The 72,089-nt window shown below is 43.7% G+C and overlaps 3 long non-coding RNA genes across 3 annotated transcripts; all 3 read right to left on the bottom strand.

Annotated features, from left to right (window-relative positions):
* Positions 1–26,825: 26,825 nt before the first annotated feature.
* LOC309865491 lies at positions 26,826–27,828 on the bottom strand. Its single transcript, XR_014312134.1, has 2 exons — positions 27,680–27,828; positions 26,826–27,071 (listed from the first exon to the last, which is right to left on the bottom strand). It is a non-coding gene; the product is annotated as an uncharacterized lncRNA (long non-coding RNA).
* A 412-nt stretch (positions 27,829–28,240) lies between these two features.
* Positions 28,241–43,952, bottom strand: LOC309865490. Its single transcript, XR_014312133.1, has 3 exons — positions 43,801–43,952; positions 31,325–31,390; positions 28,241–28,740 (listed from the first exon to the last, which is right to left on the bottom strand). It is a non-coding gene; the product is annotated as an uncharacterized lncRNA (long non-coding RNA).
* A 12,960-nt stretch (positions 43,953–56,912) lies between these two features.
* LOC309865489 lies at positions 56,913–60,611 on the bottom strand. Its single transcript, XR_014312132.1, has 3 exons — positions 60,348–60,611; positions 59,498–59,595; positions 56,913–57,061 (listed from the first exon to the last, which is right to left on the bottom strand). It is a non-coding gene; the product is annotated as an uncharacterized lncRNA (long non-coding RNA).
* Positions 60,612–72,089: the final 11,478 nt, after the last annotated feature.

The following is a 72,089-nucleotide window of genomic DNA, read 5'->3' as shown; positions in this document are numbered from 1 at the left end:
ATTTGAATAAGGTCTGTTGATTAATTAAGGGTATTGTCTGTACTATTTCTACTTCCCTGGTTTTGATAGTTGTATAATGGTTTCATTTGTGGAAGCTAGAAGAGTATACAAAATCTTTTGGGACTATTTTTAACACTTGGTTATAAGACTAAAATTAATTCATAACATATTGTTTAAAAATATCTCTAAAATAAATTAATAAACAAAAAACCCCAACAGACATATGCATAAAAAGAGGGACATTTCTTTTTTTTTTTTTTTAGTTTTTTATTTGAATTCAATTTAATGAACATAGAGCATATTATTAGTTTCAGAGGTAGAGTTCAGTGATTCATTGGTTGCCTGTAACACCCAGTGCTCATTCCATCACGTGCCCTCCTCAATGCCCATCACCCTCTCACCCCATCACCCCACCAACCTCCCCCCTAGCAACCCTCAGTTTGTTTCCTAGAGTTAAGAGTCTCTTATGGTTTTTCTCCCACTCTGATTTCAACTTATTTTATTTTTCCTTCCCTTTCCCTATGTTCATCTGTTTTGTTTCTTAACTTCCACATAAGGGTGAGATCATATGATATTTGTCTTTCTCTGACTGACTTATTTCACTTAGCATAATAGAGAGGGAGACGTTTCTGTGCAGAGAATAATATAAAGATTTTAAATTGGCAGGGTTCCAAACACCAACAAAAGCATGCAGGAAGAGAATTGATCCTGTTGAGCCTAGGGCCCCTCAAGAAAATGGAATGCTTCTTTATATAATAGAGGAAGAACAGAACCACCACTTCTGGTCTCAGCAGATACAACAGCCCAGGTGCCTGTGCTACTGTCTCTGGCTGCCCTGCTGATGGAGCCCGGGGACCTGACTTCTCATGGGGCCTGCAGGGTATGAACACAAAATCAGGACTTCTCTGCCCAAATACAAATGGGCCACCACTCCTTCTTAAACAGACACCCAAACACCAGTCAGTTGTTTATATTTCCAGTATAACACTGGGTACCACAGTGCAGGCTGGCTCACTGTAATCAGGGGGTTTGACCAGAATTACCTGCAAAGCCTGTCAGCTCCTAAGAGAAGCTGAGAGTAGAGAAAATACAACTTTCTTCAAAGTAATATACATATAAAAAAAATACATCAGCCCAAAGACCTCTTCTCTCCAAAGCCATGTGGTCCATGTTATACCTGAAGAGGCCTAGGCTCAGAGAAGGGTGTTGACTTGCTGGAGAGTGTAGGGGGTGAAAGTGAGTCCAGTGGCTTCTGTCCAAGTCCTACACACCATTGGGAGGAGCAACTCCTCTCGGCCTCTGAGCTGGGTTGATTCCAACGTCCCTTCTTACTTTATTTTAACCTTTTTAACCTTCCAACCTGTAATTTAAGGAAAGAATATTTATTCAGATGAAGAATACAGATTAAACCCAAGTGCCATGATTACCATTCCAACCCAAAGCTTGGCATCGCTGAACGAGAGGTACTTCTCTCTCTGGTTTTGAAAAGTGGTTTGTGATGTCTCCACCTCTAAGTTCTAGAACCCATGCCTGTCAGGTACTCTAAAATGTACTTTTACTTGTGTGTATTCTCAAGCATCTTCCAGACATGTCTCTGAAATCAACTAACCATGAACAAATGAAAACCTCCCTCCATGGTTCTCTCTATCCCTGCACAGCCAACCTTCAGGAAAAATTATATATACTTTGCCATATCCATTGTCACCCCTTCCACTGCCTCCTTAATCAACTCTACCATGCTAGGGGAAGAAAATAGATATTCAATAAAGCCACCTCTATATCATGAACCCAAGGGACAGCTGTTCTAATATAACAGAACGTCTCAAACCATCCAGTACTGTGAGTCATTCTCTCGCTGAAAGACGTTCTGTCTTCAGCTTCCCTGATACTATCTGCTGCCGGTTTTTCTCCTGTTTCTCTGCCAGCTCCTCCTCAATATCCTTTGTCTGCTTTGCTTCTCTACCCAGACTATTAAACGTTGGAAATTCTTAAGACTAGATCCTAGGACTTCATTCTTTTATGTGCTGTACTTTCCTAAAGCAATCCTCCCAATGTGACTTTAAATATGCTATATTCTGGATTCCCATAGACTCAACTCTGAGTTTCCGACCATCAGCTGTTCTACCTTGCTGTCTCAAAAGCACTCAAAATTCAAGGAGTCTCAACTAATTCAATCTCCACACTCAAATCACTGAACCCCTAGCCTGTTCTTCTTGCCATTTCCTCCCTCAGTGAATAGCACCACCATCGTGGCAGTTGTGTCATCCAGAAACCTGCATATTATTATTGACAATGTCCTCTCCTTCCCCCATATATAACACCAAAGAAAAACTTTCCATCTTTCTACCTAAAAATCTCTTGTGGCCGTTCACTTTTCTCTATTTCTCTCACTACAAGCCTTGAAGTCTGATCAACAACTATGGGAAATTTCCCAGTTGGTTTCTTGTCATTTCCCTGTGCCTGAAACCATTCTACCATTGTTTCCCTCAGTCTCTTCATACTACACCCAAAGTGGCCTCTTTCTCTTAACTTTAATTCTGATGTATTCATAGATTCATAGGAAGGTACAAACATAGGACAGAGAGGACCCATGTATTCTGCACCCATTTTCTTCCATGGTTACATTTTTATATAATTTTATAGTACAAGGTCAAAGCCAGGAATTTGACATTGGTGCAGTGTGTGAATATAATCCTGTTTCATTTTATCATGTGTGTAGATTGATGTCACCACCACTAGTGGTGGTATAGTCAGTCAAGGTTCAGAGCTATTATTCCATCACCAAAGAGACCTCCCTCATGCTACCCCTTCATAGTGACACCTACCCCTCTCCTCTGTCTGCCCCACCATTTCTAACCCCTGCAACTCTCAATCTGTTTTCCATCTCTATAATTTTGTCTTATTCAAGAACACTATACCCCTAAAAATCTTAAAGTATGTGACTTTTTTGGATTGGCTTTTTTTCACTCAAGAGAATGCCCTTGAGATCTAAGTTGTTGTATATCAATGGTTTGTTCCTTTTTATTGCTAAGTAGTACTAATGTTATGGTTGAGCGAATTCCTATGAATTCATTTTGGCTGTTTCTAGTTTGGGCTCTTACACGTAATGCTGTGATGAACAACTATGTACAGGTGTTTATGTGGACATAAGTCTTCATTTCTCTAGAAAGCCCAGGAGTGCAACTGTATATTTGGTTTTACAAGAAACAGGCAAATCAGGGCGCCTGGGTGGCTCAGTGGGTTAAGCCTCTGCCTTCAGCTCAGGTCATGATCCCAGGGTCCTGGGATTGAGCCCCATATCGGGCTCTCTGCTCAGCAGGGAGCCTGCTTCCCTTCCTCTCTCTCTGCCTGCCTCTCTGCCTGCTTGTGATTGCTGTCTGTCAAATAAATTAAAAAAAAAAAAAAAAAAAAGAAACGGGCAAATAATTTTCCAGACTGTCTGTACCATATTAACAGCAATGCAGGGGATATCCACTCTCTCTGCTTCCCCTTCCCTGTATCCTTGTCATCATTTTTTTAAGTTATTCTAATGGGTGTATAGTGTTCTCTTACCTTGGTCTTCATTTGCATTTATCTAATGCCTGGTGGTGTCAAACATTTTTTTTTAATTTAATTTAATTTTTTTTCAGTGTTCCAAGATTCATTGTTTATGCACCATGCTCAGTGCTCCATGGAATACATGCCCTCCTTTTTAATTTGCTTATGTGCCATTTGTATATTTTCTTTGGTGCAATGTCTCTTCATATCTTTTTTTATAAGATTTATTTATTTATTTTAAAAGGGGGAGGGGCAGAAGCAGAGGGAGAGAATCCTCAAGCAGACTCCCTGCTCAGCACTGAGCCCTGCTAGGGGCTTGAACCCATGACCCTAAGATCATGAACTGAGCCAAAACCAAGAGTCAGAAACTTAATGGACTGAGCCACCCACGCATCCCTCCCACACATATTTTACAATAATCTTGTCTATGTCTTCAAAAACTCTTGCTGGAATTTTAATATGTATCACATTAAATCTGTATATCAATTTGGGGAGAATTGACATCATTACTATGTTGAGTCTTCCTATCCATGAACATGGAATATCTCTCCAGTTACTCAGATCTTTGATTTCATTGCCTGGTAGTGTTAAGCACATAAGTCCTATACATGTTTTGTTAGACTTTCACCTAAGTATTTCATCTCTTTGTGATTGTAAGTAGTGTTTATTTAATTTCAGTTTCTGCATGTTAATTGATAGTATATATAAATACAGCTGATTTTTGTATGCTGATCTTGTAGTAACAGTGAACTCAATAGTTGTAGGAATTATTTTGTAGATTCCTTGGGATTTTTACATGGACACCCTGTAATATGCAAATGGCACAGTTTTATTACTTTCTTGTCAATCTATATACATTTTAGCTCCTTTTTTTCATTATCGCACAGGCTAGAATTTCCAGTTCTATGTTATTCTATGAATAATAATTATGAGAGTGGATAGCCTCGCCTTACTCTCATTGTTAAGGGGAAAACATCAGTTTTGCACCATGAAGTCTGATGCATTGTTATAAATTATATTGTATCCTTTACTAGTTTGAAGGAGTTCCTTTTATTTCTATTTTTCCAATAGTTTTTACCATGAATGGGTGTTGGATTTGTCAAGTGTTTTTGGTGAATTGATTCATATAACCATGTGATTTTTCTCCTGTGTTTAACCTGTTAATGTGGTGGATTCCACTGACTGATTTTCACATTTTAAACCAGACTTGCATCCCTAGAATAAATCCCAGTTAGTCAGGGTGTATAATTACTTTTTATTTCATTTACTGTTGTTGTTATATGAAATTAATTTTTATTCATGTCTATTTTCCCAGAATGATCTTTAAAACATAAATTTGACTGCATAATTCCTCTGTTGTTTTTAGTTAACTGTAGGAAATAGATCAAAGCCTTATACGGGCCCACCTTATGGCTAGTCTGGTCCCTGCCTTCCTCGCTACCTCATCTTGTGCTGTTATCTCATTTTCTGTGTTCCAGGCTTCTTTCCTGGCCTTCACACTGTTCACTCTACCTCTGACATTTCCACTACCTCTTACCAAATTAACTTCTACATACTCCTCGTATCTTGGGGATATCCTCTGTAGCCCCCAGTTTTGGTAGAGCCTTTTTATTTAAACTTCATGTTTTATATCAATTTCCTCTGCACATAGCGCATAGTTACATGATTAGATGTGCTATTATTTAATGTCTTCCTGTTCCATGAGAAGCAAAGCTTCACATGGACTGGGGCCACGGCCATCTTAGTTTCCATGGTGACTCCCTTACAGGGCCAAAAGAAGGAATATAGATACATGTTGAATAAATGCATCAAAGTAAGTGTAAGTGGAGGCTAAACAAATGTGGGTGGGGAAGATAAGTGGGTTCAGGGTAGTTGCCCAGTTTTCGAGAAGGTATGGAATCCTGGGAGACAACCCTCAAAAGTCAAGACTACGATTTCCAGATAGAAGAAGGAGTGCTCTGATTTGCGGACAAAGGGGAGTCACTGGCTTCTGGAGAGAGAAAGCCCCTGAAATTATCAGTTCTTACAGATATATGTTTGCCTTCATATTTCAATTCTTTTCTCCAATATCTATCTCTACAAGGTGATCTTAAATCATAAATATGTCCATTTCTCATTTATGTGTGTGTGTGTGTGTGTGTGTGTGTGTGTGTAGATAGAGATAGATATATATTGATTCCTCAGAATCTTCCAGAAGCAAAAAAGTCAGCTAACAAAACAACTTGGCGATCTCAGAAAGTTACGATCAGAAACTATATTCCAAAATTTTGCTAATCACTTTGAAAAACCATATCTAAGACCTTTTTAAAGTGTGTCACGTTCTCTCACTTAGCTCCATTTGATTCTGATGAAACTCTTCTATTCTCCTTCTGTGACTCAGTGTCTTCCTGAGACTGTGCTCAGTTTTGCTCCATTCCATCTTCTCTGTCTCTCCTACCCCCCCATCACAGGCCTTCTGCGGGGTTCTGGTCCCAGCTTTTCCTGTCCTCCCTTTATCCTCCCCACTGAGCATCTCTTCACCCAGCATCTCTGTAGGGATCACTCCCTCACCAGATGTTCCTTAATGACAATGTCCTTCAGGCCCTCTGGCTGGACATCATGTTATGCTGCTGCTTCCAAGACTACAGAATCTCCTTTTACTCAGAAACCTTTCACAGTCAGCTCTATTGCAATACAACCTTCAATAAAGTATTCTCTGGGCTATGTAGTATGTGGATTGTAATATTATATTGCTATAAATTCCTCATAAAATCTTTGTCTCCCTAAAGGAATGGAGATAAGTCCCAAACATATTGACTAAAGTTCAGCTCTACCTCTGGGAATGAGCTATTTTCTTCTATCCTAAGACTAGAGGTCCTGAGAAAATAATCCACATTTCCCTTAAATGATAAAACATGGTTCAAGCTCGGAAATATTTAACTATAGGCTTATCATAAGCATTAAAAAGATATTGACCACCTATCTAATACTGACATCCATTTCTCTAGTTCACTGATTCAAGGTAATGTGCATATTATAATAATAACTACTGATTCAAGGTAATGTGCATATTATAATAATAACTACTTTGTGACCTCAAGGTAACATTTCCCATTACTTCCTTGTTGCAAGATTAGCTAAAATAGTTGTGTGTGTGTGTGTGTGTGTGTGTGCGTGTGTGTATGCACATGTATATAATCCAGAAATTTTTAAAAAGTTTCCAACTGCTTTTGATTGCACTTTGAAATCTTTGGTTTTTTTTTTCAGATTTTTTTCATTTATTTTATTTTGTTTTTTAAATATTTTATTTATTTATTCGGCAGAGAGGGAGTGATCACAGGAAGACAAAGAGGCAGGCAGGCAGAGAGAGAGGAGGAAGCAGGCAGGCTCCTTGCCGAGCAGAGAGCCTGATGCGGGCCTCGATCCCAGGACCTCAAGATCATGACCCGAGCCGAAGGCAGAGGATTTAACCCCCTGAACCACCCACGGGCCCCTAGATTTTTTTTTTTTTTTCATTTATTTTAGAGAGAAAGAGAGAGACCATGTGAGCAGAGAGAGGCAGAAGGAGAGCAAAGGCGAATCTGAAGCAGATTCCTTGCTAAACATGTAACCCTACCCTGGGCTCAGTCCCACAACCCTGAGATTACGACATGAGCCAAAACCAAGAGTCTGACGTTTAACGCACTGAGCCACCCTGGCACCCTGGCTTGTTGCAATCTTATCTTTGTTTTTCTTTCTAGAAGATGCACATGTGCCTTGTGCACATGTCAGTAACTATAAAATTTACATTTTTCGCCCTGATGTCTCTCTAGAACACAACCCTCAATTTTTTTCTGCTCAACAGATACTTTCACTTAAACATTAACTGTACACTAGTAACTAGTAACTGTAACTAGTACAATGCCCAGCACAGAGCAGACCCTCACAAACTTTAAAGAAGTGAATGGACATTATGCAAGATAATGAAATAGTGGAAAGCACCTAATGGCCAAGTATTTTGGTGTGGGTTACTATTAATTTAAAAAGTACTGCTAGTAAAAACAAACAAACAACATTTGTACTACACTTGAAGATATATTGACATTAAAGTAATATATTAATACTGTAAACAGAATTTATCACCATTTTGCTCAGTATAGTTTCAACCTTAATGGCTACTCCTACAAACTAGTAAAATCAGCCTAGTCGATGTCCCTGGAACATATTATCTTTATTTCTTTGCATCCATAATCAATCTCCTTCTTGATAAAATTGGATTCCTATTTACTCTTATTTAAATGTTCTTCAAGATCTATCTCAACCCCCACCTCCAGCATTCCCTCAGCCTCCAAGTCAACACAGCTCTGACTGTCTTCTGAATTCTTAAAGTGCACGGTCTAACCACATAATGGATAATTAGGATACAACTGTGTGTCTAATTTTAGTTCTATCACATTCTATGTAAACTTTTTCAGCTGTTTAACCTTCTTGAACTTTGATTTTCCGATCTTTGAGGAAGACACACTAACATTTACTTCTCAAGATTCTTTTAAGGATTAATTAAAATAATGTTTATAAAAAACTTATCTTGTATGCCTTAACTATTCAATTAAGAGCAGCTCTAATGTTGATACATGGCACATACAATTTGCCATCTTACTGTGGACCTTTAGTATATATTTCATAACTCCCTAGATTGGAGGTGTTTCTTTGTAATTCTCTAATCACTGAGAGTTGTGCTTTACTAAAGGGCTTGCTGATTTACTTATCATGATTGTTATTTTTGCTGCTATCTTTATTATTATACCTCAGGTGTGTACAATACTTTATAGTTCACAAAATTCTTTGATATACATGACTGTATTTTATTTTCATAACCTTGTGAGGAAATAGGCCAAAAGATTTTTAGACAAAACAACAAGAAGCACAAAGTATAAAATAATAAAATTGTAAGTTGACTTTATCAAAATTTAAAATTTCAACTACTTGGAAACTATATCAAGCTGAACAAAATATTTGCATTCTATATATCTGATGAAAGACTTATGTCCAGAATATATAAAGATCTCTTACACCTAAATGATAAGGTAATTTTTTTAATGTTCAAAGTATATGAGCAGATACTTCAAAAATGAAAATATATGAATGGGGGATGCCTGGGTGGCTCAGTCAGCTAAATGTCTGCCTTTGGCTCAGGTCAGGATCCCAGGGTCCTGGAATTGAATCCCACATCAGTCTCCTTGATCACAGGAAGCCTGCTTTGCTTCTCCCTCTGCCTACAGCTTCCCCTGCTTGTGTTCTCTCTCTCTGACAAATAAATTAATTTAATTTAATTTTTAAAAAATAAAATATTAGATATTGGAATGTTAAAATTAAAATCACAATGCACTTCATAAACCACTTCACCCGCACAAGAATGACTAAAGTTTGAATTATTGACTGTAACCATTGTTAGCCAGGATATGAAAAAACTAGAACACACCCATAAAATGGTGACGTTTGGGAAAGTTGAGTAATTTTTAAAATAAATAGATATACCCTTATCATAAGACTCAGCAATTCCTCCCCAGGTTTTGCCCAAGAAAAATGAACCCACATGTCAGCAAAAACACTGTTACATGAGTGTTCATATTTACTTATGAGAGACAAACACCAAATGGCCATCAATGGGTGAACGGATAAATAGAAGCAAAGCTGTAAAATGAGATAATACACAGCAATAAAAAAGAATAAGCAAAAGGAAGAACTATTGCTATATACAACAATATGAATGAATTTCAAAAGCATGCTGAGAGAAATGAGCCGATACAAAAGAATACATACTGTCATTAATAGTTTTCTCCAGCCTGACTACTGACATCATAACTTCTACCATGAAGTCTATTTCTGACATCTTGCTTATATCCACATCCATTAGATCTGTGGGAGAGGCCATTGTCTCTGGATCTTTTCTCTGTTGGGAGTTCCTCCTCTCAGTCATTCTGCTAAGTTGTGGCTGAAGGAATATACAGCCGAAAATAATCAACCACAATCCAGGCAAGGTGCACCCTGGGAGGGTTTGGAGCAATGAGAAGTCACCAGAAAAAAAAAAAAAATACTGTCTAATTCTATTTATATGAAGTGCTAAAATAGACTAAACTAATCTAGAGTGATAGAAAGCAGATCAGTCAGCTGTTGCCTGGGGCTGGGAAAAAGGGGAAAGATTAACTACAAAGGGACAAGAGTGAAATTTTAGGACCAACAGAAAAGTGTATATTGATTATGGTGGATGTACACCTTTATCAAAATGTATCAACTGTATACTTAAAATGGGTACATTCCATTGTGTGTCAATTATACCTCAATAAAACTGATTTAAAAGGAAGGAGGAAGAGAGAAAGCTCAGGAGGGAGCTTGGAGTGTTGACTTGATTTGCTAAACACCAGAGCCCAAACTCAAGTCCTCTCACTCTCAATACACTGCTTTTCCTCAAGACCATATTGCCTCTGGATTACCATGGGACGACAGGTACAGAAACCTGGAGAGCAACCTGGTGGCCGCCGCTGGGGGTGACTTGTGCCGAAGGGAGGAGCCTGCTCAGACCACCTGCTTCTCTGGTCTTTATTGTTCCGCACCACACTCTTCTTCTTGCCACAGCTAGAGCTAAAAATCTGCTCTTCCAGCTCATGATCTAGGGCTTTTGCTGCTCTCCTAGAAGCAATACATACTGTGAATCAGTTTCGTCCAGCTCTGCGCTTACGGTTTACACTGCGGTATCATTTAGAGACACTGGATTGAAAGGGACTAATTCACTCTAATTCACTCCACAATTTCTGGGCAGACTTTCTGTGGCTTTGTCTTTCTTCCATTAACGTACCTATTTACCTGATTAGCAAGCTATCAGCACTCACTACCGAGAGCCTGGATAGTTCATTCAGTGCACTTCAGTCTCCCGACTGCATTTCAGAAGGAGCACAGAAACCTGAAAACAGAGAAGGAAAGCGAATGTAGATCCTGGGCAAGGACAGACATGACAGGATCAGAGCAACATGGCGGACCCCCCGGGCAGCCATTAGAGGGTATCACATCAGGAGAAGGGAAAATACCAAAAGCCAACCATTGCTACATCTAAGACTTCACCTGGAGCATGGGACGCAGTGGTTTGGTGGCTTTCAGAGCCAGACAGATCTTGGTTAGGGTACTGTTTCATTTCTGAGCCAATGTGAGCAAGTGACTTATCTCTGAACTTCCACTTCCACACCATGTGGTGAAAATAAAATCTTTCCTCGGTATTATTAGAAGGATTAATGGGTCATGATACAGGAGAAGGTCACAATAATTTTTTATAGTAAATAAAATGGTAAAAATAGAAGAGACCCTAAATTCTTTTAGCTCAACACCCTTCTCGTAAAGATATATTTTTAAAGATTTTATTTATTTACTTACTTACTTGACAGAGAGAGATCTTAAGTTGGCATAGAGGCACGCAGAAGGAGAGGGGGAAGCAGGCTCCCTGCTGAGCAGAGATCCTGATGCCGGCCTTGATCCAAGGACCTGAGATCATGACCCAAGTTGAAGGCAGAGGCTTTAACCCATTGAGCTACCCAGGCGCCCTCAACACCCTGCTCATACAGGTGAGAGAAGCACTTGCTTGTGATCCTACCACGGGTCATTGGCAATCCTGAGATCTCCTGACTGGTATGATCTTTCCACTACGCCATGGGGCATGTCTAGTTGGGGACTTGGTAATTCTACTGCTATATGTGTATGTGGTTAAGGGTTCAAATCCAAAGAGCTATCAGAAAGGACAGCTCTCTTACTTCACCTTTTCCACTTAAGCACCAAATTAAAGTGCCCCCTGTTTTAAAAGCTGCTCTGATGAGTAGTTTGTAAACCTCTGATAGATTTCCATAACCCAAGACATATTTGATATCTCCTATTATAATTTCTGAATGGAGGCCATACTGGGAGTTCCCAAGATGGAGCCCTCAAACCCTTCAAAGTCCACAGTCTTTCAGAGGTGAACAGATACTATTTGAGGGTTGACCTATACCCAGACCTCCTTCCTACTTGAGAAGAAAGCTCCATATTTGTGAGCCTCAGGGGAATGCTGAACTCTGCCAGCTACGACCAAAAGAGAAGAAGAGAGATGTTACCTCCCCTGCCCCTACAGCTAGAACTGGGTCAGGTGACATGTACTCTGCCAATTAGTTGTTCCCATCAGCCCATGATCCCTAAGTGAAGGGTGCTAAGATTAGAATTCAAGGTGGCAGCATCAGGGACAACAATATAGCATTCATGGAAGTAGTGTCTAGGACTGTGTTTCTCCACCATTTTTTTTCCACTGTCGTTCTCCTAATGAGACTTTTCAGACATTTTTTTTTTTAATAAATTGCCCTCCCATGAAGTTTTAAGATAGTAGATAAAATGTATCTCTGCTTATGTACTGTGTGTATACCCATGCTTTATACATTTGCATTCTGCTCATTGGGGGGAGATATCACCCTAAATGAGAATGCACATGGTATCCAATGGCATTGCAACCAGATGTTCCTGTGAATTAATAATGGCCATACATCTTGTTCCCTAACATCTCTAGTCTGCTCCCCATCTTCACAGTCTGGATCTTCATCCATCTGTGAGTTACCTGACTTTTTCCAATAAGGTCCCATCTTACTTTGGACTTGCCCAGAAGCAGACTCTGAGACAAGGATTCAAGTGCATGTCATTTATTTCAGAGGGTATCCCAGTAAACACCAGGGACAGCTGGAGCTCAAGCCCTTGGAGGTGCTCTAGGTCAGAGAGTAAGACATTCGCCAGGATTATCCTGCCCAATCATCCAGCTGTCAAGACAGCTGGAGACTTCCTACACTAATTCACAGCAGTCATCATCTGAGTACTACTGCCCTGGAGGCTAGGCACCCCACCTTTCTAGTCTGCCTCATATGAGCAGAGCAGCTTTGGAGACCAGAGAAAGCCTCCAGGTAAAGAGACAGCAATGCCGGCCATTGGAAGTCCAGCCCAAGAACACAGAAGTAAAAAAGGTCAAGAAATGTGGTCAAGGCACTGACAATGAAAAACAGATGAAAAACATAAATCATGGATTTTCACCAAGGATTTTGAGGACTATGTCAAGAGAATGATGTAGATGGACATCAAAGGCAAAATTTGATATGAAGTTCCCAAATTACATAATCAGCTGAATTCCTATCTTTATGTGCTTTGTTTGCTTGTTTGGGTTTTTTTTTTTTTTTTATGTGTAAGGATCGGAAGAAAACTGGAATGGGGATGTATGGGAGGATTTAGAGACCTCTAGTTTTCCCAACCCTCAACCTGTTCTTAGCACCCCCTTTTCATGACCTCCTTCCCAGTCTGATCAGGCTCTTTATGTGTGGCCTGAAGGTTCTGACCTTCTGAAAGGAGAAGTATAGATTCTCTTCATGCTCTATGCTCCTAACCACATTAATACCAGGATCCTTGATATCCCCAGACCTGTAACTGAAGTCAGAGCCCAGCATTTCGAAATCTAGGGGAAGGAGGAAGGGAAGATTTACAAAGTCAAACCCAGTAGGAGATTTACCCACCAGAAGACTTATCATATTGACAAAGATCTGGGAATGTGTGAGAAAAGGGATCCTGAGGACTACTGAGCCAGGCAGGAAGAATAAACATCATTTTGATCAGGATAAATATGGGTACAATCACCCACGATTCTGGATCTACCAGTGCTAGGCTGAGCAGCTGCGAGTGGTTCTGATATGGGCTTGTCAGCTGAAGAAACCTTGGGCTTCATTGGAAGTGAAGTCTGGGGAAAGTTGAGAGGTCAGAAATGGTGAATTCAATAGAAAAGAGAAGAATTCAAAGATGTCAAGAGATAGGAATGCAGCTGTAGATTTAGCCCTATAGATGATCTCATCCCTAGGGCCTGAGATATGCACTGATGAGGGAAACACCAACGTCTTTGAAAAGCAGCACAGTGGCTCTTCTCTGTGGGTTGGGGTGACTGTAAGATACTGCCATTGCAAAAGGCTCTTATAATGGCATGACCTTGGGAAAGCCCCAAAGTGACAAAGAGCATGTAAGTAGACTAGAGCAGACAGACACAAATAGGTGCAGCCACCTTGGGGGACATTAGGACTCATCAGAAGAGACTGACCTGGGACGCCTGGGTGGCTCAGTTGGTTGGACGACTGCCTTCGGCTCAGGTCATGATCCTGGAGTCCCGGGATCGAGTCCCGCATCGGGCTCCCAGCTCCATGGGGAGTCTGCTTCTCTCTCTGACCTTCTCCTCATTCATGCTCTCTCTCACTGTCTCTCTCTCAAGTAAATAAATAAAATCTTTAAAAAAAAAAAAAAAAAAAAAAAAAAGAAGAGACTGACCTGCTGGGATCTTGGGCTGTGGTAGATTGATCATAGGGTTTTTTGCCCTGCTTGATGTATATAACTAAAAAAATATCCAAGACTGGTGAATCAAGGTTACCACCATGTCAGAAAGTCAGGGTCATTCCTAAGTCCCAATCAGTTCGCAGATCCACACTCCCTTTAATAAAGGCTGAAGAACCCACTTCCTACCATTGCAGGTGTATTCTGTGAATTTCCCTCCTGGTCTCCTTCCCCAAAGGTACTTGTGTCCATTCTCATGGGCCACTGTACTGGGGAAAGGAAAATGCCCAAACTTTTCAGAAATATTTGGACACTGGGTTCAAGCCAACAGTGTTATAAAAACAGGAGACTAGTAAAGCTCAGGCAATAAATAGAAGTTTAGAGTGTGTGTGTGTGTGTGCATGTGTGTGTGTGTGTGTGTGTGTGTGTGTGTGTATGGTGCTCTGGAGAATGGAATCATCAGAGAAGAGTGTGACATTCATGATGAATTTTCGCTCATGTAATAGAATCTATTCTCCCCTTCCTTGTGGCGTTCCTTCCCCCTGCATCTTGGTGTCTCACACTCTCCGGTCTCCCTCCCACTCCAGGGTCTTTGAACTTGCTTGTCCCTGGTCTGCACTTTCTTCCCACCTCTCCCTACCCCCTCACCTAATTAATTCTTCCTCACCCTTCACAGGTCCGCTCCAGCTGGGACAGTTCCATCCGGAAACTTGCCTGTGCCCATCTCTGCTCGCATCTAGGAATCTAGGTCAACTTCCTTGGTTCAACAGCATCACAGGACAGCGTTCCTTTCCTTCAAAGCACTGTCCTCAGTTTGTTCTTTTAGGGGCATGAGGGTGACTTGATCAGTATCTGCTTCTTCTGCTCCATGGTAAGTATCCTAAGAGCTGGAACTACATGCTTTTCTTCACCTCTGGATTCCGGTTTCCTGAAGACAATGTCTGGCATGGTGGACTCTCAAAAAACATTTGTCCAATGAATGAATGAATACGTTAAGGTACCCACACTGTTTGTCTCAAAAGAAAAAAAGTCTTGTCAGAACTTATTCTTCAGGATCTTGAGTTCTGACAGCACTTTCTTCTGGTGACTGGAGCAGAGGTAGAAACCTGCTATCCTCCTCACTGCCCCCACGTCTGAGACTATCAGTGTGCCCCCCTCCAGAACAGCACCTGGATCAGTAAGGTCACAGAACGATAATCTTTCCTACACAGGAAAACATTTTCACCAGACTACAATAGCTGGCTTGAGATCTGAAATAAATAAATAAATAAATAAATAAATAAAGTAAGATTCTGTGCAAGGGTAAGTAGGGGAAATGCAGCCATCCACCATCTCATTGTCCTGTGTTTTTTGGCATCTCCAAGAAGGGGCTAATGGAAGGGTTTGCAGCTGAGAGACTGGATTTTAATTGGTTTGCAAAACTCTCATAAAGCTTTGTTTCAAGTCTTTAATTTCACCATACTTCCCTTTTAACAAACTTCAAGGAAATAACTCACCCCGAACTACAACTGTGTACTGCCAAAGAGCTACCAAATAAGCAAGGCACATGTTTCCTGTATTTGGGTGAATGAACCAGCACCGCTCACTTAAAAGGCTTTTTTTTACTAGCAAAAGAGGTTTGCCTTCAGTGTTACTTTTCTAATGAAAACGTTTGGCGCCACCTGCTGTCAAAATTCACACTGACTGCTTTGCGTTCAGGGAGACTTCAACGTCTCCCGCAGGAGCCAGCTAGATTATGAAAAACCCCTACTACAACTAATTGGGTGAATTTTAACAGTATAGACAATTTAAGTTCCTTATTTTCTTACTGGAAAAAAAGATACCATCTGAGATACTCCACCATGTGTGGCAATTCCCGTTCCCGCAGAAGTATTTAACGGAAATTTTCTTTAAAGGAATATACTTTTTGCACAACTTGTTACTGAGCTGAAAAGGCAATTGAGAGGAGAGAAATTGCCCAGAAATCCTACAGGCCTCTTTCATTGCTAACATACCAGGATCCTGAGAAGGTTGGAGAATGTGTCTGATGCTAACATTTGGCCCAAGCACACTAATCCAGTTGGCTAACTTTCCCTTTGAGAAGTCTCGCATTCCACTCCCTTGAGTAAAACATAAATAAACCCAGTTAGTCCCCCTGATGCTTTATGAACTGGAATTGTGCGTCTTCACCTACCATTCTTTCCTGAGTATGAGAAAAACAAGAGGGGTGATAATCAAGAGCCTTAACAAGCTCACGCCGGGATAGCTGACATAATGAACTAGCTGACTTACTAGTTTAACTAGCTGACATAATGAACACAAATGATGTTTCAGAGAAATCCACCCCCTTATAAATCAACTGTGTTTACAAATCCCCACATGCACAAGCTGTGTATCTGAATAGCAAGGAGGAAAAAAAAAAAAAAGATTTTTCTGGAAATGTATAGGTTGATTAGCAGAGACAAGCCCCGTCTGCCTTGCTCGCTCCAGAACACCCAGGGTGAGGGCATTGCGTAGCGTGCTGGCCTCATTTGTGCTGACCGAAGGAAATCTAGTCCTAAGCATCAGCCAGTACAGAAAAGCATCTGCAAACTTAGCAAAGTGGTAGCATTTCATGCACCAGAATCTAAGTCAGTACTTCGGAGAGGAGTCGCCAGAAACAACCCACCAAGAGCCTGCCATTCAAGCCCCTCTTTTTTGACAGGCAAGTAAATGGAGCCCTAAGAGTTTAAGACTTTTCCGCGGGCCCTTGTCAGGTTAGGGCAGAGCCAGGGACAGACAGGAGGTCTCCTGATTCGCACCTTCTTCTTCTCCTTCATCATCATGTTTGTTCTAACCAAGGATCTCCTCTGGGATGCAGAACATAGACGTGATGGAGAAGCCACCTGTGACAGCGCCTGTAATCTACATCACTCATCTGAATGTCTTCCCCCTTAAAGAAAGAAATAAAGCTCTTAAGATAAAATAAAGGGGGAGGGGAGGGAAATGACAACTCTGGTAAGCAGAGGGCATGCACCAAAGTGAATCCGGATGCTTGAGTTGTTAAGCCCCTGCTATGTCCCAGGTACCCTACGCACGTCATTTTCAGGTCTGGTGACACTCTTCAATAGAGCGTGATTATGTCTATTTCATAGGTGAGCAGGTGGTAGAGCATCGTGCAGAAATGAAGGGCAGAACCCGCCTGTGACATCAGGGCTCCGCATCTCCAAACCCTATCCTCAGTCCCCTTCACCAGGCTGCCTTCTCTGAGCACCTACAACTGCACCCACTCATCAGTGTCACATAAACAGGACAAGGGGCAGAGATGCTGAAAGGAGGTCCTGCTTTGAGAACCTAAAGGGGTGCCGCTTCTAATAATCTACATTAATAACACAGCTGCCCCAGGGAGCGTCAAATCCGTAGTCGTTGAGCTCAACATTTGCCTTGAAAATGAGAATTAGGGGTGCTTGGGTGGCTCAATCGGTTAAGGGACTGTCTTCGGCTCAGGTCCTGGAATCAAGCCCCACATCAGGCTCCCTGCTCAACGGGGAGGCTGCTTCTCCCCTGCCTGTTGTTCCCTTGCTTGTGCTTGCTCTCTGTCTCTCGCTCTCTCGCTCTCTCTGTGTCAAATAAATAAATAAAATCTTAAAAAAAAAAAAAAAAAAGAAAGAAAAAGAATGAGAATTATTGACTCAGGGTGAAAACTTCAGTCTCAAGCATTAGTCATCTTGCCTAGCAGACCTGGTTTGTTTTTAGTCAAGTGTGGGGTGTGTGTTCACCAGCAAAACATGTCACAAGAGGATGTCGACACACACATAACTCCCGTCCGCCTATTACAGCTGCCTCAGACATCGCTTGTCTGACAGAATAGGGTCTGTTTCCGACCCCCACACATCTTTAGGGAATGTGATCTTTGCAGGGATCACGGACAGGAAATGACCTTGAGGGAGGTCACTTGATGTCATTCCTTGAATATTCTGCTGTCAGCTCCTAAAACTGTCAGGAATGAGGTAGAGTGAGTGTCCCCTTCAGCTGCACAAACAGAGGTCACCAAATTCCAGGAAAAAAAAAGGTTGGTAATCACAGTAATTCGCACTTGGACCCAATAGGGCAGCTGGTGATAGGAGACGGCTTCATACTGTGAGCCAAGCAAAGGCGAGCTCGCACCCAGCAGCTGCCATTTTCCGAAGGCAGGACATTGAACCACATGCTTACCAGCTCAGTCTTCCCATCCGCTTGGTGGGCTTCAGACCATGATGTGAGTAGTTAGTCCCTGGGAAAAGCTGCTTCTTGTTTTTTCTGTCTCCAACCCCACGATGTGGTCAAAAATCACGGGTGTCCCTCCGAACCAAGAACTGTGGCCCATGCAAAGGGCAAACCCAGCTCCCCTGCCATCAAGGTCACACTGAGTCCACAATGGAGCAAATGCACAAGTTTGACTTTTAATAGAAGTCTGCTTGCATCAGATTCTTGAAGGGTCCCTTTCCTACCAAACACTTAAGAATGACTGGCATAATTCCTTCTCCCTTACACCTCCCAGAAGATCTCTCTTCTCCTTGGTGACTGTCATTGAAGGGGTCTAGGTCTCACGGCTTCTTCCCCCATACTGCCTCCCTGTCTTCCATCTCCCACACTGCCCCTTCCCCACTGCCAGAGTGCATGCTCTGACCTGTCCAGCAAAGTCAGCAGGTACTGCCGGTTGTCTCCTGACATCATTCTCCTGTCTCCTTTCAAAGGGAGTCTGCATTTTATTCAAGTATCTACCACTCCCTCCTTTGCCTGGGCCTCAAGGAAAGCCATCCATACTCCCTTGTTTTGCCATGGGTCTGATTGATCTAAGAGTCAGTCCACTCACCTTGCCAGCACCTGGTTTAGTAATGGTCTGCATCTCAATTCTGTGCAATGATAGGTGAAGAAAGGTTTCTAGTTATTTCTTGGAATGTTCTCCATCAATCTTATCTGTAGACCATGAAGCATGCGTCATTCTGTCATGATGCTATCATGCGGCCTTATTCCTTGACATCGTTTCGTCCCTACTGAGACTGTCAGCTCAGAGTAGAACTTCTCTTGGGCTACTTTTCAACCCATTCCTATGCAATACCTAGTATACGGCGAGTCCTCAAATAACATTTGTTGACTGAATAAATGAATGAATGAATGATATTATAAGCAGTCCAAAGGAGTGAGTTTTCCTAATGCGCTTCCTAATAAACAAAAAGACAAAGACCTTACTCAACAGTATCCACTGGGTGATTACGTTTGGCTACAAACTGTTATCGATCCCAGCTGTCTTTTCCCAAAACATGATGCCGGGCCAGGTTTCAACCTTCTTTCCCAATTAGGAAATGGCTTCTCAATGACATACACAAGGAGACTTCTGCACAGGCTGTTATGATCACAAGAAGTGAAGGTTTTAGGCCATCAAAGATAGTGAGGCTTTCAAAACCCTGTCTTCTCAGTAGAAACAGTACCTGGAGACAGTTGTGTCATCCCAACCAACAAGATGGGTAAACCAAGGGGACCCTGGCACCACCTGGATGTAGATGACGTGGATATAAGGTACAAGGTCTACTCTCTTAATCACCAAAAACATTAAATTAACAGTCCTGCCTGTCCCTATACGGTCCAAAGGACAAATTAGCCGCCTTGTGTACAGACCGCTATAGAATCATTGGCAATTAAGAGCGGTAATTTAGCTCCTGTTCCTGTAATTACAACTTCTGTGTGGACAGACAGATCCCTCATTGTGTCTGGAACAATCGCAGCATTCCAAACACAAAGCAAGCCAAAGCAGCATATCCCAGGGCGGGCTCTTTCAACAATCTATCGCTCACAGCCCCATGCTTAAGCCAGCTCGAGGACCCAGTTTCCTGCCATTGTTAGCACGTTGAGCCTGGAATTCCATCCAAATGGATTTGACCCTTTACTAAACAACAGTGCATATTTCCCTGATTAGTATATTCCTGTGTTTAGATGGGAAGTGGCAAGACTCAGGGAGGAAAAGGGAGAAAGAGAAGGAAAACAACAAGGAAAAAAAAAAAAAACCTTTATTCTATTCATGCTATCATGATAACAACTTGGAGCTCTGGCTCCATCCACAAGTGTAATAAAAAGGCTCTCCTGTACATAAATACACAGACATCTATCAGAAATCCTGTTTTATGTGCATGCAGTAAAGTAACTGGACCGGAAATGAACCAGCACACCTGGCTTTGTTAATAACCAGGCATTGCTACGAGGGGTCTGTTTATGCTCAACAGGGGCACCCATACAATTATAACCTCCAGTGATTGTCCTTATCTACGTACGTTCTGTTTCTTCAGGATATTTTTTCTTCTCATGGTGACATTGACTAGGAGCCTTTTGGTATTAGGCAATTGGGGTGACTCCTGCATGTGCAAAACTCCAGAACTCTTCTCTACATGATCCCCTTGAGCATTAGACCTTATTTCTTTTGCTTTTTTCTCTAATGCTACCACTTCTACCCATTTTTATTGCCCTTTATCTCAAGCTGAAGCTACCTCGTATTGATCAATTCACCATGTGTTCTATTAGCAAATATTTTATGATCACATGTGTATTAAGGTCTATTTGTAAATGACCCAAAGGCAGAGAAAAAAAATGAGTCAGCATTTAAAAACCTGTGAAGTTATCAACATTTAAAATTTATGTGTTTCAGAGCGCCTGGGTGGCTCAGTAGATTAAGCCTCTGCTTTGGCTCGGGTCATGATCTCAGGGTCCTGGGATTGAGTCCTGCATCAGGCTCTCTGCTGATCAGAGAGCCTGCTTTCTCCTCTCTCTCTGCCTCTCTGCCTACTTGTGATCTTTGTCTGTCAAGTAAATAAATAAAATCTTTAAAATTTTTTTAAAAAATAAAACGTATGTGTTTCAAAAGGCACCATCGAGAAAGTTAAAAGACCATATGTTCACGGAATGGGAGAAAAAAATTGCAAACCATATACATCTCATAAAGTTCTTGTATCTAGAAGACATAGGGAACTATTACAACTCAAGATGCACAACCCAAGTGGAAGTGGGCAAGAATATGAATAGACATTTCTCCAAAGAAGATGCACAAAGGACCAGCAAGCCCAGCAAAGATGCTCAACATCGCGGCCATCGGAGACATGCAAATCAGACCACAATAAGATGCCATTGCAGACCCACAAGGATGGCTCTTTTAAAAAAAAAAAAAAAAGGAAGATACTAAGTGTTGGTGCAAATATGAAGAACCCAAAATGTTCCTGTGCTGCTAATGGGAATGTAAAATGGTACCAATGCTTTGGGAAACAGTGTGGCACTTCCTTAAATAGTTAATCATAGAGTTTTCATATCATTTGGCAATCCGACTCTGAGGCAGGTACCCAAGAGACATGAAAAGATTTGTCTACACAAAAACCTGCACATGAATGTGTCTAGCAGCATTATTTATAATAGCCAAGAAGTAGAAACAAACCAATGTCCGACAACTAATGAAATGCTAACAAAAGCCTATCTAGCCATACAGTGGAATAGTATTCAGCAATAAAAAGAAATGAAAGACAGGAGCGCCTGGGTGGTTTAGTGGGTTAAACCTCTGCCTTTGGCTTAGGTCATGATCTCAGGGTCCTGGGATCGAGCCCTGCTTCAGGCTTTCTGATCAATGGGGAGCCTGCTTCCCTGCCTCTCTCTGCCTACTTGTGATCTCTCTCTCTCTCTCTGTGTCAAATAAATAAATAAAATCCTAAAAAAAAAAAAAATGAAATGAAACCCAGATGCAGGTTATGATGCAGATGAACATTGAAAATATTCTGGATGAAAGAAGCCAATTACAAAAGACTACACGTTCTATGATTTCATTTTATGAAATATTCAGAATTGGCAATTGGAGAGAGACAGAAAGTAGACAGGTAGCTGTCTAGGGTTGAGGGGACAAAGTATCCATACAGAAATAGCCCCAAAGAAAATGCAGAGATGGCCAATTGGAGTATTTGGGGCTGACAGTTAAGGGTGGTAACAGAGGCACAACTCTGTGAATATTAAGTCATCAATCTTGGACGCCTGGGTGGCTCAGCCAGTTAAGTGACTGCCTTCGGCTCAGGTCATGATTTCAGAGTCCTGGGACTGAGCCCCGCATCAGGCTCTCTGCTCAGTGGAGAGCCTGCTTCTCCCTCTCCCTCTGCTGTTCTGCCTGCATGTCCTCTCTTGCTCTCTCTGTCAAATAAATAAATAACATCTTAAAAATTAAAAGTCACTGATCTGTGTACTTTAAATGAGTGAATTGGATCTCAAGTGAATTGTACCTCAATAAAACAAACAAACAAACAAAACTGTGAGGTTAAATAAATGTTCATAATTTGTTATCAGATTTTCATTGAAAGAATGTGGGACTTAAACCCAGAATCTTTGCAGTCTTGCCCTAACATTGACCCCACTCCAAATTAAGTAACCAGGGTAATTCTCTTTAGTCCTCACCTGTACATGAGAAGGGCAGACGGATGTTCTGAAGACCTTCTCACCCCTAATTCTTTTAAAGAACAGTGACCTCTCAAACAATTGTGTTGATAAAACGGCCTGACTGTTCTTTGAACTCTCTAAAGTTATCATATTCTTTTCTTTGGTTTTTAAAATTCCACCATGGACTCCACTGGGTAGTTAAAATAATAAGTTAATTGTGTTTGATTTCAATGAAAGTAGTGTTTTAAATTAGCATGTTTTGTTTACATGCTGATAACAGCCATTTTCTGCGTGCTGAGTTGGGGGATGTGGGGGGGGTAGAGTGAGCTAGTGGAACCTACTTACTCAGAACCAGGCTGGGGTGGGGAGAGATAGGCAGCCAAGGACCTAGGAAGCCCCCTCCTACTCACTCTACATAGAACCCATGGTCCTTCCTATGCTATTTCTTATTTTTCAGCATCCTTCTGGATGATTCTGAGTTTGTCAGGTCACAGCCCGGCACCACATAAACTTGCAGATTAATTCTGACCTGTGGGCACAACAATCCTGGTCCAACACTTTCAAGACAGGATTTTTGTGGTTATAATTTGACTTTTTTTCACCTAATGGTAATTGGCACAGTGTACTCTCCCCACCAAGCTGACACATGAATCATTGGCCAGATGTCTGCTTGACACAATGTAAATCTCCCAAGCCTGGCCACAGAGAGTGCAGAACAGGTCCCCCTGTCTCCCGAACCCTCACGTTTCCATTAGCTGCTCTGATGCAGACTGTTTGCTCTCCCTCTTCTGCTCAGCCCTTTGACTTTGTTCTGAAGAATCTCTTTTCCCCCATCAAAAAAGCATTAATGCTTTTAAACCACAACTTTAGCTCAAACCCTATCTTTTCCTTAAATTCTTCTTATCTACCTACACTCTACTGTGGTAGACTGCAATATCATCTTTCTCTGAATTCCATTATAATAATGGCCATGAGCATAAAATGTGTGGAATGGGTTGCCAGTTATTTAATGACCGTAAATTTGGCATCTTCAACCAGTTGTTCAGGTCAGAATTCAGCCTAATGTCTCTCTCCTATCCCTCTCAGTATCTACTATAATCAAAACAGACATGAAATAAACATTTACTAACTTGTGAAAACTGGAACTCAGAGAACACCTACAAAGATGTGGTCCAATGTTGATGTTGTAAGACAAGTAAAATGTGGAAAACAGAAGTAGAAAATTTTGTGAAACATTATTGGTCACACCCTATTAGAGTACAGTTCTGGAAATAATAATATCACTTGCTCTAACTTTTCTATTGGCAGCATTGGGGTGGGGAGAGAGGTAATACTTCTGGTTGATGTTTCCATTTATTCTGGCCAGAAATGAGGTCTCTGTACCTCCATGTTCCTTATAGCAGATCTTCATCTGTACTCTGAAGACCTCCCCAGATCTTCTTCCTTTTCATCCCTTCTTTCTATCTCACTAAATCATCCTCAAGAGTTTTCTTTGTCCTCACACAATTTTTGGAATAATAAAAATGTTTGGATCTGTATAGATCAATCCTATATTCATATACAATTAGTAACTTTCTGAAAAATAGGATTATTGCAAATTACTTTAACCAATTTGATTGTGGTTTGGTTTGTTAAGTCACAGTAGCTTTCAAGAGCACTTAAGTGGGCAATAATTAGCTTTCCTCTGCAACCTTGCCACCAAGTCATAATGGAAGCCAGTATCATGCTATATTCTCATACACACACATCCATCTGATAATCATTTGTTAACAAACCAGGCTCAGTACAGTTCAACTGGTTCTCTAAACTCCATTAAGTTCCAATGCTCTGCTCCTTTAGGAGGTGTTCCAACCATGTCCTACAGAAGGTTTGCTCACAATAGCCACAGTAATATTCCTGACCAAGACTCAAAACATTGGAATCAACATTATCACGTTGGTTAAACCAATGACTGGACTTAGGACTAAATGAGGTTCAAGCTAAGAAAATATCCCTAAGGGAAATGGGTCCATGGTTGAGTGAATTCTTAGGTCCTGTTCAGTCAGAAAGAAGGAACACCTCCAAGTTCTAATCTACACATCTTGAATATTTTTAACTGCGTCAATGAGAGCTAATTAACAAGAATTAATAAAAACCCATTGTTGTTGATACCTAATGTAAGAATTAACAAGGAGGCTTTGTAAAAGATGTATCTGGCCTTTCTGATAAAACATTGGCTGGCTACATCCTAACTAGGCCAGCACCTGATTAGCACCTGATTAGCACCTGGCACTGACCTAAGCTAACATAACACTCATAGAATATCAGACTATTTATACTCAAATATTTGTAAGAAAATTACAGGGATCACAAGAAGCTTGAAAATTAACATTGTATAAGTTGAACCTCTTTGAAAAATTACTTTGCATCATTTTGTAAAGAATTTCTCCTATCCCTGTATTTATCTTTTAAGTGATTTTTTTTAAAAATTCTGATATTTACCCCAATGATACAGATGTACTGAAAAGAAGGGCCAACTGTACCCCAGTGTTCATAGCAGCAATGGCCACAGTCACCAAACTATGGAAAGAACCAAGATCCCCTTCAACAGACGAATGGATAAAGAAGATTTAGTTCATATATGCAATGGAGTGTTATGCCTCCATCAGGAAGGATGAATACCCAACTCTTGTATCAACATGGACAGGACTGCAAGAGATTATGCTGAGTGAAATAAGTCAAGCAGAGAGAGTCAATTATCATATAGTTTCACTTACTTGTGGAGCATAAGGAATAACACTGAGGATATTGGGAGATGGAGAGGAGAAGTGAGAAAGGGGAAACCGGAGGGGGAGACAAACCACGGGAGCCTGTGGACTCTGAGGAACAAACTGAGGATTTTGGAGGGGCCGGGGGTGGGGAGTTGGGTGAACCTGGTGGTTGGTATTATGGAGGGCACATATTGCATGGAGCACTGGGTGTGGTGCATAAACAATGAATTCTGGAGCACTGAAAAGAAATAAAATAGAATAAAATGAAAAAAAATCTGTCAGGGGGGAAAAAACCTGGTTTTCTTAAAGCTAGGCTTCCTTAAGGCAAAATGTTGTTCCTGCACCAGGCTCACAGTACCTTTGAACATTTGGAGGGTCTTCTGAGTAAGCAATGAAACTGAAAGCTAGATGTTCACTTAGTGACAGTGCTGATCCCTGAGGAGAGTTCCGCAGGGAAGAAGAAATTCTTTCTCTACCCCTTGAATTCTTCCACATGACTGAGAATTGAATTGACATGAGACAGATTAGCAGCAGGAAAAAAAAATGTTCTATAATGCACACAAGGAGGCCTAATAATGAAATTGACACCTAAAGAAATGATCAATGCAGTCAGTGTTTATACACTTTAGACGAAGAGACATAAATTTGTGAGGAATTGACAGGACAAAGAAAACAGGTGTTTGGAAGCTGTAATTAGTAGGGAATTCTAAGCAGAATCTAGGCTGAGCAAGTAGATTAGAAAAAAAATAACAAGGTTTGTTTCTACAGCTTTCCTGGTGATAAGGATGTCTTCTTAGTGCAGGGAGGGTGTTTTCCATATGGGAGATTTGTTTCCTGCTTTCAGGGGGACAAAAGTGGGGTCAGTTCTTGCAATGGCGGTGTCTTTAAGTGACTTTCATTTAAAATAATCAGTATGCTAAAGGGATACATTTTGAGGTGGCCTTTGTAGATCCCTTAAGTTGGGTTGGGACAGAGGGACTCTGAGGTCCTTTGCCTGCCAGGCTGGGGCTCTCCACTTCACTTGTGGGCCCCAGTCTCTCCCCAGAAGGGTTATGGAATGTTTTCTAGTGCCATGCCAGCAATGCATGGAACAGCCTGCAGGTCTTCAACTCTTTGAGTTCGAGAAGCACCTGGAGAATGTGGTGAAATTCTCTGCAATAAAAACACATGTATGCACATGCAAAGCATTAGCTGTGAACACCACGTCAGAGTTAGCGGAGAGCTATGACCACCACCGCGGGGCAGTCAGTACACCAGCTCTGACCTCATGGTGTCAGGAACACCAGTGGACTTCCCTGAGCTCCATCGTCTTCCCTGAAATTGGCTTCACAGTGCCCCCTCTTGCTCCCTCTCTACTGCATCCCCCTCTTATGAGGAGGCACCTTGGAAAGTAGGGATGAGTATTGAATGTATGGTGGTCATATCAATGCAATGACCACCTCCAGTAAACACAAGCTTCTGTCCCCCTTGCCTTTCCCTGGACACACACAATGTGCCCTGGCACTGAGTCCGTTCACACCCTCGTGTTTCATGAACCAGACAAGCACTCCTCTCCCAGGACTGACCTCTGCAGGTGGCAAACATGTAAACCTTATACCGGGGGTGTCTTCTCATCTCTTGAAATGTTGCCCCTTGTCTTCAACCTCTGTTTTCCTTCCACACCCATCCTCACCCAGAGCTGTCATTGGACCCTGAGTCTTTGCACCACTCAGTTGAATCACACGGTAGCCACAGGGACCTGATGCAGTACGTATCCCCATCAGAATTTCTCACTTTGAAAACACGCTGCCCAGTTCACGCTAGGTTGATGATAAAGAATGCATCTCCAATAATGGCATTTTTATAGTAATTATCACACCAGTCTGGGAAAGTTACATTTTAAGGCATTTCCTCAGATCTGTCATGTCGTTGGTCACATAGTCCTCATCAGCTTGAAGACAGTTTGCTAATTGCTTGAAATTTCTATAGGCCCTTGGTGAGGAGACCCTCGGCCCATATCTACGCAAGACTACTTCCAAAGCGACAGTGAAGAATTCTGCCCCTCTTTTCTTCAGAGAGTTCAGCCTTTCCCTGAAAAGAAGTAAATCAGGTTCATTTCAATGCCAGTGGTGTCAGAACCCAAGTCAGGGAGAACTGGCCATCCTGAGAACTTGTATTTCCGTTAGTCCCATGGGACAAGCAAGGCGCCTGGCCACCCTGAGCTCAGGGCACCATCAAGGAATCACTCTGGGATGGAAGACCATCCCCCTTACCCCATCTTTTACTTGAAAATCATTTGAAAACTCCAAGTCAAAAGCCCAACTTAGCTGCACCTGTCTGGCCCGTTCCTACTCACACCTCCTCGCCATCACCACCACCAAAACACACACAGCAGGAGCACATCTAGAGCCCAGATCCCTCTTTTACAGTTCTTGCCTTTCCCCATGATTTTGTCTCATTTCAGATGAACATCCTGGCCCTGGCCCTGGCTCTTCTTGTTCCCATACTGCCTTTCCCCATGCATGACCTCTCCTTGTCCAGGATCCTACTTGCCCTGTCAAGTCCTGGCTTGAATCTTTTGGAGAGCCTGCAAGCCCAGCTCACGCCCCCTGACAACTCGGAGCCCACCCCAGTCCTGTGGAGGAAGGGGAGAGGGCCTCTCTGTCTCAGGTTCATTGCCAGTTTTGCCAGTTCCTCACCGCAAACTGACATTCTAAAGGAGAAACTTTTAAGTTCATATGTTTTCCTAGAAGCCAACACTGATAGTGCAAAGGTTTCTAATGCCATCCTGTCTTTAAAAAAAAAAAAAAGTCTAAGTTAATTTTATGTTTCGGATATAAGAATCTTGGAACCCTGTATTTTTTATCCACCTTTTATTTCTATTCTGCCTTTCTTCTCTGTCCAAGTTTTAATGGCTCAGCTGGAGTCAAGACCATATTTGCTACTCATGTTTGTTTGAACACTTAGATTCTGTGAAAATATTTGCCTCCTAAATTCCCAATGATAGACAGATGTCCTAGCTCATTGCCATTGTTTTTTAAGGATCTTGGCAGAGAGAGAATTGGCTTCGTATTTCAAAGAACCCCCCCCCCTTTTTTTTTACTAAAAAGTTCTGGTATCATCACACAAAAGCACTTACAACATGCACTCACAAAGTGGGCCCCCCATCCCATAGAAAGGAAAAGCAACTCTCTTCATTTTCTCTCAAGGCCCACTAATGAGCTCAGTGACCTTGGGTCTAACCTCACTGAGCCTTGGTTTCCTTTGTAAATGGGGGATTTGTTTGATTTCTAAGGTTTCATCCAGCCATGACCTTCCACGGTTCTATCAAAACAGGTCACAGTGAAAGAAAGCATAATTTTACTCTGAGCTCAGGGATTTTCAGGAGAATATTACAAATCTGCAAATAGTGCTTGAGATGTCATCAATCTCTTTTTGCTAACAAAATGCATTTCCACTCGCCCCAGCTCTACTCTTTCACTGAGCAATTGGAAATAGCCTTGAGAAGTAAAGATTTGATGGGCCTCAGGGACAGCAAGCTTCATTCTTCTGCCTGTAGATTCCAAAGTTAAAACACTGTTAGAGCCAATTCTTCTTGCCAAACCAGATCCAGCAGGAGCCCTGTCAACTGGGTCCATCTCCATGTCCGGCGCAATGGATATGAATACATGTTTGCGTAGACCGAGCAAATGCACAAAGGACCCCTGGGTCAGCACTTTCATTCCTTGTCTGTTTCGTGGGCAAAGCAAGGTTCATCCTCCTGGAATGGAAAGAAGTAGAGAAAATCCGTTATCTGTTGCAGAGGTCTTTGACATGCATCCACTCAACTTTTTGGTCAGTAAGTCAGGATTCCACCGGCCCTTTCTGTTCTAGAATTGAGGGTGTTGGGGAATCGGGAATTGGGGAGACAGTATTGTCAATCATCTGATGTTTTCTCCTGTCAGTTAATAAAGCTGGCACCCATCACTTTGCTCCTACAGCCCCGGACTTCCCCACACAGCTCCAAAATGTTTCCGCATAAAAAAAGACAATTCAGTGACAATGTCTCTGACCATTTTAACCACATCTTGAGTCTAATAAAGGACGAAGGGTGAGCTATAAAGTACTTAGCTGCAGAAACTTGGCCTGGTGCCTGGAGGTTATTTGGTCTTTTCTCCCCTTATTCCCTGGATACTGTGTCTCTATCACTTTACCATTCCTTTGGGCTCTTATTCAAGCCCACAGGCTGTGTTTCTGTGAACACATACAAAATGGAAATCTAAGCTGTCAGTTTCATGTACCACTCAGAGAACAAATGACCGATCCTAGCCCTGTCCTTAGCTGGAATTACAGGCATGTGGGAATATTTTTGGCTCAAAATTCAGTCCTCAACCTCCACTCCTCCACATGTCCTTTTCTAATGAAAAGCGATGTGGAAACACATACACACACACATACACACACACACACACACAGAACTAACCGCATCTTCATTTTGTTTGTAGTTTTCGTGAACCAAAATACAGCTTTTTATTTCTTCCCAAGAAGCACATGTAGGGGGACATCATTGGAAGACCCTCTATCATATTTAAGATTTCACATTTTCATTAAAAAATGTACCCTTAGAAAGTAGAATTATTTTTCCCAACTATGAGTTTAAAGGGGTTAGGAAAAGTTCATTGTCAATGATTCAGTTGATAAAGGTCTAGAGAAACATATCATACAGGAAAATGAGGCCAAGCAAAGAGGAATATGAAAACAGGGAAAGGGCTCTGCAAGAAACCAACAGACAAGAGCAACTCAAAGGAAAAGCATTCCCAGGCAGCAAAAGGCACACCTATGCTCCATCCATACACACATGTACAGGTAGACCTACACCTACACACATGGCTTTGAACCCAATGGGCCAGTGCAACCACTCATGTTTCATGGACTCCTTTTGTGCTTTGTCCATGTAAGCTCTAAATTCTGCAAAGTTCTGTAAATGTCAAATATAATTCTAGAGTTGCTGGTTTGCTTTTTTTTTTTTTAAATGCAGAAAATCCTGACTCTATACCACACATGACCACTGATGTATTCAACAAATATATTCCCTGATGAATTTCTACCATGTTCTAGGCACTGTGCACAGAGCTGTATAGAACACTCTCTCTGACTTATGGCACTCCTGCTCATGAATGAGATAGGTCTAGAAAGGTAACCAGAATAAAAATGTGTGGTGTGAAGGAGTACATGCAGCCATGTGGAAACACAGATTAAAGAATAACTAGCTCTGCTTGAAGAAACACTTGTGCTAAGTCTAGAAGGATAAGGAGGGGTTCACTAAGGAAGCAGGAAGAGCATAATGAGCAAAGGGCAGACCATGGACAATAACAACAACAAGGGAGAGAAAGAGAGTGGGATGTACAGTAGGTAGCAAATCTCATGGGACTGGTGTTTAGGAAGTAAGTCAGATTTTGAAAGACACTAATCACCATGCTGAGAAGTTTTGGTTTTATCGCACAGGCAGTATTGCAGCATAAAGGGATTCCCTCTATCCCCTCTTTCTCCCCCCCTCCCAAGGCTTCACTATTAATTTATGGATTCTTTGATATTTTTGTTGCTGCAAGATATGGCAACAGCAGGACAAAGGGGCAGGAGGTAGGGGAGAGAGAGAAATCAGTTAAGAGGCTTTGGCAATATTCTTCATAAGAGCTAATGAAGGAAGTGGGCAGTGGGAAGGGAGACCAGAAAGATTCACAGAGGCAGGCCAGCAATCACCCAGACCATCCTTATGTCCCTGTCTCCTAGATTATCCTTATTTGGGGTCATCTGTTTCCATCAAGGCTCTGTGACTACAGAGGACCCCCTGACTCATCTGAGAACAGTCTACCAAGCCCCCGTGTAGGGCACCTTCATATTCACTGGGGTGTCCTGGCTGGGGACTCAACAGCATAACCTCATGAGATCAGAACTCATGCTGGACTTAGAGTGTCCTTCTCAGAAACAACTTTCCATCTGACCCATTAGGACAGTAAAGCTGGCAGTTTGATTCACCTTTGAAATCAGTTTCATAAATAAAAAATCAATTTTCTGGGTTATCAGAAGCAGCTTGATACTGGAGGTGAAAAGGGGACCTTACTTTTTCACAGCTTGGCAGCCACACATCAGGATCTCCTGGAACAGTAACTGTCAACCACTGTCATGAACCGATGAGAAAATACCCAGACAGATCATCCCATCATTAGTAATGAGATGGCAGTGGGAATGAAGAAGCCTTTTGTGAGGATGCACACGAGGAAGGGTTGAGGTTACTTATACATCTGAAAGCAGAAGCTGAAAAGCTCAGCCAGATTCAGCAAAGGAAGGTGGATGGTGCAAAGTACCTTCTCCTGCCTTCATCCATGGAGGGCCAACCACCATGTAAATCAACAGGCAAACATGGGAGCACACTGAAATGAAACAACAATTAGGACAGCTGACTTTCCATATCTACTTGCTTTCAAGCCTCAAATGTGGTATATTGCTGGTGTACAATAAATACTTTTTGAGTAAATAAGAGGTTTGGATTACACAGGTGATTTTCTTTTCTTTTTTTATGATTTTATTTATTTATTTGAGAGAGGGTGTGAACAAGGTGCAGAGGGGAGGGACAAGCAGACTCCCCACTGAGCAGGGAGCCCAATGTGAGGCTTGATCCCCAGGATCCCTGGACCCCAGGATCATGACCTGAGCTGAAGGCAGGTGCTTAACTGACTGAGCCACCCATGTGCCCCTACATAAGTGATTTTCAGACTGGACTTCACCAGGGCCTAAGATTTCCCTGGAGATGCCCAGGACTGGCCTATAGAACAGTGGGACTGCTTTATCTGTATTCCCATGATGGTCCACATCTCTACATCATCTTTTATTCTAAGGGAAGTTTCTACAAGTAAGACTAGGTAACTACTAAAACCCTCCCACTCCTAAAATATCATTTGGATTCTATGCAGCAAGACCTAAATGAACTGATTGCCAGTGCTCAATGTGCTCTAGCAAGTCATGTTTAATGTATTTTTAATTCACTGATGACAAATAAAAACCAGTGCTCTTTCCTTATATTTGAGGAGATTGGAATTCCAGAATTGGCTGGATTTAGGAGGAATGAGGCTGCCATCATGGGGTTCACCCAGCTTGCTTTATAAATATTATTCTACCCATATCTCCAGTTCTTCAAACTGTTAGCAATACCACTGTGGCTTAAAATGACAAACTCTTGGCACCCTCCAACCCTAACCATCCCTCCCAAACCTCTCTAGGGAAGCTAGACTTCCAAACCAGAATGACTTCCTCACCCACAAAGCAATGAGGCCTGGATTTTTCTCTTCTTAGGGTAACTTTCTAACTTGTTATTTCCATAATTAGCTTTAATGACTCTCCTCCTCCTCTCTTTATTTCCAAACAACATGCTATTTTCATTCCTTGTGGGGGTGGCAGACCTCCAAGCTTTTGGCAACTCTCCCTTTGACCGAAGACCCAGGGAAGAATTTTAGACAGTCGACTGAGGGCGTCTAGGACAGCTGCATGAAGAATGAGACTGAGATGATGAGGTGGTGTTGGAGGGGGGCTCAAAAAAACATTGATGGCAAACCCCATTTCACAGATGAGAAAGCTGAGACCTAACAGTTAAAGCAACTTGCCCAAGATTGCATTGTAGGGACTAGGGGAATATCAAGCTACAAAAGCTGGGGTAGGGGGTGGGAATGAAATTGACAATGTCCATGGTTGGCTTAGGTGGTGTCCTGAACTTCTACTTTTGCAGGTGAAATATGGAAACAACGGCATCCAGAATTTTCTGGAAACTCCAAGTCATGTTTTAGCGGGTCAGGCCTTTTCGTAGATGCAGCCTCTTCTCCCTAGCAGGCTGTTCTTCAGCTATTTCTGTTGGGGTGCTCAGAGCTCTCCAGGGGAGCCAATATATTGCAAAAAGAGATGTGGAATCTTCTTGGGTAGACAAAGTATTCACCAGCACAGCAGACAGCTCCATAATCTTCTCCTGCAGGCTTCTGTCTCCTATGGTGTGTCCAATACATACCTGTGCCCATCCCTTGGATCAGTTCTGAGCCCATTCATATTTTGTCCCGTATCCAGACTGGCACCTCACCTACCTGGGTCAATCCCTCTCAAACTCAGTCTGAGACCCAAGAAAAATGTGCACATAGACATATGGGACACACACACACACACACACACACACACACACAGAGACATCACAGAGAAACTTAGAAAACAATGGGAGGGATTGCTGTAGAGAGGGAGTTTATTTTCTTCTTTCTCTTTATCGCTCCTAAATTTTTCTCAAGTTCCTTTGAATTACTAATTCAGTTTGGACATCCAAAACCAAAAATAAACACGTTATTTTTAAAATGTCCATGAAGGGGCAGCTAGGTGATGCAGTCAGTTAAACATCTGACTTTTGGTTTTGGTTCAGGTCACGATCTCAGGGTTGTGAAGTCAGGCCCAGTGCTGGGTTCCATGCTGAGCAAAAAGCTGCTTAAAGATTAATTTTATATATATATATATATATATATATATATATAGAGAGAGAGAGAGAGAGAGAGAGAGAGAAATATTTAACCCACTGAACCACCCAGGTGCCCCGAGAAAGAAATCTTTAAAAAATAAATAATAAAATGTGTATGAAAAGTGCATTAAATAGGTATACTCTTTCCTTCATGTACGCTTCATTCATTCATTCATTCAACTAATGTTGATTTTCACCTGGTTGCCAGACAAAGACAGTACTTAATGTTAAGGACAAGAAGAGGACTGATACACTGATACACTGTTTCTGTTCTCAACCTGTCACTTATCAAAGAAAGAATACACTGAACACATCCGTTAAACACACATAGTGTAAACCCAATCCCAATATTAAAACACGATTACCAAAGATTTCTCAGCACTGGTTAATGATCCGTGTGTTACAGATGGAAACATTACCCCACAGGGTAAGTTGCTAGTTCAACCAAAGGATCCCTCAGGGAACACAGGTAATGCGGTTCGACCTGTACAAGGTGTGACTAATAAGATAACGAGGCTCAGTTTTCATTTTGTTTATTCACAAATACACCAGAACTCCCGTCTCCAAGCAAACGGTGTCCTTCAATGCAATTACACGGAAGGCAATCATTCTAACCACAGAGACGTTGTTCGGGTTATTTTTCGAACTGTTCCGTCAAAACGTTGCCGATAAACAGTTCACCACCATATGGGAAAAATCAGTCATTTTTTTTTAAATAGTCCACCTTAGAATTAAATAAAAAAGAAAGGGGAGAAATGAGGCATGGGGAGCGTCATTGGAAGAATCAGGACACAAAAGATGCCAAGGCTAGTGGAAGTAACAAGCCCAGACCGCCAGTTCTCTGAGGGCGAAAACAGGGCTTGGCATCTCCCAGTACCTAGCACAGCGCCTGGCATATCATTGGCCATTAATCAATATAGGTTGAAAGAAAAACTAATGAAGAGAAGGAAGGAATGAGTCAACGTTGTGGTCAGGTTGGTAATCCCGGCATGCCACGCTCACAGGAGACCAATCCCGGCATGCCATGCTCTCAGGTGGCCAATCCGGGCATGCCACACTCACAGGTCAGCATTCCCAGCATGCCGCGCTCACAGGAGACCATACCCGGCATGCCGTGCTCTCGGGTGGCCAATCCGGGCATGCCACACTCACAGGTCAGCATTCCCAGCATGTCGCGCTCACAGGAGACCATACCCAGCATGCCGCGCTCACAGGAGACCAATACCGGCATGCCGTGCTCTCGGGTGGCCAATCCCGGCATGCCGCACTCACAGGTCAGCATTCCCAGCATGCCGCGCTCACAGGAGACCATACCCGGCATGCCGTGCTCTCGGGTGGCCAATCCGGGCATGCCACACTCACAGGTCAACATTCCCAGCATGTCGCGCTCACAGGAGACCATACCCGGCATGCCGCGCTCACAGGAGACCAATACCGGCATGCCGTGCTCTCGGGTGGCCAATCCCGGCATGCCGCACTCACAGGTCAGCATTCCCAGCATGCCGCGCTCACAGGAGACCATACCCGGCATGCCGTGCTCTCGGGTGGCCAATCCGGACATGCCGCACTCACAGGTCAGCATTCCCGGTATGCCATGCCCACCAGCCACGACTTCTGCCCCACAGCAGGGTGCTGCCATTACTCAGAGTCAAGAGGAAGGGAGGTGTCTACATCCCTTTTTTCTCTTCTCATCTGCATTCCTAACAACGGCACAAGGTTAGGTTTTAACTAAAAACATTCTCACCCTCGGTGTTTATGACCACGTAGCTGACACAAAGGCAAAGGGATTCCAGCATCATCGTGACAGCCAAAGGCAGGTTCAAAGCCACAGCCCTCAAGTCCAGACAGGCTCTTGTGCCGGCCGGAGGCCTTGCTGGCCTGCCTTTCATGCCTGGCCCCTCGCTGAGAGTCAGGGCTTTGAGGGAGCCTCAAGCCAGTGACAGGCAGGTGGTGGTGTGGCAGCCCTGCCTGCCGGGCAGAGCAGACACCTGTGTGTGGGGGGGGCTCGGCTTTGCTCCTGCCCGAGCCTGAAGGGCCTGAGTCCCTTGCATTTAGCCCATGCCTGTGGAAGCCCCCCCGGGTCCTGTGTCTGCCAGGGGTCTCTGGAGTTCACTGCTCTCCAGACGAGGGCCGTCGGCCAAGGCTGGCTGGGAATGGTGGTTTTCTCCAGTTTTTTCTCTAAAACAAAAGAGATTTCAAGAAGATAGTCCTCCCTGGGGTGGGGTGAGGAGTGTTGAGAATGGATAAGAGAGTGAGCTTTGTCCAGACAATCAAGATCTGCGGTTCTATTTCAGTCATCCCGGAACACAAAAAAGTACTCTTTCTTCCATTCAAAGTGCACACACCTTAAAAAAAAAAACAATAGCCTGCAAGTGTGTCATTCAGTAGCCAGCTCATTTTTGTGCCCCTGGAAATCCCTGAAATGGGCAAGCTGCTCATATCTGGCTCCATCAAAACATTCTTCCCTCAATTAAGAAATCCCCAGCCTCTCCCTCACTATGCCCTCCCTTGGGTGTCTTGCAATTTGTGTTAGTAATTAAACCAAATCAAATTATTAATTAGACTATCGGCTTTATTCTGTTAGAGCTTACAAAATACCAAGTGCTGAAAGTCAGTTATCTCATTTGATCCTCATAAAAAAATGGGGTTTGTTCCAATTTTACAAAAGTAAAAATAAGGCATGTAGGCAGCACCCAAAATAGAGTATCGAATCCACATTGTTGTTTGCATTACTGGCATAACTAATGCAAGTGTTGTGATTGTTGGAAGATAGTCATGCTATGTGAGCAAAAAATAAGTTCTGCACAGGCTGGGAGTGCACCGTCATGTCACCATCAAAGAAACTTAAGAAACCAGATTAATTGGACACTTTCTGCAGCCAGTCACAAGCAGAGCTTGTGGACAGTCACTAAGTGTGGACTGCCTAGGAGGTGAGCGGCCACACATCGATGGCCTCCACTTAAACCTTAGCCCTTCTGACCTCTAGCCTCTCACTTCTCAGCACACTTTTCCAATACCAGCTTATCTAAGCTGACTCCAAAACATCCTGGGCACTAAAACCCAAAGAAAGTGACATCTACAGTGGCATTCACTAGCACCTAGCATATGCCTCACACATGATCAATGTTCAACAAGTATTTGCTGAATTACCAGTCTTTGCCAGAGACTCTCAGTGGGCTCAGTGAGAGTAGCCCGACACCAACACTCCATCATCTGGAGCTGGGCTTTCCCAAAGAGGCACACAGATGGCGTTGTGCCTGTCAAATGGTTGACTAAGCGAGCTTTCAGTTCCAGCTGGGTCCACAAGAAAAAGCCAAGCCTTCCCTGGCTTTTCCCAACCCCCAGCCTGATCTCAGGCAGGTAAGACTAAAGGCTGCTCTGTCCACATTGGATGTTTTTGGGGTATGAGCCTGAGCCCCTCAAAGCTTAGAAAACACTGACCCTGGACATTCACAGAATAGGCTATCTTTGTTGCTGCCTCTTCTCCTCTCTGTCCCTACTCTTCCTGGTGTTCAGTGTCCTTTAAATAACCCATGAAGGCATTGATGGATAATTAAGGTAGAATATTTACTAGAAGCAGGACTCAAATCTGGAAAGCTCTCATACCCAAAGGAAGACAGCTCTGATGGAAATAATCAGTGAAGATGGGATAGTTGAGGGGAGGAATCTTTGTCTGATTTTCCTAAAATTCACTCACTGTCAGTAATTACTTGGAGCAGCTCCTCAAAAGACCGATAGTGGCCCCACACTCCAGAAGAATTGTACAAGGAGGTGCCTATTACAACAGTCTCACCAGAGAGCTACGAGATGGGCCAGCATCCTTTGTTATAAGCCCCCCATTGGAGAAAGGGGGATTGCTTAGCAAATAGTTTTAGGGCTTACTGTTTACCAGTCACTTTGTTGAGCCCTGCTTCTGGGCACAGAGATGATCAAAGATAAATGTTCTTAAGAAGCCTATGGTCTATGGGGTGCCTGAGTGGCTCAGTGGGTTAAAGCCTCTGCCTTCGGCTCAGGTCATGGTCTCAGGGTCCTGGGATCGAGTCCTGCATCGGACTCTCTGGTCAGTGGGGGGCCTGCTCCCCCCACCACCTCTCTGCCTACTTGTGATCTCTGTCAAATAAACAAATAAAATCTTTTAAAAAAAAAAAAAAGGAGCCCATGTTCTAGCATAGAACATGAACTTAGAAGCAGATACTATCAGGGTAATGTACCAGGTCTTATGAAACCAGTAGCATCAAGGAACACAGGCCTGGGATAACCCACCTCTAGCCTGGGGTTTCTAAGAAATTTTCCCAGAGACACTTTATTCACTTTAAAAGCTGGGTCTTTGTCCTGGTTTCTAAGAATGGAGTGGTGTTGATTTCCTCCACCTGGTTTCTCTCCATCAACACTCTTCCTAGAGTCTGCTGTCTAAGCATGCTAGGCCATCCAGAAAGCACCCCAGTTGGACCATGAAGGACTAACTGCCAATCCAGCTTGGCCCAGTGAGCTTCAGGGCCGTGAAAGAGAGAAATGCCATGTTTTGGGGACCAAGGGTATGGTATAAATATTTGCTGCTTCTCAGGAAATGCTTGTCAACAATGTCATCCCAGAGGCAAGGACAGATTCGGGTTTTGTGGACCCTGGAGTTTAGATAATTTGATGGACATTCTTTTAAAAGAAAGGATTTGGAAAGATTCCTCCTGAAAATTGTCAAAGATGTGTGACTTATGAACACATTGCTAGGATCCTGTGTAGAAGGGGGATCCCCGGAGGTAGGGGGTCCTAAAACCCGAATTTCATGGACTTCCTGGCAAACCCACGTTTGCTCAAAGGCAAAGAAATGGTTTTTCTCTAAAGGAAAGAATCGGGCTTCCCATCCACCTCCCGTAACTTTTCATCCTTGAACTGCAAAGACAGAGTGGCAGTCTCCCACTGAAAGCAAAAAATGTGTTCCCAAACAGGGCTGCCTCTGCCTGTACCTGTAGGTCTTCAAGAGGATTAGAGTTATTTTTAGTAGCACAAACCTTTAGCATCAAGTTTAGCCTCTGACATTTTCATAGCAAAGCAAATTGTGATACCGGGTGGGGGAAAAAAAAAATAGCTTCCTATTGCTTTTTGTTGTTATTCTAGTGAACCAAGGGAAGAAGACATTAATTTTTAAGGAACATATGAAAAATATGCATGCTAGGGGCACCTGCGGGGCTCAGTCGGTTAAGCATCTGCCTTTGGCTCAGGTCATGATCCTGGGATCCTGGGATCGAGTTTTGCATCAAGCTGCCTGCCCACTGGGGAGTCTGCTTCTCCTGCTTGTGCTTTCTCTCTTTTGCTCACACTCTCTCTCAAATAAATAAATAAAATCTTTATAAGAAATATCTGTGTTTATTGCTTTTCTTACTTTTTGGTGGTGGAGGGGGTGGATTATAAAGATCCAGAGTTCAAACACATCATATGAATGGCAGCAACATTTTTTGCTTTTGTTTTGATCCAACACACAGTGTTGCTAAAGATTAAGAAAAAGAGTCCAGTGAACAGATGGATATTGATAACTCTATCAGCACCATTATTATTGATACAGTGACTTTTACTAATACTAATTAACAGCCATAGAGATCCGCTGTCCCTAAGACTTCACTAACAATATGAGAAATGAACAAATTCAGAAAGTACCAACCCAAGCAGAGTTTAGGGGGAAAAAATACTGGAAATGCTGGGTCTGTTGAGTATTTCACTCCTAATCCCAATCCATGAAGCCTCCCCTGATTTTCTAGGTCATGAAACACCTCCTCTTCTATATTCAGCCCAAGGCAGGAAGAGAACTATTGACCAAAATCCATCCCTTCCTCCCCACCTTGCCTCCCTAAGGAAACAATCTGCCATGTGACAGTTATGGCCGGTGATATTGGGGAGGAGGCCTCTTCTAAAAACCAAGGGGCAGAGCCTTGCTAGCAGGAAGCTCTTCATTCTATGGTCCCTTTATCTCCTCTTCTCCCCCTGCCCCTTCTTCCTACTTGACACCCTGAAGCTGTGGCTGCCATATTGGAAAACAAGAGAGGGCAAGTATAGATCAAGGGCCGTATGTGCTAAGTATGCCACAGAAGGTCCCGGTCTTGGGGGCAGAGGTAGGCCACCCATCAGCCATGACCTGGCCTCTTCAGGCTATTATTTTTTTTTTAAGATTTTATTTATTTTTTTGGCAGAGAGAGATCACAAGTAAGCAGAGAGGCAGGCAGAGAAAAAGAGAAGAGGAGGAAGCAGGCTCCTTGCTGAGCAGAGAGCCCAATGCAGGATTCAATCACAGGACCCTGAGATCATGACCTGAGCCAAAGGCAGAGGTTTAACCCACTGAGCCACCCAGGTGCCCCAGACTATTATTTGATAAGATGAATAAATCCTTCGTTCTTGAAGCCACCATTAGTCAATATTTTTGGTTCTTCTTACCAAATACATTCCTAATTGATGCAAGAGAAAGAAACAACCTGATCTGCTTTGATTTCATCATAAATGTATTAGCAAATAATAGAACAAATATAATAGTCCTGTGTTCTCTAAGTTTCTATTTTCTCCTGGGTAAAACAGCTAACTGTCCTTGGCTTCCCTCTTCATTGGGTTGCTCTGAGAATAAAATATTATATGTGAGAACACTTTTAAAACTGCAAAGTATACTTTATTGACTATAGCAGGCATGCTAGGAGACACATCTGGGAGCCTACCTATCCTGGGGTATTAGGGTCAGCCAACAGGATACTTATTTTTTTAAGTCTGCCTAGAGCTGTGCCAGAGAGAGTAAGGGTCAACTAACAAGACCTATAGAAACTCGAAACAAATATTAGAGTTAGGGTTCAAAGTGCCCCTCATTAACAATGCCAGAAGGAATACAGACCAACAAATGACCAGGAGTTCTCAGATACAACACTGCATTCATTTCCCTGGATTTCTGCCACAAATTACCACAAACTGGGCAACTTAAACAGATATTTATTTCTCTCAAGTTCTGGAAACCAGATGTTCAAAATCAGAATGTCCTGTAGGCTTGGTCCTTCTGGAGGCTCTGAGGGAGAGTCTGCTCCATGCCTCTCTCCTAGCTTCTGATGACTCCTTAGCAATCCTTGGTGTTCCTCGTTTGTAAATGAATTGCTCCAATCTCTGCCTCCATCATCACATGGTGTTCCCTTTCTGTGACTTCGTGCCTTCTAATTTTTTCTCTCTTATAATGACTCTCTTTATTGGATTTAAGGATCACCCTAAGTGAACATGATCTCAATTTGAGTTCCTTACCTTAACTTCATTACCTTAATTGCATTAAGACACTTATTCCAAATAAGGCCACATTCTGAGGTTCCTGTAGGCATAATTTCAAGGGGCCATAATTCAAACCCCGGGAGGGTAACTGAAATGCTATTAGACCCAGGTCCTGGGTAACTGGACCATATTCCTGCAAAAGGGAGAGTTTCAGTTTCCCCTTGGGGCCCATGGGACCTGTGGTTACTGAGAGGTCCTCACCCCTTCTCCAAAGGCTGAAATGGAGGAGGGAAATCTGATTCCCACAGCAGCAGAGGAGACTGTGAAAGCAGTAGAAGCAACAACATCCACTGCAGGAAAGTAAGCCAGCACTTCCGTATCAACGCCCCTTCATCCCTCCCCGACCAGCCACCTGTCTGACTTGCCCCAAGTCCCAGAACAATCCTAACAGGACATTCCAAGCACACTCACTCCTCCTCCTGACATCCTTCCCCTTTCCCCCACTAACTGCCCACCCACTCCCCACCTGGCAGGGCTGAGAATCACATCACTCCCCATTTTGGTCTAATCTGGGAAGATCCTGAGCCCCTGAGATCACCTTAGCCACAACTCCTCACCACACTGTCTCCACAACTTTTTTATACAACTTCTTCTCTGGAATCCACCATGTGCCTTGGGTCACTGAGCTTCTCTTTCCTTCTCTTCATCTCTGTTTCTGAGTCCCATTCCGTCATCTGACAGAGCTCTCCAAAATGTTCTACTGGGACTCCACCTTGCTCTTACCAGGTCTCCTGAATTCCATATTTTCTCACCATTTTCTCTTGCTGAGTGACAATGGACATACCTTGGAGAACACTGAGGGAAACTAAGGTACAAGAAAGGAAGAAAGTTATGAGGACATTAATGTTGACCTACCAAGCATCCAGGCTCACACAACCGCAGAGATCTGAGAAGAAAAGGAATCCATAACAGAACTAGGAGGTCTGGGGCAAGGGTCAAAAGGCTGGACAGACATGAAAATCTGGAGGAAATTCTGAGAAGGAAAAGATCTCCTCAGGCACGGGGAAGGTAGAGTTTGATTTAATGAAGAAAATGTTTCTTGAGCATACTTGACTATATTTTCTTCTACAGTGTCTTACCCATTCACATGCCAGATGACTTCCCAATCTGGATGTCTAGCTAGAAACTTCATAGTTTTCACTTGTGATCCATCTCCACTGGGATATCCCACAGGCCCTCAATGTCAACATGGCCAGGCTTGAGTTCCTTGTCTTCCTCCTCGGCATATCCCTAGCTTCCCACAGCAAAAATCTAGGAATCACCTTCAACAACTTTCTCCCTTTTACCCTCTCATTCAATGAAGAAAAAAAGAAAGAAAACACAGAATACATAGGTTTAAAGAAAAGAAGGAAGGGAAAGAGAAGGACTTAGGTGTAGAGCCCTAAACACCAAATTCTGAATGGACGTTTACTGCATCCAAGAGGTGGCCTTGCAGCTATAAATGCCTGGTCCCTCTCCAAAACGTAGGACAGTTCTGAAGGGTCCCTTCTGCTTTACATCCTCTCCCACCCATGGGATCAGCTAAGACCCTGTGGTGACTGCAGGGTCACCTGCAACTTTTCTCTGTGTCCCCACCGTCATTGACCCTGAGAGCATTCCCCAGGCAAACCCCTGCAGCCAAATCTCCATCTCAGAGTCTGCTTCCAGGGAAGCCAGTGTTCAAAGAATTGTCCTAATTACAAAATGTAAGAAAAGGAAATCTCAGCCTGTACTTGAGATAGTCAAAAGTGCTCGAAGTGCTCAAATTAAGGCACTTTCAATTGTACAAGGAAATAACTTTTTTTTCCTTCTGAACAATCAAGTTATAAAATAGTTTTGTAAAAATAGCATGAACACCAAGCCAGATCTTATGCAGCATCCCGTACTGGCTTTACAACAAGGGCTTGAAATGAATTCTTATCCTACCATGGACTCTCTCAACTTTTTACCACTTGGCTTAAATGTTAACAACCTATTGTCTGATTTTTATGGACTTTAAACACGGTTGCCAACCCTCCTGGAAAAGATCTGGTTTTTGTCAGCAATTCAAGCATGAGTATTAGGATTTGAAAACAAATAAAAAGACCTAGCAAGCTCATGGGACTCATCCTTCTAGAGGAAAATGATTCCCATGTCTATACATGCTCCCATAAGCACATGTGCACCCACATTTCTCCTATCCCAGGTGTATTCACAATTCACAATACAAACAGATGTATTCTGTTTAGGGATGGAGTAATCGTGTCTTATTTCAATAAAATGATTTTGTGCCACTATTTGACTGAGTCATGGAGCCATGAATTTGAATTCCAGGTTGCCCAATAGGCTGGGAACTCTGGTGAGTTGCAGGAAAGAATTCTAGAGATATTTAGGAATTTCCCAAAAAACTGTGAACTTAGAGAAAAATGAGAAAACTTCATAGTGAGTTCAGGAAAAAAGGACTGAAGCATAGGAAATATGATCAGAAGAGAGCTGAGTTCACTTCAGGGAAATTCCAAGAGCCTTAAGAAGTCACTGAGCTTGGTAACAGCAACACAGGGAAGACATTCTGCAAAAAGCATCTCGCTCTCTGAATCAAGTCTGGAAGAGTCCTCAGAGAAAGATTTGTCATGCTAAATAAAGCTGGAAACAGCTTATAGAAGCTGGATCTCTGATTCAATATTGGAATTTTTTCCCCTTATATTATATTAAGTATATTGACTGACTGTTTAACTTAAAAAAAGAAATGATGTACCCAATAACATAATGCTGGCTCAGTGCTTTGAGATGATCTCCAACACACAGGATCTCAGGAAAATACAGGCTAGGCTGGAGTATATGAAAATTTCTCCCTCCTCACCTTTCTGATTATACAAATGAGGTCTTCATTGGTTTCCAACTATTATGCACTCTCCCTATGATGTAGGACACGAGAACTACAAAAGGTCCTTCTTGTTACTGAGGGACAAACCAATGAAATTGGCTATTGACTAGTGATGCTTTCAAAGAAAGATTTGGTCAAAAGGGGAACATATGAAAATTAGTAAAAGGAAACCTTACTTGGAATGGAGTCAGGCAGCAGACGGGGGAGTTCTCATGTCCTTCAGTGCTTCAGCAAATGCAGACCCAACAGAAAGAGAGGAACCTTGCATGTGGATACTACTTTACTATCCCAGCAGGAGGAAAGAAGATTTCTTCCTCCCCTGACAACAACCCAGCCAATGTGGTACAGAGAATCTTGGCTGAAGAGGACAAAATGAGCAAGTGGTATGTCATTAACAGATGGGGGAAGGGCAGTGCTTCAGGGACCTGGCACGGGGTAAGGAATCCCTGAAGACCATACATGGAGGTGGGGAGAACTCCTCCAACTATCCCCTGAGTTAGAGACAGGGCCAGTTGAGAGAAGGGGAGATGTCCTGGCCTACCTAAAGTCAATCACAGGACCACACACCTCACCAGTCACTCATTTGTATGAATAAAAGCCCCACTGCAATTATAAATTTCAAGATACAAGAGGCATAGATACCTGTGCAGAGAGATAGACCTGTCCATGTTACAGATGGGTTTTCTTCCTAGTCAGAGGATCTTTATAGCTAGCTCAGACATGGCGGCTTCCCCATACTCTTGAGATGGCCTTGCCAGGCACTGGGGGTAGGATAGTGCTCTTGGTTATACAGAGTCTCTCAGAATAGTAAGGCAGGCAGACAGAAAACAATCTATTAAAGGCCGGATCGTGTCCTCTAAAATCACATGTTGAAGTCCTAACCTCTGGTACCTCAGAATATGACCGTCTTTGAAGATAGGAACTTAAAAGGAGTACTTAAGGTAAAATGAGGTCACAGGTGTGGGCCCTAATCCAGTATGACTGGTGTCCTAATAAGAGCAGTACATTAGGGCACAGACACACACAGAAGGAAGACCCTGTGATGACCCAGGGAGAAGAAGGCATCTGCAAGCCAAGGAGAGTGGCCTCAGAAGAACTAACCCTACCAGCATCTTGCTCTTGAACTTCTAGCCTCCAGAACTGTGAATAAGCAAATTTTTATTGTCTAAGCCCCCCAGTTTGTGGTACTTTGTTATGGCTGTCCATGCAGACTAATATACTATCTACTGAGATCATAGTTTTAAGAGACTCCTAAGTGTCCTCATAGTGGAAGGACTGGGTCTCTGTCATTTATGCTGTTCCCCCAGAGCTAAATCTGGTGCCTGGCTTACAAGATACTCAACTGGCTTGTAGGGTAAATGAATGATTTGGGAAAAATCCTTTATGGGACTGAAACTTTCCAGGTGATCTCACTTGCTCAGCTAGAGAGTCTTATCTGGGTGGCTGCCAGGAGTTTTGCTCTGTCATAGTACCCTGTCAATGACAACAAGCCTCTCTGGGTGGGGGTCATGGTTGGAGGACACAAACTCTTTTTAGTTTACTTCTTTCAGTCCTCAGCATGACTGCGTTGGGCAGGTTCATGCTTTGTTAATATTTCTTTTCACGAAAATAATTGTAGTATTGCCATGGGCTGGTACCATGTTTAGTAATAGGGCTATGCAAATGTTTCCTTTAGGTACTCATTGCTCTAGGACTGATCCCATTTTATCCCTCCTCACTTCTGTTGATGGTATCCCCATTCTCCCATAGCTCAGACACAAGCCCTTGAAGTCATAGCTGATTCTTTCTTATACTTGAATCCCTAAGTCTAATCAATAACAATATCCCCTCCATTTTATCTTTCACTCTTCCCTTTCCATGCCCGCCATTATCACAATCCAGCCCTTGTCTCATGACATTGGAATCTTCTCTGGTCTTCCTGCCGCTAACCTTGACTCCATTGTATGATGTGCTCTGCTGCCAGACTCACCCTTATCAAGCCTCAAAAGCTCTTCCTAGGGGCCCTGGGGAGATAGTAAAGAAGGTTATTCTTACTCATTTTATGCCTAGGAGCAGTGGCTAAAACATTTGTAGAAGGAGAAAGCATGGGAGGCCAATAAAATGGCTAGAAATATTTCCTACCTTAATCTACCACCATGGCTGGGAGGTCTTCTGGAATCAGAAACCACATTTCCAGCTGCTACGCTATCAAATACGCAGCGCAAGATTCACCTTAGGTTGTTGGACACAAGAACTCAGCTTTTACAACATACCAGAGTTCATATGTAAACTATTAATTACACCATCTTTCCCATGTGTTTATTTTTGCAAGAACTGTTATAAGATGGGGTGGGGTCAGGGGTAGGGGGTGACATGTGGAGGCCAGAGGGACTTGGGAAAAGAAGACTGCTCCCGGGAACACTGAGTAATGGCCAAGAACTATAATTCTAACCTTCGCCCTACATGGTTCAGTGGTTTGTGGGCTGGAAGAAGGAAAGTGACATCTGTGATTTAGTCCATATGAAACGGTTGACCTCCCCAGCTTCATGCTTCAACAGGCTCAGTGTGGGGCTGAGGCCAGCAAGCAGAGCAGGAAGCGCAGAGCAGAGGAATGTTGACAGAAGAAACATTCATATGTTCTCTGGATGCTAATTACAAAAAGCCTACCCTCCTACAGACTGTTTTGTGATAGATTTTCTGCTTATGTAAATTTATGAAACAAATTAATCCATTTGGTACGGTTAGCCATGGAAGGATGATTTCCTGAACAACACTGGCACAGTGCAAACACCTTCCACTGCCCTGGATTTTTCCATATCTATACATGTGTCATAGGTGTTTCCATAGCAGAACCCCATAAGGGCCAGCTCACCCCACCCCCCGCCCCCTGAGCCTAGGATTTCCATGCCTGACATGCGAAGGCAATTTGGAATTAATAAAGGACTTGTAAAAAACAGAAATTGATTTTCTTATTAATCATTACAAGTCTAGACAGAGGCAAACTCTCCTTGACATGTCCACCATGCAGTCTGGATTTACTCCCCCACGCTGCCTCCCCTGACCCTACCACACTGGAAATTTGAAAATCCTGTCCCTAGATACCCACTGCCTTAGAATCCTGAGAGCTGAAATTTTGAGGGAGAGCACAGAAAGATCATCTCCAAGAGGATCCAGCTTGGCTCATCATTCTCCATCTCTTCCAGCATACATGATATGTATTTGAAGTATTGCTCTCTTGGAGCGCCTGGGTGGCTCAGTCATTAAGCCTCTCTGCCTTCGGCTCGGGTCATGATCCTGGGGTCCTGGGACTGAGTCCCATATCAGGCTCCCTACTTGGCAGGAAGCCTGCTTCTCCCTCTTCCACTCCCCCTGCTTGTGTTCCCTCTCTCACTGTGTCTCTCTCTGTCAAATAAATAAACTAAACCTTTAAAAATATATAAAAATTGCGCTTTTAAGCATTATTACCCTATTAATCTAACAAAGATTAATATTTCTTTTTTTTAAAGATTCATTAAGAGTCATTATTTGAGAGACAGAGAGCATGAGTGGTGGTGGAGGGACAGAAGGAAGAAAGATAAGCAGACTCCCGCTGAGCAGAGATTCCAACTTGGGGCTCGATTCCAGGACCCCAAGATCATGACCTGAGCCGAAGGCAGATGCTTAACCAACTGAGTCATCCAGGCACCCCACATTAGTATATCTTTAACTAGTTGATTACTCATTTTAATCGACTATGATTGACACACTCACACAACACAATGTGTGTGTTGGTGACAGTGGTATGCTGGCAAAATGACTCTTCAGAAAAAAAAGAGAAGAAGAAGGAAAAGAGGAGAAGAAGGAGGAGGAGGAGGAAGAAGAGGAGGAGAAGGAGGATGAAGAAGAAGGAGGAGGATGACGACGACGAGAAGGGAAAGAAGAAAAAGAAGGAGGAGGAGGAGGAGAAAAAAAAGAAGAGAAAGAAGAAGAAAAGAAAGTTCTGATTTACAGTGTTTGCAGATTCTTACCATGTAAAACAGCATGACCATGGCCAATTTGAAGCTACGATCCTGATATTACTAAAGCACCAAACAAAGACCTGGAAAGACGTGCATACCCCTGACTCAAGCCAAGCTCAAGCTCAAGCTGGCTCAGCACACTACCAGTTGGGTCTAAGCTAACAAATGTCAAGGTTGGCCAGAATATGTTTAAATTCCTATATTATGGCTTTGTTTTTTATTTTCACCTTAGGACACCCCAAAATTTGTGACAGGTAAAGCCTGACAATAGACAGACATATATTTTGAAACTGAAGTTCCATGGACTGGAGAATAAGAGGCAAGATATTAAGACCATATTGGGGTCCATTCATTTGGCTCTTCTCTTGCAGCTCAGAGAACAATGGAAGTAGGCAAACCATGAAGTCCTGCTTCTCACATTAAGCCAGTTGACCTCTTAGCTGGACTGGCAGCCCCATTTCCAACTCCTATCGAGCTACGTTCCAGGAACCCAGCTCAACCCATAATCCATGATAGGCATTCAATAAATGTTAATCAAATATGAATGTATTCTGAAACAGGGTCTTGAATTCTAACCATTAGAACACTTTACAGTTTCTGTTCTGATCAAAGACAAGCAGATGCAATAGGCTGTGGGCCAACTGAGTGGAAAAAACAAAGTAATGAATTATATACCCAGCAAGCAAAATAAACACTGTCCTCTCCAGTGATGCCTGGACTCATTCTTGCTGATGCTCTGGGGTTAGACCAAGTTTACCAACAGCAGATTCTGGGAAGTCTATAAATAGACTTTCTTCAGGGAAGGTAAGTCCAGTTATTAAAAACCACATTCAGAAACGTCATCTCTACTGACAAGTAGTTGTCCCTGAGTACCTACCTAGGAAGGAAGCTGTACAAACAGCCCCGAATACTTGTATAGCTCATTTCTCCCACCTTGAAACACAGACTCCTGCTTTCCTGCCATTGATGTAGATCAAATGAAATAATATATGCAGGGTACCTAGGACTATGCCTGGATCATAGTAGAAGTTCAGTAATAATAGATGTTAGGTTCAAGCCTCCACATTCTCTTCTTATCCCTTCTCATTTTTTCAAATGGACTCCATTCCAGTAAAAACATGTCTCTAAAGTTGATCAGAAGTATGATTCTGCCTCCCCATCTCTGAGGTGTGCAGGAATTGTTATGTGGTATGATTCCAAGCAGCTCAAGCTATAGGTGGTAAGTAGAATTCCATCTTAGCTGGCCAAAAATGTTGAAGGGTCACAATTTCAACATTGTTGCCTTTTAGGCTATCGTAGACAGCGTAATGGCTCCCTAAAGATCCCCCATCCTAATCCCCAGAATTTACGCCTATGTTGTCTTATATGGCAAAAGAGACATTAAAGGTGTGATTAAGTTAAGCATCTTGAATTGGGTCGATTATCTTAAATTATCTGGTGAGACCAATGTAATCATCAGGGTCTTTACGAGAGGAGGACAAGAGGGTCTGTATCAGACAGAGGTCATGATGAAGCAGAGTTCAGAGGGTGCACTATGAGCTCAGGGGTGCTGGAAGCTTCTAGACAGTGAAAGAGGAAAGGAATGATTCTCCCCTGGCATCGCCAGGAGGAGCCAGCCCTGTGACACTTTGACTTTAGCCCAATGAGACAGATGTTAGGCTTTTGACCTTCAGAATAATAACACATTGTTTTAAGCCACTAAGTCTGTGGTAATTGATGACAGCACCCACAGAAGTCTATGCCTAGACCATCAGTGGAGCATGGGCCTCAGAAGGGAGGCAATGCTCCCTCTCCAAAACCCATATGTGAGAGCCAAGGATATAGTCTCCTTGGCTTATGATTATGTCACTTCCTCTGGTGAGATTTCTTTGGTGCAAGAAAGTACTGTTCGCCAATGGGACCTCAGAACTTCCAGGACCACCATTTAAGTCAGGGAATGTAAAAGAAAGAAGACCGGTAGGTAGGCATTTAATGTGTAGAAAAGTCACAAGCTGTCAGTATTGTTGAACTCAGGTGATGTGTGTATATACAGATTTTTTAATTTAGGAAGTTTCCAAGTGATGACATTTAAGTGGATCAAAGAAGTCACGTAAAGGGTTTTTCAAGTAAATATTAGAGATGAACTAAAAATGATGACATCAACTGAATGATGGCCTCATTTTCCAAGAAGGACTAAAAGTTCCAGCTTAGAACACAGTAAGGCTGTTGTAGACAAATAGGAACTACTCCTTAAGAAACAGTCCTCTTCTCCCAGCAGCTCCTCCTGGAGTCATTCTGTGGCCTCCCTGTGTCAGCTAGACCCACCCACCATGTATGAACCACATTTGTGAAATCCAGGAGGACATAGGTCATTGGAGAGTGTCCTATGTGTGCTCTTGAGTTGGTAGAGAAACCTGAAGAAAGCAGAGGGGAAAACAGAGGTTGCTGGCCAGTTGGTGAAGCCCCGGACTCCCGTTTGGTTCATATTGTCCCATTTTACAGAAGGCCCCTGCTGTCCTCACTCTTAGCAAAATGCTTTCCAAACAGAACTGCTAACTGAAAGCTTTTTAGCAGACTTTATCTAGTATTTTTCAATTGTGCTGTTTCAAAAGGCATATGGAAAGACAATCATGAACGATTTTCTTATGCATGTGTGTGCATATATATAGGGTGTAATATATACACACACAACAGAGCAGAAAACAGATGACGGTCTGAGTGGACCCAGTGAGCTTCCTGAATTAAGTCTTCTTACAACCAAACTATCCTGGACCGGTGAATGGCTAATCTGTCTCATGTGTGTGTTCCTAGGATAGTGCACCTCATTTTGGGTATTCTGGCACAAGGTTTTGAAAACTGAAATGTGCAAAGGAATCACCCTAGAATCGTGTTGAAAGGTGGGTTCTGATTCAGTGCGTCCAGGGTGGGGCCGAGATTCAGCATCCAGGGATGCTGATGCTGCCGGTCCATGGACCCACTGAGGGTTGCAAGCACCCAGACCACTGTCAGACAGGTAGTGGGTCATACATTCTGACTTAGGATCAGAACATACAGGCTGCGCAAGTAGGTGGTCCTCAGACGAGTAAGTCATCAGCTTCCCAAAGCTAGGACCAAGATAGGCCCAAGATCAGACAGTAGACTTCAAAACCAGATTGGATAACTGGTGGTCAACGTCCTAGGGCTCTAGGGGCTGAAGACAGTTCCTTGAGACTCACTGCTCTCGACACTGGAACACTTAGGAGGTGTAATGCGAGGCACATCAGATCCCCTCTTCTTTACTGCTTTTCACCATAAATGGAAAGACTTCCCCAAAGAGGTCCCCAGGGACCTCACGGCAGTGTGGTCACTGCTCTTATCACTGATATTACAGTAAGTGCTGTGATGCCAACGAGCTGGAATGTTTGCTCCAAAGACCAGGATGTCCAGTTCTTTGTGATTGCCCTTCAACAAGAACCTCTGGAATTTTGAAACTGACACACTTATTTAAAAAAAAAAATTAAATACGAGGTGATCAGCCAAAATCCAAGGGAATTTCCCACCCTGAATTGTGTGAGCCAAAACTAACCAAACCACTTGGTTGTGTTTTCTTTTTTTATTGCTGGCATGCAAACAATACAAGCATCGTAGTTTATGCTGGAGATATGGTATCACCCCTAACCAAGACAAAAGATCAGAACAGCCTTTGTTTTAGGACTCTCTGTTCTGTGGCCAGAGAGTGCATGAAGGATTTCTACTTGCAAGTCACTGGAGGGCAAATCAGATTCCTTGAAGTCCCTAGCAGACTTGTTACTGTAACCACAACATGAATAAGGACTTGTCATCCCGATGTCATCTTTGCCGTGGCTCCTCTGCACTTTCAGCCGCAAGAAGGCATTGCCCGTGGTGGGGCTTTCCCTTCTTGCTGAGAAGACAGGAGGCAGATCTCTGCCACCATATGCCTCTGGGTTTCTTACCTGTTTCTCAGGGACATTCAGCAATTCTGAATCACAAAATCCAATTTTTTTTTAATTTTTTTTTTTTTTAGATTTTATTTATTGATTTGACAGAAAGAGATCACAAGTAGACAGAGAGACAGGCGGTGGGGGGTGGGGGAAGCAGGCTCCCCACAGAGCAGAGATCCCGATGCGGGGCTCAATTCCAGAACCGTGAGACCATGCATGACCCGAGCTGAAGGCAGAGGCTTCAACCCACTGAGCCACCCAGGTGCCCCACAAAATCCGATTTTTAACACATTTTGGAAATCATCAAGCCCAGTCTCTTCTACGTACAGATGAGAAACTCATGACCTTTAGGAATAAAGTGCCCAAGGACATCCAGCAGTCTGTGGCAGAGCCCGAAGCAGAATTCTGTCTTTGGATCCCAAGCCCATGCTGAGTCCACTTCTGCCAGGCAATGGCTGTTACTGAAACCCCATCCCACACAGGAACAGTCTGGTTCCTTAAAGTGAAAAGCCTGACCTACCAGGGGCACTTTATAAATGCTTCATTTTAGAAGCAGAGGAGATGATGATGCTGGCCCTCAAGCAGCTTTAACTGTGGAAAAGCAAAAGGATAAGCTAGCACGTCAAGCACTTACCACATGCTCAACACTTTGCACGTGTTCTCTCATTTAATCCTGGTGGCATCTCTTGAACACAGACACTACTATGAAGCCCATTTTATGCTTTCAGGAACACAGATGCCAAGTGATTATCACACCCAAGATCTCAAATCTATGTAGTGGCTTCAAAAGTCCTCTGCTCTTGAGCCAGGCTTGCAGACTTGTCTTTCCATGGCCTCAAGCTCTACGCTTTACCACACTTCTGCTGGGGTCCATCCAGAAAGGAACTGGTTGACAACTCTTCTAGGAGATTTTTTTCTAACTGTGGCTATTCATTGGCTAGGGCTGCCAGAACAAAAGTACCACAAACTGGAAAGGCTTAAGCAACAGAAATGTAGTCCCTCATTGTTCTAGAGTGTGGGAGTCTACCACCAAGATGGTGGCATGTTTGGTTTCTCCTGAGATCCCTCCCCCAGCTTACAGGTGGCCATTTGGCGGTGATCTCATATTCACTGTGTCCAGTCTGAGTTGTCTGTGTTCTAATGTCCTCTTCTTTGAGGACACCAGTCACATTGGATTGGTGCCCATCCTCATTTTAATTTAATTACGTCTTTAAAGACTATTATTCCAAAGGGTCACATTCTGAGATACCAGGGGTTAGGACTTCAGTGTATCAATTTGGGGTGGGTGCAGTTCTGCCCATAACACCCAGACACATGGGGGTCTCCTCTGAAACAATTCTGAAATCCACAGGTACAAACATAATGGACAAAAGTTAGGGGGACAGGGGAATAGCAGGGGGCATAGTTTCTGCCTAGAAAGATGCATAGATTTCTTTTCAAATGCCTTTCCGTGATCCCTTTTGCCCCCTTGAATGATTTTACTACTTGGTCATTCCTTGCACTATCCATATTCTCCAATGAGCACTTTATACAGTGTGTCCCTGCTCAGAATCACCACGTACCCACTCTGTAGGTTGTGCTCTGCTCTAAGACACTCGGGGCAGGGGTGAAAGATGCCTGAATCCAGCCCTGAATCTACTTGCCAAGGCAGAGGACACAGGACTGCACTTCGTAAGAATAGGATGTCTTTTTCTTGATGCAAAAAAAAAAAAAAAAAAAAAAAAAAAGCATATTTTTCTAATTGGTCTTCCCAGATGAGTACTTTCTCTAATTGGCCCAAAATCTTCATCTGGGCTCACAGGGCCCTGTCCCTGTCCCCTCCTCACCCCTCCCCCTAACCCACAGTGCTCTGAAATTTGACTTTCTTCTAGAGCTGCTCTCTCCCAATCTCCTTTCACTCACCCATTCTGTCTGGTGGCTTGCTCTCAGGCTCTGTTCCACATTATAGGACATGGCACACCTTTCAGGCTTCAACACTCTTGACCTTCTGGTGTCCCCAGTGTCTCCCTCCTGCTTCCTCTCCTACCTCTGAGATAAGTGTGCTGACTTCTCTGCCATTCTCTCTAGATTTCATCTTGGAAATCCCAGCCACACTCCCTTCTTCACCTCAACTATGAGGGACACTTACAGATTGATATGTATCTATGGTCTCCCTTCCCTTCTGGATCAGACCTATTCGAGAAACATAACAGGCTGCTTATGGCAAATACCCATCCACTCCTCAAGCCCAACAGACCTACCAATCAACACCTCATCTTCCTAGACAGAAAAGTGCCTATGCTCTGTCTCAGTTCATCAAAATCCCATTTATTTCCAGCTCAAACCTTCTTTCATCCATAAAATGTTCCCTGAACTGCCCCCTGTTTCTGAAACAATGGCCTGCATCACTTCTTTAACATCCATCATTTGTGACTTCATGCTGAAATTGCTTCCCATGTCTGTAGATATGAAGAGAGACAGATAAAAACAGAAAGGAAATAAGTGGGCTGTGGGGGAGAGAGATGGGAGGAGGAATATTCCATCTTTGTAAGTGCATCCTTGAGGGCGGGAGTCTCTGCCTTGCATCTTTGGGTGTTCAATAACACCTAATGTGGTTACTCATAGAGAAAGAAAATTCCTTACATTTATTCCCAGGAAGATAAGGCTGGGTCAGGAATGGCAGTTGAAGTAGTCTATGCAAATTTCAACTACTGGGATTTATTTCTCAATACCTTCAGGGCCCAACTATTTCTCCTGCTACACCAAAATATATCAAGTCAAACTTTTAAGTTGACTCTAAACTCTATATGTTGCTAAATTTTTCTGATTCTACCACCTCCTTCTATTATTTATAATCTCAATAAGGGAAAGACTACAAGCATCTTCCAGAAGCAAACACACAAGAGCTTTAATCCTCTATCCCTGGCTGTTCTCCTCTGTGATCTCTCTTCCTCAGCTACTTTCCCCTCCAAGTTCCACCACTTCCTCTCCTATCTTTTTTCTTTTGGTCTTCTAGCTCAAATGTAAGATATTTCTTGTTCACATTACAGTGCTGAGAAACAAGTTCTTTCCAGGGCATTTTGCTCCACGTGGAGACTGCAATCTAGAAAAGAGCTATTGGAAGGAACTGATGTCATGTGTGAAATGACCAGACATCATTCCTGACACTTTTTTCTCCCTTTGCGTAGACCCCGCTTTTTATCGGGTAACATGTTCCATCTGCCTGCAGGATTTCCTTTAACGTGTCTTGCCCAGTCTACAAGCGATGAATTCTTTCAACTTCCACATATCTGACAGAGTCTCCATTTTACATTTGGTTTTGAAAGTTATTATTGCTGGTAGAGAATTCTAGATGGGTAATTGTTTGTTTGTTTGTTTTTCTTTCAGAACTTTACCATGTAGCTCCACCATCTTGTAACATGCATTGTTTCCAAAGAGGAGTCTTCTAAAATTCGTATCTTTCTTCCTTTGTATATGTATGTTTTTCCTTTGGTCACCTCCTAGATTTTCTCCTCACCATGATTTTTTTTTTTAATTTTAATCTAAATTTTATAATCTATAGGTGGGTTCCCTGCTCAGCAGGGAGCCCACTTCTCCCTCTCTGCTCTTCCCCTGCGTGTGCTCTCTCTGCCTCTCTCTCTCAAATAAATAAATAAAATCTCTAAAAATAAATAAGGTAGGAAGGAAAAAAGGAAGGAAATAAATAAATAAATTTAAAAATCTGTCATGAACTTTATCCTCACCACCGTTCTTACCCGATTGAATTTGATTATGATATGCCTTGTAGTAATCGAAGACATTTTTTCACATTTCTTCTCCTTGATTTTTGTTCCATTTCTTAGGTCTGTGAGCTTAAGGTTTTCTACAATTTTAGAAATTTTTGGCCATTTTTTTGGACCCCTCTTACATCTTCATTTACACGTATATATGAAATTATGACTGGTTCACCCAGAGCACACTGATATTTGGTTGACGTTTGTTTACCATTTTTCTTCTGCATGTTCCGTTTTGAGGAGTGTTTAATGCTGAGTCCTCAAGTTCACTAATATTTTCCTTCATCATGTCTAAGCTCCTATTAATGCCATCCAGTGTAATCCTATCTCAGACATGGCATTTTCATACTTAACTAGTTGACTCAGGTCTTTATTTTTTTAATTTTAAATTAAATGTCATGTTTTTCCTCCATATGCTCATAATTTCCTCTATCTTTTTAAATATGGAATAAATTTCTAGGGGGTGTTTTACTATCTCTTACATTTTTCACATGGTGAGCCAATACTACAAGGCCCTGTCACTCTTTACCCAGGCAATTGTTCAGGAATGTTCTTAGAGCTGTTCCCCTTGAGAAATGAGGCAACACCTCTCCCTGAATAAGGGCCAAATTAACTTACTGTTTGTAGTGGATTCCCTCAAGTTCAGGGTCACTTATAACGCAAACACACTGAGTGGCATTCATCTGGGCCACATTGTGTTTCTCTGGTGAGAAGGGGCATATGTTAGTGGCATTGCCGTAAGTACCAGAATTCTTTTTCTCAGATTCAAGAAGCTCGTAGCTTCTGCTGGCTTCCAGAAAACACTAACACACTACTTTGCTAACTTGTATATACAGTAAACATCAACCCCAGGCCCAGAAGAATACAACAGTGAAAACTGAATAAAAAAGTGATCTTTTAAAAATCTTAAATGAGGGGCACCTGCGTGGCTCAGTCAGCTAATAGCCTGACTCTTGATTTTGGCTCAAGTCATGATCTCAGGATCGTGAAATGGAGCCCCATGTTGGGCTTTGCACTGGGCATGGAGCCTGCTTAAGATTCTCTCTCTCTATCTCTCTCTCTCCCCCTCGGACCCTCCCTCAACTCAAAAAAATTAAATAAAATAAAAATCTCAAACGAAGCTCAGGTGAGTATATGCACACACTTTGTTTATTTAATATAAACTTTTAAAACCAAAGGGCTTCAGAGTAAATGCATTCCCCCTCTCAATGGCACTGGCTGAACCATAGTCATTTGGTAAATATTACATTTTACAACTGCTCATTTGCATTCACAGAAAGCAAATCAGGATTGGCTGTATACTTGTCCATCCATCCATCTTTCCTAGGTTGACTCTCTGTAGAAGTGATTTCTTAGCCCTAGGTAAATCCTTCAATTACCTATGCACTCTGGGAATCCCCCCATTAGTGCTTCGGGCCTGAGGGCAGTGGTATGACTGACATGGAACCCTCTGAGACAGAGAAGCTGGAGATAGGAAAAATGGGAGCAGAATCTAATGGTCAGCAGCCTGAAAAGGCAGAAGAAAAAGGTGAAAATGAAGCAGGTAAAGATGATAAGGCACAAGATGGAGAAAGCGGAAAAAAAACAATAGTGAGAAGGAGCAGGAGCGTGAAGTCGGGAGAATACAGAATCAGGAGGAGGGACATGGAACTCACCAGAGGGTGATCTTGGGAAGAAGAAAGCAGAACATGTCATTTCTAAGGCACAAGTAGCTGCCTCGGCTGCTCCCAAACCCAATGCCCGGTTGCCATGGAGGGTAGGAAGTTCAAGTCTCTGGTTGTTCTCCTGCTTGAGACAGAAATGAAGAACGTGGGGATCAGACTTGGACATTCTGAGGTGCGTGGGGGTGGGGCTTTAGAACGACGGAGGTGGCCGTTGTTCACTGAATGCCAGAACTTGAATGTGGAACAAGGCAATAACCTGAGCTCAGCGGCCAATGGAACAGTGAGAGCATGGACGGGGGCACCTGTGCTCAGGGCGATCTGGCCTGGCATCTGCCATGATGCCTCCTCAGTAGCCCCTCCCTCCCCGCTGATGCATGACCACCAGATACCACCACCTTCTGCTCCCTGGCCCACTCAGCTGTCTGGTCCCATGATGCTTGGGCAGCCCCTTCCTGGCCCCAAGACTACCATCACTCTGTAGCCTTCTGGAAGTAGTCCCATCCCTTTCGGTGTTCCTCCAAGACCAGGAAACATCTCGTAACCCTAAGTAACGCCCCACCGCAGCCCCTGACAGCATGTGTCCTGAACTCATTTGTTTGGGCCTGTAGTTCAGAAGCCGCAGACCCTTCCAGGACTGTCCAACCTGCTAGCAGCTGCCTTGAGGGAGGCTCTCTGGCCCTGGGAGAGACACTCCGTCAGCAAACAGTTATCACTCACCTATGTGTGCCCAGCCAGATGAAGCACCATGAGAGTTAAGAAAGGAAGACACAGAACTCATCCAGGAATGAGCTTATCATTGAAGTAAAGAAATAAAATTAAGAGAAAACCATTAAAATACAATGAAATGGGGGTGCCTGGGTGGTTCAGTGGGCTAAAGCCTCTGCCTTCAGTTCAGGTCATGATCCCAGGGTCCTGGAATCGAGCCCCCGCATCAGGCTCTCTGCTCAGTGGGGAGCCTGCTTCCTCCTCTCTCTCTCTCTCTCTGCCTGCCTCTCTGTCTACTTGTGATCTCTGTCTGTCAAATAAATAAATGAAATCTTTTTAAAAAATACAATGAAATGTTTAAAAAGACAAGGAAACCAAACATAATTAGTTTCTGGGGGGAATAAAAGGTCAAAGGTCAATGCAGTTGGAGCTAGGTATATACTGAGCCAGGATCATTTGTTTATGCCCCAGTGGGATTTTGCAGGGGGCCAATGTATCTCTGAGTATCTCTGAGCCCTGGAGAGCTGGGGCATTAGGAAATCAACAGCAGGCCAAAGTCATCAAAGATCTACATTCATCATAAGGTCTGAAGCTGGCCGTTGGCAAGAATGTAGGATTCTCTTCCCAGGCCTCCTGATGGACTGTTGGCTCTCCTTAGCAAAGCTGTGCTAGCTGCATGGCTCCCCCAAAGCTTCCATTCAGATCTCCTGTTTTTCTCTGTTGTCTTGAACGTTTCATCCCGCATTCTGCACAGAAACAGATATAATACCATCATCCAGACCCCTATCTATGAGGACTCTAGTGATGTGTTTTTCTCAAGCCTCAGCCAGGCAAAGCAAAGATTCATCATTGTGTTATGTCTTTTTTCTGCTGGGGGTGGGGGGGGTCTCACTAGTCATTTCAACAAGTAGCTCCAATCTGTATAGAATCTCCTATTGCTTGACAAATTGTAGATGCTATGCCTACCCTTCCCATTCATGCAACACTCTTCCTTAGGGCTAAGTTTCTGGCCATGGTAACCATGAGCCGAACAAGCCAGAAACGACAGAGAATTCATGATCCCAGGAACAGACTTCCACTCATGACAGATGGAAATTTGAAAGACATACACTCCGGCTTCCTCGGTCTTCATCTGGGGTGACTGTGGGATACCACTGTCTCCTGGAGGTCCCAGCAGGATCGAGCTCTAGTTCCCCACAGTGGTAACTAGTTTGATAGCACAATGTTAATTGGCCTCCTTCTCTCTCTCCATCTCTCCCCTCCACACCTCTCCCCTTACGGGGGTTTTCAGGGATCATCTTCCAAATACATTATTTCAACTCAAATCTTTATGTCAGGGCACACTTCTGGGGAAATGCAAACACAGACAATCACTAAAATGAAATCCTAACTAAATGTGACGTAAACCCTAGGAGACCTGAACCAGACAAATCTATGATCGGGGTTGAGTCTAACGACCACATTAGGTGTTTCTGCAGACGTGTATATTTACCCCCAGCTCCCTCTTCAGTGGGGCCCAGGGCAAAATGGGGTTTAAAAGCAAGGTGACTGGGGCACCTGGAAGGCTCTGTTGGTCAGGCATCTGCCTTTGGCTCAGGTCATGATCCCAAGGTCCTGGGATCAAGCCCCATGTCAGGCTCTCTGCTCAGTGGGATCCTGCTTCTCCCTCTCCCTGCTGCTCCTCCTGCTTGTGCTGTCTCTCTTTCTATGCCAAATAAATAAATAAAATCTTAAAAAAAAATAAATAAAAGCAAGGGAACTAATGCTGTCAAAGGTACTATAATATGGGGGGACCGAGGTGGCTCAGTCTGTTAGGTATCCAACATTTGATTTCAGCTCAGGTCTGAAATCAGACCTGATTTCTGTGTCGGGCCTCACTCCCGGGGAGGAATCAGCTTGAGAGTCTCTGTCTCTGCTCCTCCCCGCTGTCCATGGTTTTTTCTCTCTCTCTCTCTAAAAAAATAAAATAAAATAAAATCTTTTAAAAAATAAATAAAATAGATAAAATTTTAAAATGAATTTAAAAACAGCTATACCTTCGATTCTAACTTATGATTAATATTTTTCAACATTTGAGAAATCCTCCTTTTTTTTAAAGTTTGAGTTTCAATATTCTCCATATAATTATTGTCTACCCTGATAAACAAAGTCAATGAAGAATTGTTTTTTTTTAATTTCTTTTCAGTGTAACAGAATTTATTGTTTATGCACCACATCCTGTGCTCCATGCAATATGTGCCCTCCGTAATACCCACCACCAGACTCCCCTAACCTCCCACCCCCTGCCCCTTCAAAACCCTCAGATTGTTTTTCAGAGGCCATAGTCTCTCATGGTTCATCTCCATGATGATGAACTCCATGATGGAGTTGAACCATGAGAGACTATGGACTCTGAAAAAATGACACATTTTAATTATTAGCATGAATTTTACCATTTTTCTTTACAGGTGCAATGCCAGTTTTATTTTTTTTCCAATGCCAGTTTTAAATGCAAATCTAAGAATATGTAACTCATGCAGAATCACTGAAATTATATAATTCATATTTTGTAGTTCATTTTATTCTTACCAAAACAGTGGAAATGCTATTTAAAAAACCTAACTCAATTGTTTTCATTTCATTTCATGATATACACACATGCTATCAACAGCCTGTATCTCTGGCTTACTGGTGAGCAAGAAAGAACTGAAAAGAAAAAGAAGTACCATGGGCTCTATTTTTCCATTTTCTTCTATGTCTTCACTTTCAGCTGAAATGCTTGGCTAACTCAGGGAAGCAAAGACAGTATGGAAGGACATGGCAGGGTTCCGTGGTCATCTGTGCTGCTCAGAACACCACTGCCTTCTTTCTGAAGAAAAGAGTGAGTTCTGTGTTCACTTGGACTGCACCCTCCTTCTTTCCTGCTCCCACCTTAGTCATAGGCACACTTTCCTTGTATTTGCTTTGAGTCTTTCCTAGACTCGGACCCATCCTGGGTCCTGTAGAGTTCTGTGCTCATGGGGCATCTCAAACGGTACCCAGAAATGGGCACTAAGAACCAGAACCAATGGAGGTCCATACTGTGTGGAATTACTCAACTCATATGCATATCCTGCTCTCCCCTTGGACTTCATTTACAAAACACAAGTTCAAAGACAATATTATCAAGAATTTCAAGATGGTGACAGCAGAGTGTTAAACCACAGGATATGGTTCCCTTCTGAGAGTGGGCTCCAGACCACAGAACAGTTTACGTGTCCGTGATGCCGGCCCTCCTCATCAGTGTAGAGAAGGAAAGTCGGGACGTTAGATAGCCTGAGTTGGAAATCACCATTCTGCATTGAGATGGACAGATGACCCAGCAGATGACCAAGGGCAAGACACAACTCCTCTTTGGTCATCAGAGTCCTTATAAAATGAGTTTCTTGTATATGATCTTTACCAAGTTCTTATTTCCAAAATCATATCATTGTACCAGAGAGAGAGGGGTCCTTAAAGCTCTTTTTCACGTTCAAGCAAGTCTCATTTAAGACCTGGAATGAATTTTTTTTTAATGATTGACTTATTAATTTTAGAAAGAGAAAGAGTGAGAGAGCATAAGTAGAAGGAGGGAAAGAGGAAGAAGGAGAAGACAGACTCCACACAGAGCCCAGGGCCTGACTCTATTGGACTCCATCTCACAATCCCGAGATCATGACTTGAACTGGAATCCAGAGTCCGACACTCTATGCACAGAGCCACCCAGAGACCCCGAACTACAATGACTTTAAAGAACATACCCACCCCTCTCTTTGGGGTTCCCCTCACTCTCCCTGGTAAAATTTAGAAAAAAGCCTGACTGCTGCAGAACCTATTTGGCAAGAGCAAACTTCTTCCTAGATGTTAAGATAAATTCCATGGCTATTTTTCTCTGAAATGCTTAGGGCTTTGCAGGCTTCCCACTGAGTCATTTTTCAGCCCGAGTGTCCCCACAGATCCACGCACACACGCTCTTGGCTTTGTTTAAGCAGCCACATCCGCCTGGTGGGGTCACTGAGGCTGCGGTGCCCAGGGACAAGAGGCTTGTTGTGTTCTCTGACTTCCAGCTGTCTTCCCTGCACCTGCCTTCACCTCTGTTCTCTGTGTTGCTGGAATGTCTGCTAGTTTTCCGTATCAGGCCCGCGGAGGAACACAAACATTTTGCCTTTTCTGAACGAGACGTCGTGTGTGCGTGTGTGTGTATCTAACTTCCTAGAAACCAGAACTGTTTGCTCTTGCCAGGCGCCACCGTGGGCCTTCCTGTGCAGGAGGTCATTTCAATAAGGACTTGGAGCTTAGTAAGTGGAGAAAAGAAGGTCATTCTCAGACAGGATGTTGGGAAGACGTCCTGAGTGAACCTTGCTGGGCAAGAGACGCCAACGGGACCAAGAATGTGGGCCAGTCCCCCAGGAAGTTATTCATGAGCCTGCACTGGATGATAAACAGGCAACCAAAGCCTTTCTAAACAACAAAAATCACAATGCTCCAAATTCCAGAAAATCCTCAAACAATGACTGGACATTCCTTATCCCCAATTTGCTTATTTGTGCACCAAATACTTTCAAAGAAACCAGAAACTGGGGTCTCACTTGGGCTCAGAGCTGAATGTAGTGTGCAAGGAGATGTGTGGGCAATGGCCTCCCCCCAGGGCCATCTCCCTTCATGAGGAGTGTGAGTCTCCTGGTGCTGTGCCAGCCCCAAAGCCTAGAATTCCCTCTGGTCCCAAAAGTCATCTTGGGGTGAAGGACAGCATGAAGTAGCTTTGACCTCGGTCAGCAGGATCGGATCAAAAGACGGGGAGTTTGCCTCTGCTGTTCATGTCACCAAGTTGACCGAGTGAATTGATCAGGTCAAAAAGCTCCTCCTGAATAAACAAAGACTATTTGGGGAACTAGAAATTTCAGATATATAAGAATCTAGATCCCCCTGACTTGAAAGAGGTATCAAAGTTCCTTGAGGATAAAATTTTCATTAAATTACAGCCTGTATTATTATGTACACGTGTATACATATAATTATAAAATGATATTCTGAATATTGTTTTATAAATAAATATTAATATCTATGAAATAGAAGATTTTTAATTCTACAAACAATGATATGTATATCAGTGTCTCAATGTTTTTTTATTGGCAAGACCAACTCTCCATAAGAAGGAACAGAAATTCTCATTTGTCATTTTTCTCTCTTGTTCATTAAGGTTGCCCTTGAAAATATTTTGAAAATTTTCTTTTCCCCATTCTACCTGCACACCAGATCCCCCTTTATCTGCTCCAATTTTGCTTCTGTTTTGTCTCTATAACTTCTCTCTTTCTCTCTCTTTTTTATTTTTTAGGATTTGTTTATTTTAGAGAAAGGGAGAGAGCTTGCATGCATATGGTGGGGGAACGGTGGAGGGAGAGAGACAGTCTTAGTCAAAGTCCCCGAGGAGCTTAGAGCCCAAGGTGGGGCTCGAGCTCACCACCTTGAGATCGTGACCAGAGCCAAAACCAAGAAGCGAGTGTCAGACGTTTAACCGTCTACGCCACCCAGGCGCCCTCTGTTTCTATTACTTCTAACGTGTCACACAATTTACTTATTCTTTATTGTTTCCCATCTGTCTCCCACATGCCCCCCTTGAAGGTCACAAGGTGACCTTTCAAGGCAGGAAATTTTGTCAGTTTTCAGGTATCTCAAGGGCACAGACCAGCGACTGGCACACACTAGACCCTGAAAATTAATGGATGCGTGAATGAATAAATAGGGCAGGTAGACGAGCTTCGATGACAGGTGTCTAGAATTGAAGGCTCTTTCCCCGGGATGGGCACAGATCCTGGCACTCAGCCTTGGCACAGCAATGAGAAGGAACTGGGCTGCGATGTCTGGATGAGGGCTTCTGTCTGGAGAAGCTCATAGCCAGTCCAAAGACCGTCAAAGAGGCATCATAGCTTCATTATTACATTAATCAGAAGGCTGAGGTTTCTTAAAACGCACCATCCTTTCGTGGATTTATCGCAAGGACCGGCTGGCACTCAGCTGAGCGTCCCTAGGGCAGTTCAGCTGGCTGTCTCTGTCACAGGAAGGCAGGTGGCCAACTAGATCTGGGAGGAGGAGGAAGCTGAACTAGGCACAGAGTTGGTGAGCCCCAAGGTTAACTACCCATTGAAACAGCCTAAAAGGAGAAATCACCTCCGTTCTGCTCGGTTTTCATTAGTGGCTTCATCTGCAAAGGAGCGGAGAACCCGCACAGAGTCAGACCCTTGACTTGGTTCGCTGGATTCTAGCAAGCTTGCCAAAAACCTGAAGGCGCTGGGGGAGAGCATCTGCTTTTATGAAGGGTCTTAAATGTAGCATATATTGTTTTAGAAATATGCACTCCTTGGCAGCTCTCTTGCCTCTCTCCAAGTGGCCAGCAGGGCCCATTTGAAAGACCTGCCCCAGGCTCCCACCGCCCCCTGCCCCCCACTGCATCAAACTGCCGCAGCCTCAGAAGAAGCCCTATGCCCAAGGCCAGGGTGCCTTGCTCCTTGCTAAACTTGAAGGCAGTGGCTTCTCTCCTCTCTCTCCTCCGGCATTACTCAACGCGGATTATCAAATTTTGCTTTCACTCAAGTCAACCCAAGGCTTGTTTTCCTGGGAGGCTCAGAATTTCTTATTTTTTTTTTTTTTTTTTTGCAGGTGGTTCCCTGGGAGGCCTTCACTGTTTTCCTAGCCCCAAGGGTTTATATTCTATTTTCGGCCTCTGCACACGATAATCCTTTTGTTCTCTTTGGAGCCCTCATGCTGACACGGCGTCCTTCCTCCTTTATAATCTGTCTGTCTTTCTGTATATTTATCTCGGCAGGAATGTAGCTCCAAAGAAAGAAAATCGGCTACAGGTTTAGTCCCCACAGCTTAGCAGGCTGTTTTTGTCCATACAAAGCATTCGCCCCAGAAAGGAATGTGTACAACTGTAGGCATCCCAGAAAACAAACCATCCCTGATGTCAGGTAGCAGAGTCAGGTACACGGGGAACTCACAACAGATCTATTTGTGCCTTTGTATGAGAACAAATGGTACCCTTGAGGGCCCAAACTCAAGTGGAGAAAGGGGGGGGGGTGTTAGGAGAAACAAAACAAGTGGTGTTGCAATCTGGTTTTCTTCCTTTCCCAGGCCTCCCGTAACCCGCCCGTGGGGCAACCGGGCCAAGAACAGGAGTAGATTCTGGATGGGGAAAGCCCCAGAGGTTCTGCTCCGGGCTGCCTGGGGGAGGGGCGGTGGTTTCCGAGCACCTTCCGCATTGATCTTTGAGTCCTATCTGTGGCTTCCAGGGAATCCTCTGTAGTTAGTAAGTCTACCTCTTCCAAGCTCCTAACATAAAGGTGATTAACAGATGATTCAAAAAGGAAGCTTCTGGAAGCTGATAAAAATTGCTTTAGGCTTAGAGGCTGAATGCCTTTTTCATGCTCTTCTATTCTTCCACAGAACCTTTTAAATAGACATGATAAGATTTTAAAAAGCCAGGTCTAGGGAGTCTAATAGGGAAAGAGGCTGGGGCTCTCCTGCTTTGAACCATTTTCTGACTCTGACAAAGCCCAGATGAAACACACAGTGTATAGACTTGGAGCCACCTGTTTTCTCCGTTCCCTCCCCAGACCCCTCCTCCCTCTGTTTCTCACTTTCCTGGTCACCTGAAGTCATCCTGATGAGACTGCTTTTCTTGGGGGTTAAATATCACATACAAATAAGAGCTCTCCAGAGGCAGTTCTGGGTTAGCCTCAGCCCATTGGTGGCCACGGATAGATGCTATCAGCTCCAGTCCCCTGTGGTCCTCAGCCAACCCCGTCCTGTGCTGCTGGGGCAACTTCCCCCTCCTCCCCTCCAAAGTCTCCCTGACCAGAACCAGTGTTGCAGCCAGATTGGCCCTTCATGGATCTTGGGATTCCAAGTTGAGCCTAAACAACCTGCATAGAGGAATTTTGAAAAAACAAGGCTGTTACTCACAGGTTCTGCACGGTCCACAGCAGCATGCCTGAGACCACACAGTGAGGTTGTGTGGGTGTGGGGGCAGAAAGAGAGAGAGAGAGAGAGCTCACCGACCTGGGGTTTCACTTCAGGGAGGTCAAAAGTGGAGTGCCTTGGGTTTTTCGTGTTCATTTTTTATTGGCGAACTTAAACCAGAGCAGGAAGGGAAAGCAGGGTCCCTGGAATGGTCTGTTGTGTTCGCACTCAGGGCTTTCTGCAAGGGGGACCTCCGTGGCTAGGGTGGCCTGGCCCTGCGTAGAGGTGTGTCGTGGGCCCTGTGTGTATTGAAGGTGACTGTCTTTGAGATGGAGGCCTCAGCGATCACAAGCTTCACGTCAGGGACCCACGCTAGAGCTATACTTGAGAAGGTGCTGATTTCCCCTCCCCCCCAGACCCCTAGTCCTGGGTGACATCATCTTCATATGCCTTCAGCTGTGTCGTGGAGACAGCTTCCTGGTAGTGACGTGGACAGTCTGCCCAACCCCAGACACTGTCCTACGCATTTAGTGGCACCATGATGCCTTGTGGGTCATTAGTCTGGCCTCAGCCTCCATTCACGAGGGTGAATTCCTGATTATTTGGTTCCTTTTCTTTGTCCCTCAAGAGGCTGTGCCATCTCGATGAGCCGAAATGTGCTCTGGCCCAGCTCTCCAGGGTAGGATCCTGGAGTGTCCCTTACCTTAAAGTCCCCTGCCTGCATAGGGTTGTCCAAAGATTAGGAATTTGAGGTCCAGCTACTAACAACCTGCACCTTACTGTGGGCGAGCTGTCAGGTGCCGCGATCTCAAGAGTCTGGATTTCAACCAGGGTTCTTGTGCAGGAGTGAGGCCTGGAGAATGGGGCTGGATGAGAAGGACCTCAGAAAAGAAATTGGACACCCCATCACCATTTTCTTTCCTGACATAAAGGCTTCTCCTCCACTCCCACCCCGAGCATGCAAACAGTCCTGGGAAGCAACTTTGGTAGTAAAGAGACCCCAGGAGGCAACCCTAGGTGTTGGTTCCTTTTTTTTTTTTTTTTTTAAGATTTTGTTTATTTATTTGACAGAGAGATCACAAGTAGGCAGAGAGGCAGGCGGGGTGGGGTGGGGGGGTGAAGCAGGCTCCCTGCTGAGCAGAGAGCCCAGTGCAGGGCTAGATCCTAGGACCCTGGGATCATGACGTGAGCTAAAGGCAGAGGCTTAACCCACTGAGCCACCCAGGTGCCCCCTAGGTGTCGTTTCTAAACCACAGTCCAGGTCAAAGGTCCAGTTGGCATCTCTGGATCTGGAAAAACACATCATTAGTTGTCTGGCTGTTGCTGCTGGAACTCACACAGGCATCCCTGGATTAGTTCAATGCTACCCACATGTTCAAACGAGTCCCGGGATGAAATCACCAGGGCCTTCCGGAGCAACAGCCCCGATGCAGTTGAATTGGGCAACATTTATCTTATGCCTGTTACATGCAAGATAGTTTGGCCACCACTTAAGGGAGTGAAAAAGCCCACAGTTCCAGGGATGAGGAGAGATGCGCATAAATAACGATAATGAAGAGCCAAAAGTTTATTAGTAATCGTGTGTAATTGCAGACCCAAGTAAAGTGCTGTCAGAGCACAAAGGAGGGAAGACATGACCTCCAATGGAGGAGGCAGTGGGAGGAAGGCCTTTATATTACCTGGGCCTTGTGAGCAGGGTCTCCAAGGGTTTCTTACTGAGTGAGCCAGATGAGAAGTCCTTCATGGCGGCTCTGCCCCCCAGCCCGTGGGTGCTGTCCCAGAACTTCTCCTCTCCTTGTTCCGTTGTGAGTTTGAGGTATCCGGAAGAAAGGACTCCCAGGAAAAGGCTGATATTCTGAATATCAAATAACCAATAAGTCACAGTCAGGAATGGACCTGTGGGAATGGACATACTGTAAGCCACTGGGCAAGCTCATGCCTACCAACATAATTCCCACTTCCAGGGGTGCAGCTGGTACAGGAGATAACAAGATGTCAAAGAAGTTTGGGAGTAGGGCAGGGTTTGGGGGAGACCAGCCATCGTATTATACCCCCTCTAATGCCTGGTAGGGTTTTTTGAGTTTGGAGTTTTATTTTTTTCTAAGGGAATAAGACTTGTTTTTATCATTAAGTAATAAAGATATAAAAAATAATCTACTGATTCTAGAAGAATTTCAGAATATTCTGAAGAGTTTCAAAAGGAGACCGTGAAACCACCTCTTACCCATTAGGATGGCTACTGTTAAAAGAAGAAAAAGAAAGAAAAGAACAAGAGTTAGCCAAGATGTGAAGACACTGGAATGATCACGCACTGTTGTTGGGGAGGTGAAATAATACAGTTGCTTGAAGAGCAATATGGCGGTTCATCAGAAAAATTCCAAATGGAATTGCCACATGAGCCAGCAGTTCCACTTCCAGGTATAGACCAAAAATAATTGAAACAAGACTAGAACAGACATTTGCACACCCATGTTCACAGCAGCATTAGACACAACAGCCAAAATTTGGAAACAACCCAAGCATCTATCAGTGAAAGAATGGATAAGCAAAACATGGTCTACACACACAATGGACTATCACTCCACCCTAAAAAGGAGGGAAACTGACACACACAACAACATGGATGAAACTTGACAGCATTATGCTGAGTGAAATAAACCAGTCACAAAAGGACAAATTTAGTATGATTCGACTTATGTGAGGTCCCTAGAGCAGACAAATTCATAGATATGGAGAGTAGAAGGGTGGTTGCCAGGGGCTGGGAGAGGGGGGAATGCGGAGCGAGTGTTGAAGGGCTGTGGTGTTTGTTTGTTTGTTTGTTTGTTTGTTTTTGTTTCTTTTTTTTAAATATTTTATTTATTTATTTGACAGAGAGAGACACAGCAAGAAAGGGAACACAGCAGAGGGAGTGGGAGAGGGAGAAGCAGGCTTCCCATGGAGCAGAGACCCCAATGCGGGACTGGATCCCAGGACTCTGGGATCATGACCTGAGCTAAAGGCAGACACTTAATGACTGAGCAACCCAGGTGCCCCAGGGCTGTGGAGTTCTAGTTATAGAAGATAAAAAGAGTTCTGGGAGTGGATGGTGGTGACAGTTGTGCAACAGTGTGAATGTACTTCATTCTACTGAGCTGTACATTTGAAAATGCTTAAAATAATGTTTCATGATATGTGTCTTTTGCCACAATTAAAAAAACAAAAAAAGACCATGGAAAAGAAAGGTATCACAGGTGGGGGGATTGTCTGTGGGAATCCTGCAGCAGGGAGAGCAGAGTGCATGCCTGATCCCGTCACAACGATCACATGGCATTGCCTGGACCATTCACTGGAAATGAACAGTGAGAGAAAAAGTTGAAATATTTGTTTGAGCCCAGTGGTAAAAATGCATGACATCAGAGTCAGATACGTTATTTTACAGTGCTTTGACAGTTTTTGAGGAAGGTGATATGATGAACAATGTATTTTAGGAAATATCTGTAAACAGAAGTACATGGTTCATCAAATGAGGAAGAGACTGGAGGGTTCAGAGAAGAAGGAAGAGCTAGAAGAACAGGGGATCTTGGGGGCACCTGGGTGGTTCTGTCGGTTGAGCGTCCAACTCTTGATTTCAGGCCAGGTCATGATCTAGGAGTCATGGGATTGAGCCCCGTGTCAGGCTCTGCTCTCAGCACAGTTTACTTGTCCATCTTCTTCCCCCCTCCACCACCCCCCACTTATGCTCTCTCTCTCTCTCTGTCCTTCTCAAATAAATAAATAAATAAAATCTTAAAAAGAAAAGAAAAAGAAAACAATGTTTTCATGGGCGTGAAAACACGGGGAAGGATGAAACAGATGTTGCAAAGGTGGGACCAACATGAAGGGTGAGCCAACAAGAGCCATCGGATATGACATTCGGGAGAGTTGGGGAAAAGACGCTGATGTGACTTTTCCTGAAACCAGCATGGAAGGGTTGGGAAGGGATAAGAAGTTTGAAACCTGTCCAGGCTGAAGAATCTGTCACCAGGGGACGCCTCATCAGGTGGAGTTGTGAGTGCAGGAACAGAGCCAGTAGAAATGGCTGCGCTCTGCTGGTTGGTCCTGTAGACACTCCCCCACACAGTGTCCCCACCCTTCAGGTCTCTAGCATGTCCCATTGCTCCTCCTCAACGCTGCTTCCTTAGGGAAAGCCTTTCCTCATGGTCCCATCACTAATGGGGGTCCCTACTGGGTTCTCCTAAAATGTCCTGTACCCACCCAGCCCCCCACCTCCCACTCACATCACAGCACTTGCCCTGCATCATTGTAAATGCTATGTCAATGTCCTGGTACAGGGCCCAGCCCACAGAAGATGCCCAGTAATTACCTGCTGGACCAGTGAGAGGAAGGGAGTGGAGAGAGGGAGGGAGGAAGGGAGGGAAAGAAAATCTGGAGTTTGGAAAAGAGGGAAGTGCCCGTTGAGATGTCATTGACAGATGAAGTCAGAAGAAAAACGAAAGGGACACAAGAGTATCCATAGAAAACATGGAAAATATGTCAGGACAGAACCTGTGCGTTGAGGAAGAGGAGGGAGAAGGAGGAGGAAGAGAGAAGAGAACACAGTAAAGAAAACAGAATGATATCAAGGGTTAGAAAAACAAATCACAGTGAAGAAGGTGCCATTGAAGTGGGGAAAGAGAAGGTTTCAAGAAGGGGACGCACTGGTGCATCAGGGAGGGGGACAGTGACCTGGAGTGCTTCGGGCTCAGAAGTCAGAGAGAGGAGGAGAGCTCCCAGCAAGTGTGGCTCTGAACAGAATTGCCATGTCTAAGACCTTGGCCACCAGCAGGGAGAGGAAGATGTGCAGGAGTTCAAAGGAGGAAGGGACGTGGGTTTTTCCCACTCAAGAAGACTGCAAAGATGGGCAGGTATCCATAATACTCTGTTAGGAGAGCACTCCAAGACAAACAAGAGAAGACACAGATAACAGAACAAAGTCAGTGGGGTTTGCAGGAGGACTCTAAGTCTAGGTCAGGGACTAGGGCATTAGCCTTCAAGAGGCAGAGGAACACAAGGGGTCCTGAAGAGAGGGGAGAGGCAGGAGGGATGGACACATAAAGAAAGCAGGCAGGTGAGGGAAACTGAGGGGCCAGTGGATGAGCCAAGGTCCTTGGCTGAGTGGGGTTCAGGTAAGAGGGGCATGGGTCTTGCCAGGTTTGGAAAGAAAGGTTTAAAAATCTCTATCTGGTTAAGAGAAAAGAATGTTAATATCACAAAAGATCTAGACCCCACAGCGTCCTTGAAATCACAGCATGCAAGTCCGGGAAGCTCGCTCCTTTTCCTTTCCAACCACCCAAGTGAGTTCGACAAGACTTTCCAAGAGAAGAAAAGGACTGTATCCATTCCAACAGTTATTACAATCGGCAAAGTCAAGCGAAGCGAACACCCAGGGACAACCAGATCTCTGCCTGCAGGATGACCCACCCATGCTCCCAGCCCTCTGCCGTGTAACCTGTCTAGCTTTCAGCCCTGCAGCCTGCTCCCTCTATCCGGCAGTGGGTCTCTTTAGAGTGGTGACCCTGACTTGGCTGGAGTCAGCCTAACCTCCAGGGAGAAGAACGGGGAATTCCCTACAGGATGGGTACCATCAGGGGTGGGCTGGAAATGTGTCACTCTTTCATTAGTAGAGACGTGCCTCGGAAATCAAAATGACAAGAGAGGCACAGGAGAGAAGGTCATTCCTGTGGTCACCTGTGGATGGGTCGCCTGTGCATCTCCTGCCCCAGGAAATGAGATTGGGGGAAGGCCATCACCAAGACAGACCATTCTGGAAAACAAGGAAGAAGGCAGAACTGGGTGGGCTGTTGCAGTGACGTTGTCTGGATCTCTGGGTACTTGGGATTTTAGCGGAGCAGGCAAGAAGCAGAGAGGAGAAACCTAGAGAAAAGAAGAGGTAGAGAGGAACAAAAACAAAGCAATACCGAAGCAAAGCCCTATTGGCATCATAATTTTACTTGGATTTGGCTTTATTGCAGAACATGGAGTGGAATTAGCTCAGAGTTTATTCTGTCCAAGCAATCTAGCCAAGTACAACAGAATCAACTCAGGGAGTACTGGAATGACACTGGAAGGTATGAAAATCCCAGGAGGGCTGGATAGGGCATCCTCAGCAGGTGGCTTATCTTACACTCCTCCTCCCTTGAGCAGAGAGTCAGGGAGTAGGTTTCTAAGGTTTCTAAGGAGCTCCTCCAGCTCCCCTGAGAATTCCCTTGGACTTTTCTCTCCTTTAACCATCCCGACCACCCCATGAGGTGGCCACTGTGACCCTTCCCCATCGTACAGATAAGGAAACAGAAGCCCAGAGAAATTAAGTGGCCCAAGATCACGCATATAGTAAGTAGCAGAGTCTGGACACAAATGCAGACCATCGAGACTCTCTAGCCGAGGCTCCTAACCAGAAGCTTCACCCCCTCCAAGATGCTGCTTGTTCCTGAGCACAGTAAAGAAAAATGGTAGGGACAGAGGGAAGGAAGTAG

The sequence above is a fragment of the Mustela nivalis genome (genome assembly GCF_964662115.1).
Source record: "Mustela nivalis genome assembly, chromosome: 5".
NCBI lineage: Eukaryota > Metazoa > Chordata > Mammalia > Carnivora > Mustelidae > Mustela > Mustela nivalis.
This window is presented reverse-complemented; position numbering and strand designations above follow the sequence as displayed.